Source organism: Macaca fascicularis, chromosome 3 (assembly GCF_037993035.2).
Source record: "Macaca fascicularis isolate 582-1 chromosome 3, T2T-MFA8v1.1".
Taxonomy (NCBI): domain Eukaryota; kingdom Metazoa; phylum Chordata; class Mammalia; order Primates; family Cercopithecidae; genus Macaca; species Macaca fascicularis.
This window is the reverse complement of record NC_088377.1, coordinates 106,744,948-106,798,796: the sequence shown is the minus strand read 5'-3', so window position 1 is coordinate 106,798,796 and position 53,849 is coordinate 106,744,948. Positions and strand designations below refer to the sequence as shown.

The 53,849-nt window shown below is 42.6% G+C and overlaps 1 protein-coding gene and 1 pseudogene across 10 annotated transcripts; one reads left to right on the top strand and one right to left on the bottom strand.

Moving 5' to 3' along the window:
- Nucleotides 1–10,486: 10,486 nt before the first annotated feature.
- On the top strand, nucleotides 10,487–11,894 carry LOC102131852 (small ribosomal subunit protein uS5 pseudogene; annotated as a pseudogene).
- Nucleotides 11,895–24,778: 12,884 nt separating this feature from the next.
- On the bottom strand, nucleotides 24,779–53,522 carry TRA2A (transformer 2 alpha homolog). Of its 10 annotated transcripts, none has more exons than XM_074035351.1 (10): nucleotides 53,335–53,522; nucleotides 52,468–52,816; nucleotides 43,696–44,006; nucleotides 43,282–43,415; nucleotides 37,374–37,539; nucleotides 34,232–34,420; nucleotides 28,759–28,874; nucleotides 26,144–26,272; nucleotides 25,756–25,823; nucleotides 24,779–25,572 (listed from the first exon to the last, which is right to left on the bottom strand). In XM_074035351.1, exons 5-10 carry the CDS (start codon nucleotides 37,404–37,406, stop codon nucleotides 25,562–25,564), a joined length of 546 nt encoding a protein of 181 aa, XP_073891452.1. In that variant the 5' UTR covers nucleotides 37,407–37,539; nucleotides 43,282–43,415; nucleotides 43,696–44,006; nucleotides 52,468–52,816; nucleotides 53,335–53,522; the 3' UTR covers nucleotides 24,779–25,561. The 10 variants fall into 10 exon arrangements, with proteins under 10 accessions (XP_073891452.1, XP_073891450.1, XP_073891453.1 ...); XM_074035349.1 differs by having other exon boundaries at nucleotides 52,727–52,816; XM_074035352.1 differs by having other exon boundaries at nucleotides 43,707–44,006; nucleotides 52,727–52,816.
- Between the last annotated feature and the right edge of the window lie 327 nt (nucleotides 53,523–53,849).

Genomic DNA, 53,849 nt, shown 5'->3' with positions numbered 1-53,849 from the left:
AGGCAAAATTTTGTTTGAACTGAGGTTTAATTTAATATCAATAATTGGACCTGACTGATAATTTCCAATTCTTGATTGATTTTGTTTTGGCAGTGGGTGGGGGGGGTCTTGTGTCATTCATTGAAGCAGTTTTTCTGTTTTTTAAATTATTTTTTCTTTGTAGGGTAAACTATTTATATATTATTTGTAACTTAAAATCTTTTTCCTAGCATTTTCCAAGGCTTGAAGAATAATTTAAAAGTAAATCTTACTTTTAAGATTTGAATAAAGACTTTTTAAATTGTGTACAATATAAATAAATATGAAATATTTTGTGTTTTAATCATCCATTAAGCTGAAATAACTGCATGGTTCCTTTTTTATAAGTAGCCTAAATCTAATCCAGCTATTAGAAATCTAATTCACAAAAAAGATACCAACGGAGTAACAATTCATAAAAGCCAAAAAAAATCAGTTTTTGTTATAACAGAAATAGATACTGTTTCTGTCATCTGGTGAACATTTTGTTATTAGACAATTAAGTACAGAATGATGTTACCATGTTTTGTTTTCGTTTGTTCAAAATTGCCTAGAATTTTGTTCCTTGACTCTGTTACCATATATCTGATGGTAATTTCTTTGCTTTTGTATTTCTTCACTACCAAGATTCAAATGATATCTTTGCTTTTCATTTAAATATAAATATCTATAAAAAGCCAAATAGAAAATAAACTAAAACATCAAAAGTTGTAGTGTAGTACACTGTAAGTGCTTATTTCTGCAACCATAGTGATATATTCTAATTTTATTTTAATCCCAAGTCAATATAGTGACTTTTTGAAAGAGATTAAATTGAATTTTGTTTTAAAAATTAATAAAACAAAAAAAAGTCAAGTAGATGTTTTAATTCAGTGAAATAGACAATAGGGCGAAGGGTAACATTACTCTGTTCCCTCAACAACAACAGATCTTCCAGTTGAGGGCAGTTTTGTCGGGTATGGAATGCACTCAGTGTGTGCACTTGGACATGTGAATATATGCACATATTTCTGCTGAGAAGCCCTTTAGAGAGATTAGTGAAGGAGCAAAGCAAGATAGAACTTGTGTTCAAATTCTGAGGTTGCAGGTTAAAACAAGCAAGGCAAGCACTACTTTTAAAGTGTTTTCTTAACCATCAGAATACTTGAGTATGATGTCTTTAAAGCTGGGGAGATAAGACTAACAGTATAGATTGAACTGAAATTATGATGCTACTAGTATATCACCATTAGAACTTACATCATACAAATATGTTTTCCATTTTTTAATCTTTCTATAACTCGTTTTCTATTTAAAATATATGTAGTTAGTATTATACATATAAAATATCAATCAATATTATTAAAACATAAACATAACCAGTTTAAAAATTGGTAGAAGTAATACGAGTCACATATTTTGAAGTTAAATTTATCTCCAAAGCATGAAGTTATCACAAATCCTTTCTGTTGGATTGTTCTACCACTTCTATTTGTGTACATTATCCATAATAGATACATTAATCAAAATAAGCAGTGTTATCTGAGAAAATGTCTCTATAAAAAAAAGAGCCAAAGATAGATACTGGTCTGTTCTTGTCGTGAAAACAACAATGGTTTTTGAAACTTAAATAAGGACAGAAAACTCAAGATGTAAGTGAAGTGTGAGTCCTGTTGTTTACTGTCTTTATTTGGGGTTAGGAGAACTGAGATTAAACTGTAATGTTGCTTCAGGAATGACCACCAACAAAGTTTTAAGTTGCTATAAATGAAGAATGTTCTTTCAATCAAATGATAGCCCCTTCCTGTTATTCTTTAAAATAATTTTTCTTTATTTATTAAATATTCTTAAATTATTTCATTGCAAAGTGAGGGAGAGTCATATTGTATTAGGATAACTAAACATTTTTAACACTTTGAGCCTCTAAATGGATGAAGAATGCCCATTGCTTTTTAAACCAAAACAAAAACAAGTTTATCTTTGTTACAATAAGTGATGCATTTATCTTCTTTCTTTACCTATGGCAATGTTCTGCTAACATAGTAATAAACTGAGTTACTCTCTGGGTGTGGCAGTTAATAGAAATAAACATATTACAGTGAAGCACAGAGAGGATATATAAGCAACAAAAAATAAAAATACCAGATTTATGGAACTCCTGATTAAGCTAAAATTTAGAGTATCTTCTTACAACCAAATCCAGTGATCAAGCTTACAGTCTTTAAAACCTATAACAAAGTAAGAACTTGAAAGTATTGTTAGTATGAAGTTGTTACTAATTATGAGAAAAATCTATTTGTGGTTTCGTTTAATGTAACTTTATATAATATAAAATACAATTATTTTGTTTTTAAAGTTTTTTCCCCATGTTTCTTTCAAGTAAATTCAAAAATGTGAAAGTTAAACTGAGCCAGGCGCGGTGGCTCATGCCTGTAATCCCAGTACTTTGGGAGGCCGAGGCAGGCACATCACAAGGTCAGGAGATCAAGACCATCCTGGCCAATATGGTGAAACCCTGTCTCTACTGAAAATACAAAAATCAGCTGGGTGTGGTGGCACGCACCTGTAGTCCCAGCTACTTGGGAGGCTGAGGCAGGAGAATTGTTTGAACCTGGGAAGCAGAGGTTGCAGTGAGCCATGTTTGTGCCACTGCACTCCAGCCTGGGCGACAAAGCGAGACTCCATCTCAAAAAAACAAAAAGAAAAAAGAAAGTTAAACTGAAGACTGTTAAAGTTGTTTTATAAAAATCAGATATCTGTGGATTAAAATATGGTCCTTTTCTAACTTTTCCATGAAAGCTTGGAATATAACCTATTAAAAGCTAACTGACAGCCGCGTGTGGTGGCTCATGCCTGTAATCCCAGCACTTTGGGAGGCTGATGCAGTCGGATCGCCTGAGGTCAGGAGTTCGAGACCAGCCTGGCCAACATGTTGGCCTCATCTCTATTGAAAATACGAAAAAGTAGCTGGGCGTGGTGGCACGCACCTGTAGTCCCAGCTACTTAGGAAGCTTGAGGCAGGAGAATTGCTTGAACCTGGGAAGTGGAGGTTGCAGTGAGCCGAGATCACAACACTGCAAAAAGCTCATAAAACAAGTTTTGCTGATTTAAAAAAAAAATCTTACAGGTAATGTAAGGACATTGGAGATTTTTATTGTATATCTATATCTATATGTAGCTGATTAGAGGTTGTATATTCACAAATTCATTTTGAAAACAATACATTTGAAGAAAATTGCCACTTTGGCATTATCAAAGTGATTCTGCAATGTAAAATGAAGTAATAGACTCTGGATTTTGAATCCTGCTATGGACATACCAATGTAAATATGCAAATATAGTCTTGTTTTCAAAAGCCAGGCTAGAGTGCATGTTAAGAAATCAGACTCTGTGACGTAAAGGGAAGTCAAAGTGTTTAAAGCACTTGTAACAGGAAAAGAACGCATAACTGGAAGGTATCTTCCAGTTACATCCACTATAGTAAATAGTATATCCATTATAGTAAATAGTAAGTTACAATTTCTCTAAAATATAATTTTGGTAGTTAAGATTTTATCTTTGGAAGTGTATGCTTTTAGCACTTTTTATTTAATGAAAAGAGAGATTGAGGCAATGTGTGTTACAACCTAGTACTAGAAGACTCAAAGTGGGAAGATACAATATCTACCCCTTTTGTTTGTTTGTTTCTGAGACAGAGCCTCCCTCCATAGCCCATGCTGGGTTGCAGTGACGAACACAGCGCCCTGCAGCCTTGAACTACTTGACTTAATCCTCCCACCTCAGTCTCCTGAGTAGCTGGGACTACAAGGCACGTACCACCATGCCCAGCAATTTTTTTTTTTTTTAAATACAGTGTCTCACTATATTGCTCAGGCTGGTCTTGAACTCCTGGGCTCAAACGATCCTCTTGCCTCAGCCTCCCAAAGTGCTGGGATTACAGGTGTGAGTCACCACACCTGGCCCTATTTAAATATATTCCAAATTCTTAGATACTTTGGATAAGGAAGTTTGGTGGGTTTGTTTTCTGTTTAATAACTAGGGGATTGTACATTCTCTTTTACATGACCTTCAGTTGAACTTGTTTCATAAAGATGTTTCTATAATTTGAAGGCTAGACAGATTATTAGGGATCTACTAGATACCCATTTACCATTGAGGCCAAGGAAGGTCAATGCAGGCAGACACACAGCTAGTTCAGTGGCAGGACCAAGATGTGTTAATCACCGAAGGACATGATAAAACAACCCCAGGGAGAAGTAGTATGTTTTTCCTGTTTTTGGTGACAAGAAAACAGACCCAAGATGAGGTTTGCCCAGACACAAAATCATTACCTTTTTAAATAAAACACCTACATTTATGCTTACCAAGGGTTCTGCAAGTTATGGAAAGCTTAAAGGTTGAAAGTTTTGATGGTGGAGGAGATCTTGAAAAAAATCACCTGCTTTACCTTAGTAACTTCAGTCAGGATCTCGTTTAAACTCGCAAACAGGTAAAATCAGTTCACTAAAAGGCTTCTAGGGAAGAAACCCCATGATTTATTTAGCCTGTGATCTCTCTCCTGTCTCTCAAAAGCTTGATTCAAGGCCCAGCTATATCAGAATCGCTAGGTAACAAGGAATCTGCTTGCTTGCTTGCTTGCTTGCTCTCTCTCTCTGTCTTTCTTTTTTCTTAGACAAGATCTCACTATGTCACTATGTTGCCCAAACTCCTGGCCTAGGGTAGTCCTCCTGCCTTGGCCTCCCAAAGTGCTGGGATTACAGTCCTGAGCCTCCATGCCTGGCCAAGAAATCTGCTGTAACAGTCACCTCACACACTCCTAGTGGTAAGGTAAATTCTTCCTTATATCAAACTTGAAAAATGTTATGCTCTGATTTACTCCAGATTACCAGTCGGTGGGGTTGAATTTTATTATATTTTTGCTTCAGTGAAACATCAGAGGCTGGGTATGGTGCCTCAGGCCTGTGGTCCCAGCATTTTGAGAGGCCGAGACAGGAGGATCACTTGAGCTCAGGAGTTGGAGACCAGCCTGGCCAACATGGTGAAACCCCATCTCTACCAAAGTATAAAAATTAGCTGGGCATGATGCTGCGCATCCGTAGTCCCAGCTACTCAGGAGGCTGAGGTAGGAGGATTGCGTGAGCCCGGGAGTTTGAGGCTGCAGTGAGCTGAGATTAAGCCACTGCACTCGTGCCTAGGGGACAGAGAAAGGCTCTGTCTCAAAAAAAAAAAGGGAAAGGGCACATGTCATCAGGACTTCCTGGGGCTGGGACTTCACAGGCAGCAGGCATCCTTCAGTTTCAAAAATGTATTTTAAAAAAGGGAAAAAAAACTACCACGGGGTGGAGAGACTGTGTATTACTACTTAATATTTCTTACCTAAGTTCACATGAAGCACAAGGGTCTGATTCTAACAGAAGGAAATATTTTATGAAAATGTATTGTTGGCTGGGCACGGTGGCTCACACCTGTAATCTCAGCACTTTGGGAGGCTGAGGCGGGCAGATCACCCAAGGTCAGGAGTTCAAGACCAGCCTGGCCAACTGGTGAAACCCCATCTCTACTAACTGTACAAAAATTAGCTGGGCGTAGTGGCGGGCGCCTGTAATCCCAGCTACTTAGGAGGCTGAGGCAGGAGAATTGCTTGAACCCGGCAGGCAGAGATTGCAGTGAGCTGAGATGGTGCCACTGCACTCCAGCCTGGACAACTAGCGAGACACCGTTTCAAAAAAAAAAAAGAAAATGTATTGTTTTACTTGGATTGTTGAGACAAATTTCTTAAATTTGTCCAGGACGTCGGCTTATGTTAATGGCTGGCATTAATAAGGGATTCCTTTACAGGGGATAGTTTTTTCTTTTCTTTTTTTTTTTTTTTCCTGCTTTCTCCACAAACTGTTACTTGGGACTCCCCCTACTCCTATCTCCTAAGGAGTTGAAGAACCACTGAGTGAATTGCAAGCCCAAGCTCTCACCCCTAACTAGATACATGAACTGAAAAGTAAGACAGTCACAGTCCTTGGCTGTGCCTTTGAATTAGAAGCTGCTTTGCAATAACTTCATTTACCTGTCAATCGGTTTGTCTTCATTCCTAAACTGTGGATGCTGCCCTGGTGCTTGTTTTGTGTGTGCGTAGCTGATGTTGCTGTGACCCTGGGTCAGTTTTCTTCACCTCCCGGGCCTTTGTTTCCACAGCTGTAAAAAGATTTAAACTACTTCTACCACCCTTTCTCTTTTTCATTGCACGAGAGCACTGAGTGGTTTTCAACAGGTATTTGTGGAATTTAGTTTTCAGAAAAAGGACTAAGACTGGGAATATTGGTAAAATGATTGGACCAGTTTAGAGCATACTATAAAATGCAAGAGAGAAAGGGATGCTTGCTTGACACTGGAAAATAATGCAGGGAGGGATATTTTGTGTCCATATAACCAGGATCAGAGATAGAGAGAAGGAAAGAAAATTTTACTCAAATAACACAGATAGGTAAGTTTGTGGGGAAAGCAGAAGAAAAAAAAAAAATCTATTCCTGTAAAGGAATCCCTTACTGGCCAGGTGCAATGGCTCATGCCTGTAATCTCAAAACTTTGGGAAGCCGAGGCGGGTGGATCATTTAAGGCGAGGAGTTCGAGACCAGCTTGGCCAACGTGGTGAAACCTTGTCTCTACTTAAAAAAAAAAAAAGAAAAAAAGAAAAAAAAATACAAAAATTAGCCAGGCATGGCCGGGCGCGGTGGCTCACGCCTATAATCTCAGCACTTTGGGAGGCCAAGGCGGGCAGATCACGTGGTCAGGAGATCGAGACAATCCTGGCTAACACGGTGAAACTCTGTCTCTACTAAAAATACAAAAAATTAGCTGGGCGTGGTGGCGGGCGCCTGTAGCCCCACGTACTCGGGAGGCTGAGGCGGGAGAATGGTGTGAACCCAGGAGGCGGAGCTGGCAGTGAGCCGAGATCTCACCACTGTATTCTAGCCTGGGCAACCGAGGGAGACACCATCTCAAAAAAAAAAAATTAGCCAGTCATGGTAGTGGGCACCTGTAATCCCAGCTAATCCGGAGGCTGAGGCAGGATAATTGCTTGAACCCAGGAGACAGAGGTTGCAGTGAGCCAAGATTGGGCCACTGCACTCCAGCCTGCGTGACAGAGCGAGACTGTCTTTAAAAAAAAAAAAAAAAAAAAAAAAAAAATTATCGGACTTGGTAACTCAATGCCTGTAATCCCAGCACTTTTGAGAGGCCGAGGCAGGTGAATCGCTTGAGGTCGGGAGTTCAAGACCAGCCTGGCCAACATGGCGAAACCTTCTCTCTACTAAAATACAAAAAGTTAGCTGGGTGTGGTGGTGCACACCTGTAATCCCAGGTACTAGGGAGGCTGAGGCAGGAGAATCACTTGAACCCAGGAGGCGGAGGTTGCAGTGAACCGAGATCATGCCACTGTACTCCAGCCTGGCAACACAGAGGTTGCAATGAACCCACACGGTGCCACTGCACTCCAGCCTGGGCGACAGAGTGAGACTCTGTCTCAAAAAAAAAAAAAAGAAAAAATCATTTACTCCTATGATTTCAATTTTTTTTTTTTTTTTGAAATGGAGTCTTACTTTGCTGCTGCCCAGGCTGGAGTGCAGTGGAGCGATCTCAGCTCACTGCAACCTCCACCTCCTGGGTTCAAGGAATTCTCCTGCCTCAGCGTCCCAAGTAGCTGGGACTACAGGCGCATGCCACCATGCTGGCTTTTTTTTTTGTATTTTTAGTAGAGACGGGGTTTCACTATGCTGACCAGGCTGGTCTCAATCTCCTGATCTCGTGATCTGCCCGCCTTGGCCTCCCAAAGTGCTGGGATTACAGGCATAAGCCACTGCACCCGACCTAGATTTCAGAATTTTAAAATGTGAATTTGATATAGCACTTTGTTTATTGCAAAATATTTATCATTTTTAAAAATATTTTTACACTTGTCTCTTCTATTGGAGTCTAAACTGATTAGCAAGGTCTGATTTATCTTTGTATATAAGTAAACTCCATGAGGGCAGAGATTTTTTTGGTTTATGTTGTTCACTGCCACTTCCCAATACCTTAAATTGTGCTTGGCCCATAGTAAATACTTATTTGTCGAATGAATGTGTCATACTGTCTAACATCAAGCCTTCCATGCTGCAAGTCTTTAGTATGCATTGTTGAGCATACAAATGTTGGAGTTTTTTTTGTGCAAATACATTCTCCACCCCACAAAAGGCATGTGGTGACCTCATTTGAAAAAACAACAGCAACAACAAAAACCCCGTTACTTTGGGATTGAGAACATAGACCAATTTTTCAGAACTAAAATATCTTGAAGCTTTATGGTTTCAATTATCTAAGGGTGATGAAAAGTTTTGGTCATAATTCAGTATCAGTACATCCATGTCAGATACGGCATCATGAACTTTTATTACTTCATATATGGACTACCCTTTAAGAAATAATAATAGAGACCTGGCACAGTGGCTCACACCTGTAATCCCAGCACTTTGAGAGGCTGAGGTGGGTGGATCACCTGGGGTCAGGAGTTGGAGACAAGCCTAGCCAACAAGGCAAAACCCTGTCTCTACTAAAAGTACAAAACTTAGCCAGGTGTGGTGGTGGGTGCCTGTAATCTCAGCTACTTGGGAGGCTGAGGCAGGGAGAATTCCTCGAACCCAGGAGTCACAGGTTGCAGTGAGCCAAGACTGTGCCACTGTACTCCAGTCTGGGTGACAGATCGAGACTCTGTCTCAAAAAAAGGAAAGAAAAGAAATAATAATAGCAGAACTTTATTTAAAGGAGATTTTGAGGCTTACTATGGATGATTATTTTCATTTTGGCAACATATACCGAGTTAAAGCTGGGCGCCGTGCCTCACACCTATAATCCCAGCACTGTGAGAGACTGAGGCAGGCAAATCACCTGAGGTCAGGAGTTCGAGACCAGCCTGGCCAACACGGTGAAACTCTGTCTCTACTAAAAATACAAAAATTAGCTGGGGCCGGGCGCGGTGGCTCAAGCCTGTAATCCCAGCACTTTGGGAGGCCGAGACGGGCGGATCACGAGGTCAGGAGATCGAAACCATCCTGGCTAACATGGTGAAACCCCGTCTCTATTAAGAAATACAAAAAACTAGCCGGGCGAGGTGGCGGGCACCTGTAGTCCCAGCTACTCGGGAGGCTGAGGCCGGAGAATGGCGTGAACCCGGGAGGCGGAGCTTGCAGTGAGCTGAGATCCGGCCACTGTACTCCAGCCTGGGCGACAGAGCGAGACTCCGTCTCAAAAAAAAAAAAAAAAAAAAAAAAAAAAAAAAAATTAGCTGGGTATGGTGGCACAAGGCTGTAATCCCAGCTACTTGGGAGGCTGAGACAGGAGAATCCCTTCAACCCAGGAGGCGGAAATTGAGCCGAGATCATGCTATTGCACTGTAGCCTGGGTGACAAAATGAGACTCCGTCTTAAAAATATATATATATATTTATATAGATATAATAATATTACATATTTATATACATATTATATGTATCTATATACATAGATGCATATACATATTAACACAAATATATGTATATACATATATGTATATTTAATATACATATTATATATATTGTTAACATGAGGTTTTTACGCTATCCTATTTGAAGAGAAGAAATGGCAAAATTGACCTGAAAATCTAAACTCCTCGAACAGTAATTCTTGGGTTGAAAAGTAGAGTTCGGCTGGGCGCTGTAGCTCACTCCTGTAATCCCAGCACTTTGGGAGGCCGAGGTGGGTGGATCACCTGAGGTCGCGAGTTCAAGACCAGCCTGACCAACATTGGAGAAACCCCCTCTCTACTAGAAATACAAAATTAGCTGAGCATGGTGGCGTGCGCCTGTAATCCCAGCCACTCGGGAGGCTGAGGCAGGAGAATCGCTTGAACCCAGGAGGCAGAAGTTGTGATGAGCCGAGATCCCGCCATTGCACTCCAGCCTGGGCAACAAGAGCGAAACTCCCTCTTTTTTCTTTTCTTTTTTTTTGGAGATGGAGTCTCACTCTCTCGCCCAGGCTGGAGTGCAGTGGCGTGATCTCGGCTCACCGCAAGCTCCGCCTCCCGGATTCACGCCATTCCCTTGCCTTGGCCTCCCCAGTAGCTGGGACTACAGCGCCCACTACGGTGCCCTGCTAATTTTTTTGTATTTTTAGTACAGACGGGGTTTCACCGTGTTATCCATGTTAGTCTCAATCTCCTGACCTCGTGATCCGCCCGCCTCGGCCTCCGAAAGTGCCGGGATTACAGGAATGATCTCATGTAATTATTAAATGAAATTCCAGCAAGTTACATGTATTTCACCTTCTATTTTAAAAGAGCTGTAATTCCAGATAGAAAAATACATGTTTTGGTTATGGGATACTTTTGTTTGTTTTGTGATGGGGCTGGCTGTGTTGCCCAGGCTGGCCTCAAAACTCCTGAGCTCAAGCAATCCTTCCACTTCAGCCTCCTGAGTATCTGGGATTGCGGAGACACAACACCACATCAGGCTGGGATCCTTCATTCTTACATTTCTTTCATGATGGGTTACATGAAATAGTTAACACTATTGAAAATGTTGTGAAATGTCATAAGGTTTCATTGTGTTGTTAGCTACTTAGCTAACAACAACAACAAAAGATTTATATAATCCCTAGATTCTAAAAGTTGTGACTATAGCAGATACATTTTTCTGTTACGACATTAATGTACTGCTTCTCCGAGAAAACACCAAATGGCGGATGACGCCCGCGCAGCGGGCGGGGGCGGGCGGGGGAGGCGCCGGAGGCCCCGGGGGCCCTGGGAAGGGAAACCGCTGTGGCTTCCGCGGAGGGATTCGGCAGTGGCATGGGGATCCGGCAGTGGCATCCGGATCCGGGGTCGCGGCAGCGGATGGGGCCCAGGCCGGGGTCGCGGCAGCGGATGGGGCCCAGGCCGGGGTGGCGGCAGCGGATGGGGCCCAGGCCGGGGTGGCGGCCGTGGATGGGGCCCAGGCCGGGGTGGCGGCCGTGGATGGGGCCGAGGCCGGGGTGGTGGCCGTGGATGGGGCCGTGGCCAAGACCGCGGAGCTCGCGGAGGCAAGGCCGAGGATAAGGAGCGGATGCCCGTCACCACACTGGGCCCCCTGGCCAAGGACATGAAGATCAGGTCCTTGGAGGAGGAGATCTATCTCTTCTCCCTGCCCATCAAGGAATCTGAGATCATTGACTTTCTCCTGGGGGCCTCTCTCAGGGATGAGGTTTTGAAGATTATGCCGGCGCAGAAGCAGTAGATCCGCCCGCGCCGGCTAGCGTACCAGGTTCAAGGCGTTTGTTGCCATCAGGGACTACAACCGCCACGTTGGTCTGGTTGTTAAGTGCTCCAAGGAGGTGGCCGCCGCCATCCGCGGAGCCATCATCCTGGCCAAGCTCTCCATTGTCTCCGTGCGCGGAGGCTACCGGGGGAACAAGATCGGTAAGCTGCACACCATCCCTTGCAAGGTGACAGGCCGATGCAGCTCTGTGCTGGTGCGTCTCATCCCCTTGCCCAGGGGCACTGGCATCATCTCAGAGCCTGTGCCCAAGAAGCTGCTCATGATGGCTGGTATCTATGACTGCTGCACCTCAGCCAGGGGCTGCACTGCCACTCTGGGCAACTTTGCCAAGGCCACCTTGGATGCCATCTCTAAGACCTATAGCTACCTGACCCCCGACCATCTAGAAGGAGACTGTATTCACCAAGTCTCCCTATCAGGAATTCACTGACTACCTCCCCAAGATCCACACCAGAGTCTCCGTGCAGAGGACTCAGGCTCTAGCTGTGACTACAACAAAGGGTTTTTATACAAGAAAAATAAAGTGAATTAAGCCTGTTACTGTCAAAAGAAAAGAAAAAAAAAAAAAGGCATGAATGTGCTGGGTATGATTTGAACTGGATTTGTTTCAAGCCTACAAGCCTCTCTCTCTGATAAGTGCCATCAAAAAACACTGGGTGGTCGGGCGCGGTGGCTCATGCCTGTAATCCCAGCACTTTGGGAGGCCGAGGCGGGCGGATCACGAGGTCAGGAGATCGAGACCAGCCTGGCTAACACGGTGAAACCACGTCTCGAGTAAAAATACAAAAAATTAGCCGGGCGTGGTGGCGGGCGCCTGTAGTCCCAGCTACTCCAGAGGGTGAGGCAGGAGAATGACGTGAACCCGGGAGGCGGAGCTTGCAGTGAGCCGAGATCCACTGCACTCCAGCCTGGGCAACAGAGTGAGACTCCGTCTCAAAAACAAAACAAAACAAAACGGTGAAATAATGTTTACTTACTTATTTATTCAACACATATTTATACCCCAAAGGGAGTCTTGTGGAGAACAGAGATGGATGCATACTGTGGGTCCTTGCCTGCCCCTTGAGAGGCAGCATATAAATGTCATTCATGTTATTCTTATGTGTGGAAAACTACCCAAGCTGCTCTTAGCTTTCTTCCTCCTCCTCCTCCTTCTTCCTCCTCCTCCTCCTTCTTCCCCTCCCTCCCTCCCTCCCTTGGTCCCTCCCTTCCTTGGTCCCTCCCTTGCTCCCTCCCTCCCTCCTTCTCTCCCACTCTCCCTCTCTCCCTCCCTTCCTCCATTCCCTCCTTCCTTCCTGGCTAATCAAGTGAAGCAGTGGGAGTGGAGAAGGAACTGAGAAGTCTATAACTGGTTGTGATCAATTAGTTGTAAACACCACTGCATTCAGACCAGCCTTTAGTTTTCTCTAATGTCTCATTTTAAAGCTTTTGTTTAGGAATGTATCTAAATCTTTTTTTTTTTTTTTTTTTCTTGTTTTTGAGACAGTCTTGCCCTTGTCGCCCAGGCTGGAGTGCAGTGGCACAATCTCGGCTCACTGCAGCCTCTGCCTCCTGGGTTCAAGCGATTCTCCTGCCTCAGCCTCCAGAGTACCTGAGATTGTAGGCGCCCACCACCACACCTGGCTAATTTTTGTATTTTTAGTAGAGACGGGGTTTCTCCATGTTGGCCAGGCTGGTCTTAACTCCTGACCTCAAGTGATCCACCCACTTCGGCCTCCCAAAATGTTGAGATTACAGGCATAAGCCACCATGCCAGCCAGGAACACCTTTCAGAATCTGATGGAACCACTTAACTTTCCTTAGAAAAAATACACACAAGGCGGGGGGTGGTGGTTCATGCCTGTAATCCCAGCACTTTGGGAGGCTGAGGTGGGTGGATCACTTGAGGTCAGAAGCTCGAGACCAGCCTGGCAAACATGGAGAAACCCCATCTGTACTAAAAATACAAAAATTAGCCAGGTGTGGTGGCGGGCGCCTACAATCCCAGGTACTCTGGAGGCTGAGGCAGGAGAATCGCTTGAACCCCAGGAGGCAGAGCTTGCAGTGAGCCGAGATCGCGCCACTGCACTCCAGCTTAGATGACAGAGCAAGACCCTGTCTCAAAAAAGAAAAGAAAAAAAACACACACACACACACACACAAATGCAAGCACATCAAGTTCTGAATGTGTGTTCAAAGGGTTATGATCTCTCTTAAAGTTTATCCATTACCCCCTAGCCATGGACCCTAGGTTAAAACCCATTTCCTTAAACTAGCTACTCTAAAGAATATCTTATTTTAGAAGGGATACAATCATTAGATAGAAAGTTGAATTAGACAATTTTAAGACATTACTCAACCTAGAGATAGGTACGTTACTAAAGAGAATAAAAAAAGCAGAAAGATTGACTACTTTAATTTTTTTTTTGTTTTGTTTGTTTTTGAGACAGAGTCTTGCCCTGTTGTCCAGCCTGGAGTGCAGTGACATGATCTCAGCTCACCTCAACCTCTGCGTCCTGGGTTCAAGCAGTTCTCCTGCCTCAGCCACCTTGGGTAGCCGGGATTACAGGCACCCACCACCATGCCTGGCTAATTTTTTTGTAGAGATAGGTTTCACTATGTTGACCAGGCTGGTCTCGAACTCCTGACCTCAGGTGTTTCACCCGCCTTGGCCTCCCAGCCTGGGATTTCAGGCATAAACCAGTGCACCCAGCCCAATAAATAACTTTTAGCAATCTTCCCACACCTTAAAATTAACTCTAATTGCATTTTACTATGGAAATTATAGAGCATTTTCTAAATTTCTCTCTATAGACTAAAGGCCATAGTATGAAAATTGTTTCACTAAATAAAATTTTGGTTATGGCCGGGTGTGGTGGTTCACTCCTGTAATCCCAGCACTTTGGGAGTCCGAGGCGGGTGGACAACAAGGTCTGGAGTTTGAGATCAGCCTGGCCAATATGGTGAAACCCTGTCTCTACTAAAAATACAACAATTAGCTGGGCATGGTGGCGGGCACCTGTAGTCCCAGCCACTGGGGAGGCTGAGGCAGGAGAATCACTTGAACCTGGGAGGCAGAGATTGCAGTGAGCTGAGATCGTGCCACTACACTCCAGCCTGGGTGACAGCAAGATTCCATCTCAAAAAAAAATAAAAAACAAAAATTTAGTTAGCACTTTGTTTTCTTTTTTTTTTTTTTTTTTTTTTTTTTTTGAGACGGAGTCTTGCTCTGTCACCCAGGCTGGAGTGCAGTGAACGGATTTCAGCTCACTGCAAGCTCCTCCTCTTGGGTTCACGCCATTCTCCTGCCTCAGCCTCCCCAGTAGCTGGGACTACAGGCACCCGCCACCTCGCCCGGCTAGTTTTTTGTATTTTTTAGTAGAGACGGGGTTTCACCGTGTTAGCCAGAATGGTCTCGATCTCCTGACCTCATGATCCGCCCGTCTCAGCCTCCCAAAGTGCTGGGATTACAGTGTTTTCTTATGACACACGTCTGTCATCTAAAAGTACAGTAGGCTGGGTGCAGTGGCTCACACCTATACTCCTAACACTTTGGGAGGCCAAAACGGGAGGATGGCTTGAAGCCAGGACCAGTCTGGGCAACATAGAAAGACCCTGTCACTACAAAAAAATTGAACAATTAGCTGAGAGTGGTGGCAACACCTGTAGTCCCAGCAACTCCGAAGGCTGAAGAAGGGGGATGAACTGAGCCCAGGAGTTAGAGGCTGCAGTGTTTTGTTTTGTTTTTGTTTTGACACGGGGTCTTGCTCTGTCACCCAGGCTGGAGTGCAATGGCGCCATCGCAGCTCACTGCAGCATCCGACTCCTGGGTTCAAGCAATTCTCCCACCTCAGCCTCCCGAGTAGCTGGGATTACAGAGGTGCACCACCATGCCCAGCTAACTTTTGTATTTTTAATAGAGACGGGGTTTCACCATGTTGGCCAGGCTGGTCTCAAACTCCTGACCTCAGGTGATCCACCCACCTCCGCTTCCCAAAGTGCTTGCATTACAGGCGTGAGTCACTGTGCTCGGCTGAGGAGGCTGCAGTGTTATGATCGCACCACTGCATTCCAGCCTGGGCAACAGAGGGAGACCTTGTCTCCCAATAAATAAAAGTAGAGTAAGCCTTAGTTTACAGAGGGCTTAATTTAGTTAACTTTTACTTAAAATAGAATTTAACGTTCTTTTTTTTACACCAATTCAGTCTGTTTTGAAAGTCAATTCATAGAATTGACTTAAATATACTCGGTACTAAAGAAGTTCTAAGAATAACTTATATGGAAAGATTTCTGCTTTGTAGCTGTCAAAATAGATTACAAATTAATGTATCCTTTATTGGACTTGTGCTACAGAAAAAAATTGATGTAAACCCTGTGTACATTTAATCAAAACATTACAATACTACTCTCAAAGTGGTGAATTTTTTGTGTTCAAAGGAAGATTTTGTTTAAAAAAAAGTCAATTTTATGTGTATTAACTAACCTCAATAAAGCTGATTTTAAAGAGGGGCATAGCTGGGTCCAGTGGCTCATGCCTGTATTCTCAGCACTTTGGAAGGCAGAGGCAGATGGATCACTTGAGTCCAGGAGTTAGAGACCAGCCTGGGCAACATGGGGAAACCTTGACTCTACAAAAAATATACGAAAATGAGCTGGGCATGGTGGCATATGTCTATAGTCCCAGCTACTTGGGAGGCTGAGGCAGGAGCATCAATTAAGCCTGAAAAGTGGAGGCTGCAGTGAGCAGAGATCCCACCACTGTACTCCAGCCTGGGCAGAGAGAGACACAGTCTCAAAAAAAGAAAAAAGGGAGGGGGATAGCCAGGCTCGGTGGCTCACGCCTGTAATCCAGCAATTTGGGCGGCCGAGGCTGGTGGATCACCTGAGGCCAGGAGTTCAAGACCAGCCTGGCCAACATGGTGAAATCCCGTCTCTACAAAAATACAAAAATTAGCCGGCGTGGTGGCGCACGCCTGTAATCCCAGCTACTCGGGAGGCTGAGGTGGGAGAATTGCTTGAACCCAGGAGGCGGAAGTTACGGTGAGCCGAGATCACACCACTGCACTCCAGCCTGGACGACAGAGCAAGACTCCATCTCAAAAAAAAAACAAAAAACAAAACAAAAACCGGAGGGGATAGAAGAATGGCTAACAAATGATTGTATAATACCCCTATGATTGAAAATGAAATTATTTTTAAAATCATGTTTTAAAAAGAGTTTTAAAAATGACTGGGTGTGGTGGCTCACGCCTGTAATCCCAGCACTTTGAGAGGCCGAGGCTGAAGGATCACCTAAGTTCAGGAGTTTGAGACCAGTCTCACCAACATGGTGAAACCCCATCTCTACTAAAAATACAAAAATTAGCCAGATGTGGTGGCACGTGCCTGTAATCCCAGCTACTCAGGAGGCTGAGGTGGGAGAATCACTTGAATCTGAAAGGCAGAGGTTGCAGTGAGCCGAGATTACACCAGTGTACTCCAGCCTGGGTGACAGAGCGAGACTCTGTCTCAAAAAAAGAATTTAGCCGGGCGCGGTGGCTCAAGCCTGTAATCCCGGCACTTTGGGAGGCCGAGACGGGCGGATCACGAGGTCAGGAGATCGAGACCATCCTGGCTAACACGGTGAAATCCCGTCTCTACTAAAAAATACAAAAAACTAGCCGGGCGAGGTGGCGGGCGCCTGTAGTCCCAGCTACTCGGGAGGCTGAGGCCGGAGAATGGCGTAAACCCGGGAGGCGGAGCTTGAGTGAGCTGAGATCCGGCCACTGCACTCCAGCCTGGGCGACAGAGCAAGACTCCGTCTCAAAAAAAAAAAAAAAAAGAAAAGAAAAACCCCAGATCATGGCTTGAATTTAGTTATCATGTCTTTTCAGTCTCCTTTAATCTGAAATACTCCTGTCTTTATCTTTTATAATATTGAAATTGTTTAAGCTCCCAAGTCAATTATTTTATAGACTACTTCTCAATTGGGGGGTATCTGATTTTTTCTGATTATAGCAGTGATTATACTTATTTTTTGTGAAATATCACCAATGTCTTTAGTGCATCAGGAAGCACATGATATCCATTATTCCCATTACTGATGATATTAACTTTAATCCCATGGTTTGATATGCCAGGTTTCTCCAGTGTAAATTTACATAGTTTTTTTGTTTTGTTTTCATTTTTTTTTTTTTTTTTTGGAGATGGAGTCTCGCTCTGTCACCCAGGCTGCACTGCAGTGGCATGATCTTGGCTTACTGCAACCGCTTTCCTACTGCAACCCATGTCTCCCAGTTTCAAGCAATTCTCCTGCCTTGGCCTCCCGAGTAGCTGGGACTACAGGGGTATGCTGCCACATCTGGCTATTTTTTTGATGTTTTTAGTAGAGACAGGGTTTCACTGTGTTGCCCAGGCTGGTTTCAAACTCCTGAACTCAGGCAATCCGCCTGCCTCAGCCTCCCAAAGTGCTAGGATTACAGGTGTGAGCCACCATGCCTGGCCCAAAGTTTTTTCTTATTTGTAATAAATAGCTTGTGAAGATATATTTTCAGATTATATAAATTCCTTGTTATTCCTGAATTTTTTGTTTGTTTGTTTGAGATGGAGTCTTACTCTGTCGCCAGGCCCAGGCTGGAGTGCAGTGGCGCGATCTCAGCTCACTGCAACCTCCGCCTCCCAGGTTCAAGCGATTCTGCTGCCTCAGCCTCCTGCGTAGCTGGGACTATAGACGTGTGCCACCACACCTGGCTAATTTTTTATTTTTAGTAGAGACGGGGTTTCACCATGTTGGCCAGGCTGATCTTGAACTCCTGACCTCAGGTGATCCACCGGCCTCGGCCTCTTAAAGTGCTGGAATTACAGACATAAGCCACCACACCCGGCCTATTCCTGAAATTTTTATGTACTAGTTTTAGTACCCATCAGAGACTTCTCTTATCAACTATTATTATTGTGGTTGCCAAATAATAACATATAGTTTTTTTACATTTATATATTAACCCACCTATAATTTGTATTGTTGCAATATTGTATGAGGCAGGAGTCTAAATCTATTTTCTTCCAAATAGCCATATACCATCCTTTATTGATTTGTCATTTTCCCATAAAAATAAAATGCCACCTTTATCGTGTAAGTACACAAGTTTTCTTTCCTTTTTTGAGACAGGGTCTCATTCTGTCAGCTAGGCTGGAGTGCAGTGGCACGACCATGGCTCACTGCAGCCTGGATCTCCCAGGCTCAACTTACACATCAGCCTCCTGAGTAGCTAGGACTACAGGTATGCACCATCAAACCCAGCAAATTTTTTATTTTTTGTAGAGATGGGGATCTCACTATGTCGTCCAGGCTAGTCTTGAACTCCTGGGCTCAAGTGATCCTCCTGCGTCAGCCTCCCTAAGTGCTGGGATTACAGGCATGAGCCACCACACCCAGCCCATGTAAGTTTTCATAGGTACTTGGATCTAGTCTGGAGTCTATTCCTGATTGTTTATTCATTTCTAAGTACATTCTTCCATGTGATCTTTGGAACTATTTCATTGAACTTCCAGCCCCCAGTCCCAAATCTTGTAGGGACAACTATAAACTGTTTAATAAGACCTTTCCCCTTCAGTGTAGGAATTTGGCCTTTCATTAAATTTCTAGTTGTTTCTCTAGTACCCTGGTAAGGATAGTATGTCAACTATGTTACAACATTGCTTGTGGTAAAAATGATTTGACTGGTAAATTGTGTCTGGACTGGGAGAAACTAAAGTATCCAATGGAGACACTACATCTTAAGTGCAATGACGTAAGAGGCATGTGTCTCAGAAAGCTTGGAAGCGATGCCTGTGGGTACTGGGTCATAAAACTTTTAAAACCAGGTGTCTTGTGCACTTGCGTGATGTGGATCTCACATCTCACACCTAAGTTGTATTGCTGTGTGAACTGCTACAAGGTTTCCTGTGGAATGCCTGGCACTGCCCTACTTGCTGCTTCCTATCCTGTATTTTTCGAAGTGAATATGCCAAATGTGGACTAATGGTTTTCTAAGTCTGAATGTTTAACTTAAGACACCCTGCTGGTGCATTCTCACTGTAACTCCATGAAGTGTACAATAATATACATTTGGAGGTAAGGATTGAAATATTTATAGTACTAGGTTTTCCCATTCAGTAGTATGAACTCAGGATATATACATAAAAGACAACAAATGTTTTTCATTTTCTTCATTTGAGCTTTGCACTTTAATAACGAATTTAATAATTTGTTGTTAAAAAATAGTATAAATTCTAAATCACCTTAAGAACAACCAAAGCATACAAACCATACTTTAAAATGATAAATTTTATTAAAAGTTTGATTACAAATATATGTGTATGCCTTTACAAAGACAGGTTTGAAACTTTGCCTACATTCATTGTTGAAGGAAATGCTAAATTTCAGGTGGAAGTTTGTGAAAATAATGTATCAATAGCTTTGTTAGAGTATTTGAAATAAGTCCAGCCGGGCGCCATAGCTCACATCTGTAATCCCAGCAATATGGGAGGCTGAGGTGGGCGGATCACGAGGTCAGTCGATCAAGACCATCCTGGCCAACATGGTGAAACCCTGACTCCACTAAAAATACAAAAAAAGTAGCTGGGCGTGGTAGCGCGCGCCTGTAGTCCCAGCTACTCTGGAGGCTGAGGCAGGAGAATCACTTGAACCCGGAAGGCAGAGGTTGCAATGAGCTGAGATCGCGCCACTGCACTCTAGCCTGGGCCGGGTGACAGAGTGAGGCTCCATCTCAAAAAAAGAATATAAATCCATATCCCTTTTAAGTTTCAAAAAAAGAACATTTTCCATTGTGACTCTTTTTTGAGACAAGAGTTTCACTCTTGTTACCCAGGCTGGAGTGCAATGGCGTGATCTCAGTTCACTGCAACCTCCACCTCCCGGGTTCAAGCGATTCTCTTGCCTCAGCCTCCCGAGTAGCTGGGATTACAGGCATGCGTCACCAAGCCCAGCTAATTATGTATTTTTAGTAGAGACGGGGTTTCTCCATATTGGTCAGGCTGGTCAACTCCCGACCAGGTGATCTGCCGGCCTCAGCCTCCCAAAGTTGCTGGGATTACAGGCGCGAGCCACCGCGCCCGGCCCATTGTGACCTGTTTGCACTTGATATTCTTGTGAATATCAAATAGAATGCTTAACTTATCTGACATATATAATCAGGGATCCCAGTATTTCATATCAATGAATTTTCTTTTTTTATTTGGAGATGGAGTCTCGCTCTGTCGCCTAGGCTGGAGTGCAGTGGCACGATCTCAGCTCACTGCAACTTCCGCCTCCCGGGTTCAAGCGATTCTCCTGCCTCAGCCTCCAGAGTAGTTGGGACCACAGGTGCATGCCACCACACCCGGCTAATTTTTTAATTTTTAGTAGAGACAGGGTTTTATCGTGTTAGCCAGAATGGTCTCGATTTCCTGACCTCGTGATCTGCCTGCCTTGGCCTCTCAAAGAGTTGGGATTACAGGCGTGAGCCACTGTACCCAGCCATAAATGAATTTTCAAGGTGACTTAAGCACCAACACTTTAATGATAATTAAACTGCCATTTTTCTTCCCTTATTACACAGATTACTAAAAGTGATTTTCAACCGTTGTTAGGGTTGTCATGATTATTTTCAGCCGAGATCCCTTCTGTCACACTGCCCTTATACTTTAGCTCTTTCAATTACTCTTCTATCCTCATTCATTTATGCAAATATTTATTGGATACCTACTCCATGCCAGGCACCATTCTGTGCAGCAGTCACAAAGCAAGGAAGTTACCTCATTGGTTAATCATTTTACAACTTTCAAATTGCAGAGTATACCAGGAACAGTTATGTAGCAACAAACTACATATATGTGGAATTTTTTTTTTGTTGCTATACATACTTGAAACTATAGATTAAACACTAACTCCCCATTTCCTCTCTCTGTATATACTTTGAATTTTTCCTAGTGTTTGGAGCCATACTCTAACAGTCTGAAACTAGTACCTCAATTACCCATGTATCCATGCACTTGAAACTATACCCATTAAATACTAACTCCCCAGCTGGGCACGGTGGCTCATGCCTTAATCCCAACACTTTGGCAGGCCGAGGCCGGCGGATCACAAAGTCAGGAGATCAAGACCATCCTGGCCAACATGGTGAAACTCCATCTCTACTAAAAAAAAAAAAAAAAAATTAGCTGGGCGTGGTGGCACACGCCTGTAGTCCCAGCTACTCAGAGGCCGAGGCAGGAGAATCGCTTGAACCTAGGAGGTGGAAGCTGCAGTGAGCTGAGATCGTGCCACTATATTCTAGCCTGGACAACAGAGCAAGACTGTCTCAAAAACAAAATAAAACAAACAAAAAACCACCACCACCACAAAAAAAACACTAACTCCCCATTCCTCTATATACACACTTTGAATTTTTCCTAGTGATTGGAGCCATACTTTATAACGGTCTAAAACTAGTACCTCAACTACCCATGTATCCATTCATCCACCTCTAAGGGGTTAATAGGATAGTCATTTTAAACTAATTTTGTGTTGTAAATAATTGAGTATATAACTTTAGTTTTCTTTGTATAATACCATCTCTTTTTTTTTTTGAGAGTCTTGCTCTGTTGCCCAGGCTGGAGTACAGTGGTGCTCTCTGTTCACTGCTACCTCTGCCTCCCAGGTTCAAGTGATTCTCCTGCCTCAGCCTCCTGAGTAGCGGGGAGTACAGGCACATGCCACCATCCCTGGCTAATTTTTGTATTTTTAGTAGAGACTGGGTTTCACCATGTTGGTCAGGTGAGTCTCAAACTCCTGACCTCAGGTGGATCCACCTGCCTCTGCCCCACAAAGTGCTAGGATTACAGACATAACCCACCACGCCCAGCCCAAAAAGTAATTTTTTTTTGTTTTTTGAGGCGGAGTCTCGCTCTGTCCCCCAGGCTGGAGTGCAGTGGCGTGATCTTGGCTTACTGCAAGCTCCGCCTCCCCGATTCATACCATTGTCCTGCCTCAGCCTCCCAAGTAGCTGGGACTACAGGGGCCCACCACCACGCCTGGCTAATTTTTTGTATTTTTAGTAGAGACAGGGTTTCACCATGTTAGTCAGGATGGTCTCGACCTCCTGACCTCGTGATCCACCTGCCTCAGCCTCCCAAAGTGCTGGGATTACAGGCATAAGCCAGCGCACCCAGCCTACTATCTCTCTTAATAAATATTGTCTTCCAGGCCAGGCACGGTGGCTCACGCCTGTAATCCTAGCACTTTCGGAGGCCGAGGTGGGCAGATCACCTGAGGTTGGGAGTTCAAGACCAGCCTGACCAACATGGAGAAACCCCATCTCTACTAAAAATACAAAATTAGCTGGGGTGGTGGCACATGCCTGTAATCCCAGCTACTTGGGAGGCTGAGGCAGGAGAATCGCTTGAACCCGGGAGGTGGAGGTTGTGGTGAGCCGAGATCACGCCATTGCACCCCAGCCTGGGCAACAAGTGCGAGACCACGTCTCAAAAACAAAAAAACCTGTCTTCCGGATTGCGGCTAATGTTTTCAGTGTTGATATACTGCTTGTCTTTTAAAGTCAACAATGTTCTATTCAGAACTATAGGTTCTTTTTATTATTAAAGCCAAACCAAACCTTTATTATTAGAGACAGGGTTCTCACTACGTTGTCCAGCTGGAGTGCAGTGGTTATTCACAAGCACAATCATAACATAATAGCACAATGCAGCCTTGAATTCCTGACCTCAAGCAATCGTCCTACCTCAGCGTTCCAAGAAGCTGTGACTATAGGTGCACTCTACTCTGCTTAGCTCCCTAGTCACAAAATTTATTTAAAATAATTTTTAATAATAAATTTATTATTTAAAAAAGACAAGTCTTTCAAAAAGTAAGCTTTTAAATAAAGATGTCTAGCTGGGCATGGTGGCTCATGCCTGTAATCCCAGCACTGTAGGCGGCTGAGGTGGGAGGATTGCTTTAGCCTGGGAGGCAAGGGTTGGGTGGTCTCTACACCCAGCCTGGGTGACAGAGATCCTGTTTCAAACAGAACAAAAGATGTCTGAGGCTTCAATCCCCTAACACTTTTTGAGACCACTTTAGCCAGGCTGGTCTTGAACTCTTGACCTCAAGTGATCCACCTGCTCAACCTCCCAAACTGCTGGAATTACAGGCATGAGCCACCATGCCTGGCCCTAATGTTTTTTTTTTTCTTTTAGAGATGGAGCCTTACTCTGTTGCCCAGGCTAGAGTGCACTGGTGCGATCTTCGCTCACTGCAACCTCCACCTCCCGGGTTCACACGATTCTCCTGCCTCTGCCTCCTGAGTAGTTGTGATTATAGGTGCGTGCCAACACACCCGGCTAATTTTTGTAGTTTTAGTAGAGACGGGGTTTCACCACGTTGGCCAGTCTGGTCTTGAACTCCTGAGCTCAGGTGATCCGCCCGCCTCAGCCTCCCAAAGTGCTGGGATTACAGACATGAGCCACTGCTCCCAGCCTTTTTTTTAATGAGACGGGAGTCTCACTCTGTCTCTAAGGCTGGAGTGCAGTGGCATGATCTTGGCTCACTGCGACCCCCACCTCCTGGGTTCAAGTGATCCTCCTGCTTCAGCCTCCTGAGTAGCTGGGATTACAGGTGCCCGCCACCACGCCCGGCTAATTTTTTTGTATTTTTAGTAGAGACGGGGTTTCACCGTGTTAGCCAGGATGGTCTCAATCTCCCGACTTCGTGATCTGCCCGCCTCGGCCTCCCAAATGCTGGGATTACTGGTGTTAGCACTGCGCCCGGTCCCCTAACACCTTTTTTATAAAGGTCACTTGAAACACCCTCCTCTTCTTTTACTTTATGGTCATTTAAAAATGTGTGTTTTCTACTGGAATATAGTCAGACTTTTTAAGATATTAGCTACCTACCGGCCAGGCGCGGTGGCTCACACCTGTAATCCCAGCACTTTGGGACGCTGAGGCAGGCAGATCACGAGGTCAGGAGATGGAGACCATCCTAGCTAACACGGTGAAACCTCATCTCTACTAAAAATAGAAAAAATTAGCCAGGCTTGGTGGCGGGCGCCTGTGGCCCCAGTTACTTGGGAGGCTGAGGCAGGAGAATGGCGTGAACCCGGAAGGCGGAGGTTGCAGTAAGTCAAGATCATGCCACTGCACTCCAGCCTGGGCAACAGAGCGAGACTCTTGTCTCAAAAAAAAAAAGAAATACTAGCTACCTATCTTTCCTTCAGCATGGTGCTAGTACTGAATATTCTCAGTATTTACAACTTGGTCTCCTCCAAAAGAGAAAAAAAACAAGGGTTTTAAAAGAACCAAAGAAAAGACAAGAAATAACATTCTGGTGTAAGAAAAAATATTTTTAAAAATGAGAAACATTGGGAAATTAAAACTCAGGATAGGTAAACTTTCATATAAATATGCACTGGGGGGATGTGAGGGAAAAGGACCAGTTCCTCAATCAATCATATTTTTCCATTATACCACAATAAAGAGACAATCCCATTTTCAAAGAAATTAGCTTTTATTTGAGACTACTTTTCCCCACATGTATCTTTCAAGAATTCTACGCTATATGATAACCTGCTTATCCACTGTCCCAATACCAGAATTTCTAACAGCAAATTATACAACTGCTGTAGGTAATAAATAAGGGTTGTCCTTCACTGATTAAGGGACTAAACTTCAATAAATTTAACAATAACAACAAAAAAATCACACTTTAGTTTTTAAGTTTTAACAGATGTATTTCAAATACAGCATGTTTTACAGGAGTTCACAAACTTTCCATCTCTAAAAAAAAACTTTCAACTACTTGACTGTTCCATTCCACCCCAGACAATCCTGACACGACTGAACTACTTCATGTGTTACTTTCCTGAAAATAAAGTTAAAAAAAGGAGTTCATGATAAATGCAGATCTCTAATACAGTATCTAACACAAAATAAGCTTTAAAAAGACAGTTTCTTTCCTTATTTGATTAGTTAGAAGTTTAGGTAAAAGCAAAAAAAAAAAAAAAAAAAAAATTTACAAAGCATAACATTGGGGTTCTTTTTATACTCAAGATGTTTAACTGCTCAAAATGACAACAATTACATCTTTAAGAGTATAATTAAAAGGGGTGGAAAACAGCAACACAATTGACAAAAGTGTAGATGCTAAATCAACGATTTTTTTTCTTAAGGAGTAGGAAGAATCCAAAGCTTGGGGAAGTCTCAGGAAAAAAAAAAAAAAAAAGAAAGAAAACAAAGAGGAAAAAAATGTCCTTAATTGCAACCATTCCGTTATCAATAGCGTCCTAAAAGAGAAAAAGCAAAAAAAAAAAAAAAAAAAAAAAAGAACAAGTTAACAATTATAGTTTAATTTGCCTAATATTTTTCCAACTATTAACTGCCACCTTCCACCTTATACTCTAATATTCTAAAGTAAGCCATTAATTAGAAATGAGGTTTTTAATGCTACAAAAGCAAAGTTCACATACTTGGGCTGTAGGAACGAGATCTTGATCGTGATCTGTATCGACTATAATAAGGAGAAGGTGATCGTCTTCTGTAAGAAATGAAAGATTACTTAGCATACTATATAATCACTCCACTGAGGCCGATGAAAATAAAAATTCCTCATCATTCAAAATAATAATGTACCTAAGGTGATAACTACTTAATATTAAGTTCTCTTTGTGCCAATGAGACCAGAAAAGTAAAGAGCACAACAAAATACTGGCATATACAGATTGCTAACTTCTGTTCCCAAAGCATCATATATGATCTATTTTAAAAATCAAGTTTTTATTCATATGTATCAAACATAAAAGTGCCAAACACTACTATCATCTAATTTAGAACAGAAAGCTCAAGTTAAAACATTACCTGTACCGGTAATCATAGTCTTCATATCTGTCATACCCACGATCATATCCTCTATCATAGTAAGAATCTCGACGTCTGCCACCACCTCCACCTCCACCACCACCTCCTCCTCCACCACCACCACCACTACTGCAGAAAAATGTAAAAATTCTGCATTAGTGTGAATGACTATTTTCCAGGACACTTTAATAGAAATTGAATGCCTTAAAAAAGAGAAAAGTGAGAAAGAACATCCCTTTCATCAGAAATTGCCTCCGCATCTCATTTTAGTGACTCCCATGGTATTCTGCTTTGCCTTATTCACTACATACATAACCAAGAAGGACTTCACAAAACTCTCAAAACTATTAACTGCTCTTCTATTAATGCACTGCCCAAATCATCAAAACCTTTTCAACAAATTGAAACGATGAAACACTGTGTTGAGCAGCAGTATAAAAATGCTAATATGCATCCCTACTGCTAAATGAGACTGGTAAAATAAATAAATAAATGAATAAAAGGTGTATCCCTGTGACTAAAAGGCAATAAACACCAAGAATTTTAAAGTAACTAACTCTGGACACCAAAGAGAATACCAAGGAATGACTACATTCCTTCTTTTATTCCCAAGAAATACCTCTGTGAATACTGCCTTTGGTTGTATATTTTATTTTTATTTTTTGAGACAGAATCTTGCTCTGTCACCTAGGCTGGAGTGTATTGGTACGATCTCAGCTCACTGCAAGCCCTGCCTCCCGGGTTTACACCATTCTGCCTCAGCCTCCCAAGTAGCTGGGACTACAGGCACCCGCCACCACGCCTGGCTAATTTTCGTATTTTTAGTAGAGACGGGGTTCCACCGTGGTCCCAACCTCCTGACCTCATGATCCACCCGTCTCGGCCTCCCAAAGTGTTGGGATTACAGGTGTGAGCCACTGCGCCTGGCCAATGAACATCACAAGCCAGCCAGGAGGGTTGTATATTTAAAAACATTATCAAAACCCCTGCTTACATTTTTTGTTTTTGTTTTTAGAAAGAATCTCACTCTGTCGCCAAGGCTCACTGCAACCTCCGCCTCCCAGGTTCAAGTGATTCTTGTGCCTCAGCTCCCGAGTAGCTGGGATTACAGGTGTGTGCCACCACACCTGGCTAATTTTTGTATTTTTCTTTTAGTAGAAGCAGGGTTTTGCCACGTTGCCCAAGATGGATTTGAACTCCTGGCCTCAAGTGATCTGCCTGCCTCGGCCTCCCAAAGTGCTGGGATTACAAGTGTGAGCCACTACACATCAGGATGGGGTACCGTGGCTCATGCCTATAATCTCAGCACTTTGGGAAGTCAAGGTGGGTGAATTCCTTGAGCCCAGGTGTTCAAGACCCACCCAGGCAATGTAATGAGACCTCTTGCTCTAAGAGAGTCCTTCTCTCTTTAAAACAAAAAAATTAGCATGGCGGCATGCACATGTAGTCCCAGCTACTTCAGAGGCTGAGGTGGGAGGATTGCTTTGGCCCAGGAAGAAGTTGCAGTGAGCCAAGGTTGCTCACAAGGTGCTACAGATTCTTTTTATAACCTACCTCCAATTTTATTCTTTAGCTTATGAGGCGCAACCTCAGTTCACTGCAAACTCTGCTTCCCAGGTTGAAGCAATCCTCCCACCTCAGCCTCCTGAGTAGCTAGGACTACAGGTACATGCCACCATGCCTAGCTAATTTTTGTATGTTTTAAGGAGAGATGGGATTTCACCATGTTGTACAGGCTGGTCATAAACTCCTGGGCTCAAGTGATCCACCCACCTTGGCCTCCCAGTGCTGGGATTACAGGTGTTGAGCCACTGTGCCTGGCCTACTGTGGCATCTTTTAATATTTTTAACAAATGCTAAAATCAATAAAATCTGTCTTAAACACAGAGACTTCCCCAAATCACATAAGAACAAAAAGAGAATCAATATTTAAACAGCCTATGATATTTTTCTAGTATTCAGTAATTTTTCTGCTTGTACAGTACAAAGAGCTCAGCCAGGCTGGGGGGGAAAAAAAGCCAGGATGCACTTTTGATAGTTTTAATCTATCCTGTTGCTCAAACATATGTATGTAAAAATAAAAAGACTGGCTGAGGCAGGTGGATTGCTTGAGCCCAGGAGTTCAAGACCAGCCTGTACAACATAGTGAAATCTTACCTCTGAAATACACAAAAAACAATGTATTTAACTTTCAGCTCTCTCCTGGCATGGTGGCTCATACCTGCAATCCTACACTTTGGGAGGCCAAGGCGGGCAGATCACTTCAGCCCAGGATTTCAAGACCAGCCTGGGCAACAAGGCAAAATCCCACATGGCAAAACCCCATCTCTACAAAAAATACAAAAATTAGCTGGACGTGGTGGCACGTGCCTGTAGTCCCAGCTACTCAGGAGGCTGAGGTGGGAGGACTGCTTGACCCAGGAAGCAGAGGTTGCAGTGAGCTGAGATGGCGCCACAGTAGCCCAGCCTGGGTCACAGAGTGAGACCATGTCTCAATCCCACACCCTTGCCAAAATCAATTCTAATTATAGGAAAAAAGTTTTTCTGAGTAATCAAAATTTTGCACATATTTCTGGTGGATTTCATAGTTTAGCTTAGGAAACTTGAACTCTTACTGAGTTGGTCTGCCCATGTAGATGCCTGGTGTTGGTGTGTGTGCTCTCTTGGTGATAGAATAATCCACCCGAATTCTTCTACCATCCAGCTCCATTCCATTTGCCCTTTCCATAGCCTAGAAAGAACAGGCACAGAAAGTCACATATAATTCACCAGTCTTGAAGTAATCATTACTTAAAATTAAGCACAAAGTATTTGTAATCCAAATAAACTCCTGATTTTGAAAATGACAGCAATGTAGCTTGTACAGGGCACTGTATAGACAATTCTAGACCTCAACAATGTCCAGAACACATTTTAATATACTCAGCAGAAAGAATAGTTAATAAACTTTCCCAAATAATTTTCCAGTTCTGGTTCAATTCCCATTCCCCACTCCATGAGATCAACAAACAGTAGTTAATAAACTTTCCCAAATAATTTTCCAGTTTTGGTTCAATTCCCATTCCCCATTCTATGAGATCAACAGGGGAGCGGAGACTGAAGTCTTTTCAAGCTAATTTTGTAGGTTGCCCAGGTAGACTGCCATTTCATACTTTCTAGTTTCCGGCGATTTCACTTATAAAAACTGACTTCAGAACATTAAAAAGGGTTTGCTAAGCTTTATACAGGTTCTTTTTATAATCTGCCCCCAATCTTATTCTTTAGTTTGCAGTCTAGTATACTGACAAGACTCAGTGAGCAGTCAAGAAATGATGGTATAAATAGACAAGAACAAATTTATGGTAATGCCTTTCAGCCTTTTACTGAGACTGAACTAATAAAAGTATAATAAACTAATAAAAGCTACACAATTTTTATGTATCCACAAATATTTCTCTGTAAGAGTGCCCTATAAACTAAATGTCATTTAAAAACAAAACAAAAGAAAAGACAAGGTCTCACTCCGTTGCCCAAGCTGGCAGTGACAAGATCATAGTTTACTGTGGCCTCAAACTTCTCGGCTTATGCAATCCTCCAGCCTTAGTCTCCTAAGTAGCTAGAACCACAAGGTTTGTGCCACCATGCTTGGCTAATTAAAACAAAAATTATTGGTAGAGAAGGGGTCTAAACAGTATTCCATTCAATGGATTGCATTTTATTATTTATTTATGGGAACAAGTTTCGCTCTTGTTGCACAGGCTGGAGTGCAATGGCGTGACCTCGGCTCACTGCAGCCTTGGCCTCCTGGGTTGAAGTGATTCTCCTGCCTCAGCCTCCCAAGTAGCTGGGATTACAGGCATGCGCCACCATGCCCAGCTAATTTTTTGTATTTTTAGTAGAGACGGGGTTTCACCATGTTGGCCAGGATGGTCTCGATCTCTTGACCTCGTGATCCGCCCGCCTCGGCCTTCCAAAGTGCTGGGATTACAGGCATAAGCCACCACACCCAGCCTGCAAGCATTTATTTTTGTAGAGACAAGATCTGGATATGTTGCCCAGGCTAGTCTCTTAACTCATGGCCTCAAGTGGCCTTCCCACTTCAGCCTCCCAAATTGCATGAGCCACCTTGCACAGCCTAATTCTTGAAGATCAAGAGATGTCTCTTTGAAAAGAACTCTTTAGAGTATTATTTGTTTCTGGAACAATTTTTTTCCTATTCTCTCACACACACACATATATATTTGTAGAGACCAAGTCTCCCTATGTTTCCCCAGGCTGGTCTCAAACTCCCGGGCTCAAGTAATCCTCCTGCCAAAGTGCTAGGATTAGAAGCATGAGCCACCACACCCGGTTCAATTTTTAAAAAGAACTTTACATCACATAAATGTCTGTAAAAGCAAAGCTGCAAAAATTTAACACATTTTCCATTTGAAGTTCCAAAAATCAATGTTGATCTCCCCTCATCCCATCCTAAGCACTGCCCCCAAAAACACACACAAAACCTCTAAGTACTTCTTACTAAAACAAGGTGAGGAGCTTGTATTATTATCTTCACCACATGCACTCTAACAACTTTGACACTTCAGTGAAATTTTCAGAATCAGGGAGAAGTTAGTTAATAAGGGATACAAATTTTAAAAAGATTTTAAAAATCACTTTAGGCTGGGCGTGATAGCTCACACCTGTAATCCCAACACTTTGGGAGGCCAAGATGGACGGATCATGAGGTGTCAGGATTGAGACCATCCTGGCCAACATGGTGAAACCCCATCTCTACTAAAAATACAAAAATTAGCTGGGTGTGGTGGCGTGCGCCTGCAGTCCCAGCTACTCAGGAGGCTGAGACAGGAGAATTGCTTGAACCCGGGAGGTGGAGGTTGCAGTGAGCCGAGATTGTGCCACTGCCCTCCAGCCTGGCAACAGAGCAAGACTCTGTCTCCAAAAAAAAAAAAAAAATCACTTTAGCCAACTGCAGTGGCTCATGCCTGTAATCCTGGCACTTTGGGGAGGTCAAGGAGGGCAGATCACTTGAGGTCCAGAGTTTGAGGCTAGCCTGGGCAATGGGGCAAAACCCTGTCTCTACCAAAAAATACAAAAATTAGCCGGGCATGGTGGTGTGCACCGGGGTTGTCCCAGCTACTCTGGAGGCTGAGGTGGGAGGATCACTTAAGCCTGGGAGGCGAAAGTTGCAGTGAGCTGAGATCGTGCCATCACACTCCAGCCTAGGCGACAGGGCAAAGAGCAAGAACTCATCACAAAAAAAAAAAAAAAAAAAAAAAAAAACCCAAAAAAAAACCAGAAACAAGAAAAAAATCAAATCACTTCAGATTGCCTGTCCCTAAAGACTGGAGGCAGTCTCAGCCATAGAGAAGAAACCATACAACATGCCTGTGTTAGCTGAGGATTCAGCCTAGGCAACTGAAAAGAGAAACTGCGATTTAGCTGACAAGCCTAGTCAACCCAATCCTTAAGTAACACATTGTCACCTAGTGAACTAAAAGGAACTTCTAAACCTGCCACTAAGTAACTGCTCCTGTCTTTAAAGTTGCCATTTAAGCTTTTTTTTTTTCTTCTCTTTGAGATGGAGTGGAGTCTTGCTCTGTTGCCCAGGCTGGAGTGAAGTGGCACGAATTTGTCTCACTGCAACCTCTGCCTCCCAGGTTCAAGCAATTCTCCTGCCTCAGCCTCCCGAATAGCTGGGATTACAGGCACATGCCACCATGCCCGGCTAATTTGTGTACTTTAGTAGAGACGGGGTTTCACTGTGTTGGCCAGGCTGGTCTTGAACTCCTGACCTCAGGTGATCCACCCACCTCAGCCTCCTCAAATGCTGGGATTACAAGGTGCGAGCCACTACGCCCGGCCTGCCATTTTAGCTTTATCCAGAAGTGGAAGGGGGAGAGGTGGAATCAAGCGATAAACATGTTTCATATTAAAAAATAGTAAGAAGAAAAAAACTGTTCTGGCTTGCACTTTGCAACTTTTACTTCAGCTCAGATATCCTAGTATTTCTAAATTGATACCTTTATCTCTTGAGAAAAGAAATATATATAAATCACAAATATGTAACAGTAAAAAAAAAAAAGTCATAATACTGACAAATTAAGGCATTAAACTGCCTGTGACATAAATGATTAAAAACTGAAGCACTAGCCGAGATTGCGCCACTGCACTCCAGCCTGGGCGACAGAGTAAGACTCTGTCTCAAAAAAAATAAATAAATAAAAATAAAAAATAAAAAAAGGCCTGATTATTAATAGAACTTCTAGATATATACAAATATATATATATATTTTAATTTAGAAGACAGAAGGTCTAATAAAACTAAAAGTATTGAGCTTCAAATTCCTTAAAATGCAATTTTATAAATCAATTACTATCAACTTTTAGTAAAGAGTAAGCGAGCCTAGGCCAGGTATAGCAGCTCACATCAGTAATCCTAGCACCTTGGGAGGCCACGGCAGGAGGAACAGTTGAGGCCAGGAGGAGTTCCGAGACCAGCCTAAGCGACACAGCAAGACTCCCTGCAAAAACTTAAAGCAAGCCTAACACTTCGTTTATAATACCTAATGTGTTAGAATAGCACTATTTCAAATCATTGACATTGATTAGTTCATTGTGTTAGACAAGAATAGCATTAAAAAATTATCAATTCTTTCCTTGTAGTATTTTTCAATTATTGAACAGACTGATACATGAACATTTAGAGAACAGAAAAACAAAGTTCCTTCCTCGTTATAGACACAAAATTAAACATATCAAACCTAAACATCCCAGAATTATTTTTAAAGTTAACGTAATCACCTATTTGGAGCATCATTATGGCTTATTCAAAAGAGAACACTTACACATATATACTTTTTCCATTAACTTTTAACTTTTTCCATTAACTTTACACAGCCAGATTTCAATTAGGATATGCCTATACCAGAGAGCATAACTGAAAAAAGTGAAACTGTGGTCACTCCAACTGTTAACACTGAGAGGCAGAGTTTGAATCAGGTCAAAATTAGAAAGGACACAACAGACCACATATGATGGCTCATGCCTGTAAAACCAGCACTCTGGGAGGATCACCTGAGGCCAGGAGTTCAAGATCAGCCTGGGTAACATAGTGAGACCTCATCTCTACAACAAGAAATTATCTGGGCATGGTGGCCCACGCTTGTAGTCCCTGCTACTCAGGAGGCTGAGGTGGGAGGACTGCTTGAGCCCAGGAGGTCAAGGCTGCACTCCAGCCTGGGCAACAAAGCAAAATCAGCAAGATCCTATCTTTTATTTTTTTGAGACGGAGTCTCGCTCTGTCGCTAATCAATGTCAATGATTTGAAATAGTGCTATTCTAACATATTAGGTGTTATAAAGGAAGTGGTAGGCTTGCTTTAAGTTTTTGCAGGGAGTCTTGCTGTGTCGCTTAGGCTGGTCTCGGAACTCCTCCTGGCCTCAACTGTTCCTGCTGCCGTGGCCTCCCAAGGTGCTAGGATTACTGATGTGAGCTGCTATACCTGGCCTAGGCTCGCTTACTCTTTACTAAAAGTTGATAGTAATTGATTTATAAAATTGCATTTTAAGGAGTTTGAAGCTTAATACTTTTAGTTTTATTAGACCTTCTGTCTTCTAAATTAAAATATATATATATATATTTGTATATATCTAGAAGTTCTATTAATAATCAGGCTCTCCTTCTCTCTTTTTTTTTGAGAGAGTCTCACTCTGTTGCCCAGGCTGGAGTGCAGTGGTGTGATCTCGGCTCACTGCAAGCTCTGCCTCCTGGGTTCGCGCCATTCTCCTGCCTCAGCCTCCTGAGTAGCTGGGACTACAGGTGCCCGCCACCACGCCCAGCTAATTTTTTGTATTTTTAGGAGAGTCGGGGTTTCACCGTGTTGGCCAGGATGGTCTCGACCTCCTGACCTCATGATCCGCCCGCCTCGGCCTCCCAAAGTGGTGGGATTACAGGCCTGAGTCACCGCACCCAGCCGCAAGATCCTATCTTAAAAAATAAATAAATAAGAAATAAAAAGGGATGCAATGTTTACAGAAACAAAAGTCTGTTAATCAACTTTTCACACTAATTCAGTACTATAATCAGGCATATAAAAGACAAATTTACCTCCTTTGAGTCATCTATTCTCTCAAAATACACAAATGCAAATCCTCGAGATCGTCCAGTTCGCTGATCATAAACCACATTGACACCACTCAATGGTCCATATCGAGAAAATACTTCACGAAGATCTCTCTCTGTTGTGTACAAACTGAGGCCAAACACTCCAAGGCAAGTGTTGGGATCTGGATTTGCCTATTGAATAAAAACATTATTTAAAACTCCAAATTAAAATCAAAATTAAAGAAACAGAAATACTTTGTTTAGAACACCTCATCTAATACACAAAAAATATATTGTTTCTAGTAATTTAGAGGTAAGATTTTAAGAAAACTAGAGCAGATGAGCCGTATTTTACAATTCACAGTACACCCAAGGACTTCTTTGGGATATGCTTTCTGTCTATTGCCTGAATTAAAATGTTCTTACTCTCCAGCCCAGCAACGTTCATAATGTATCCTAAAAATCCTGTAATCCCAGCACTTCGGGAGGCTGAGGCGGGTGGATCACCTGAGGTTAGGAGTTTGACACCAGCCTGGCCAACACGGTGAAACCCCATCTCTACTAAAAATACAAAAATTAGCCGGGCATGTTGGCAGGTGCCTGTAATCCCAGCTACTCCAGAGGCTGAGGCAGGAGAATCGCTTGAATCCTGGAGGTGGAGGTTGCAGTGAGCCAAGATCGCGCCATCGCACTCCAGCCTAGGTGACAAGTGTGTTAGAAATGTTTGTTTCTTGGTGTTGTAAAGAAGTACCACTTGAACATACATTTTTTTAGTAAGGCCATTTTTATTTTCTGGAGAAAGGGTACACTTGTCAGCAGTTTTGTTACAAGAGTACACTGAACAAAGGAAACAGGGTCATTTATAATCTGATATGTCTACCTTACTGTTGTGTCTGTTTTTTATTGGTTGGAACGGGACTTCACATTCTGTATTTGTCTTGATTGGCTAGTAACTTAGAACTTTTTAAAAGAGGCAAAGGCAGGAGAACAAAGGAAGGAGGAAGTAACTTATGGAATGTTGAGAAAGGTAAAAACACCTTTAAATAAAGAAGAGGAACAGGCTATGACCTAATGCTTATTTGGACCTGTACAAGCATGTTAGGGCAAATATTTAGGCTAAATTGTGGGAGCTAAGAACATAAAGTACATTGATTTTTTTTTTATTACGGCTAGTACTTTTTTTTTTTGAGACGGAGTTTCACTCTTGTTGCCCAGGCTGGAGTGCAATGGTGCGATCTTGGCTCACCGCAACCTCCCAAGCAGCTACACCCATTCACAGTATACACTACCCATTACAGGCATGCACTACCACCCCCAGCTAATTTTGTATTTTTTGGTAGAGATGCGGTTTCTCCATGCTGGTTAGCCTGGTCTCGAACTCCCAACCTCAGGTGATCCACCCACCTTGACCGCCCAAAGTGCTGGGATTATGGGCGTGAGTCACCGCACCTGGCCTAGCAGATATTTAAGAATGTTAGCACAGGTCTTTGAACAAATTTTGCTTCTAAGAGAAGTTATTATTTATTTCTAATTAGATGGGGAGGAAAATCTCTTTGAAGAGGAATCTTTACTTTTTACAAGAGCGAAACTCCATCTCAAAAAAAAAGTTTAATACCATCTTTCTTGTTTATTCAAATGCTTTACATCCCTTACAGATTTGTACTTAATCTGACTTCATCTGTAATTGTTGATTTAGACCCCTTCTCCTCCATTTTCTTATTTTTTTCCATGAGACAGGGTCTCACTCTGTTGCCTAGGCTGGAGTTTAGTGGCCCGATTACGGCTCACTGCAGCCTTGGCTTCCTTGGGCTCAGGGAATCCTCCCATCTCAGCCTCCCAAGTAGTTGGGATTACAGGCATAAGCCAATATGCCTGGCCCATTTTCCCTTTTTAGCAAGGATATTCTTTCAGTGTTCCCACAATCCAGATTTTAGAAATAAATTTACAGATTTCAAAACATTAAATAACGACATGCTCCACCAGTTTAAGTTAGTATCCTGTGGGAGAAGTATAGCACGGCATGCAAACATGCTCTAAAAACTTCAGAGTTCCGCTGCCTGGTTGAAATCTAGACTGCCAGTTAGCAAAAACTAAACCAAAACCAAAAGTCCTTCAATGTCATATATCCAAGACTCAATAACTTGCCTCACAGAAATATTAAGAGCTTGAAGTGTACTGAATAAAAGTGTTAGCTATGATTACTAAAAAGTTTTTAGTATTTCTTCGACCCCCTTACTCCATCAAAAACTCTGAACATATCCCAGTATTCCCAACTCAGTTTATGCTTTTCACTTGAATTCTTGGAACACATTTCTTCCCAAATATCATCTCCTTTATTTGTTGAGACAGAGTCTCACTCTGTTGCCAAGGCCAGTCTGGAATGCAGTGGCACAATCTCGGCTTGCTGCAACCTCCACTTCCTGGGTTCAAGGGATTCTCCAGCCTCAGCCTCTCAAGTAGTTGGGATTACAGGCGTAAGCCACCACGCCTGGCTAAATCTTGTATTTTTAGCAGAGATGGGGTTTCACCATGTTGGCCAGGCTGGTCTCGAACTCCTGACCTCAGGAGTGAGGTCACCCGCTTTGGCCTCCTAAAGTGCAGGGATTACAGGTGTGAGTCACCGTGCCCAGCCTTCATCTCCTTTTTACTCAAAAGTCATGAAAAAAAAATATACTCCCAGCCAGGCACGGTAGCTCATGCCTGCAACCCCAGCACTTTGGGAGGCCAAGACAGGTGGATCACCTGAAGTCAGGAGTTCGAGACCCAGACTGGCCAACATGGTGAAACCCCATCTCTAAAAATACAAAAATTAGCTGGGTGTGGTGGCGCACACCTGCAATCCCAGCTATTCGCGAGGCTAAGGCCGCAGTGAGTCGAAATTGCACCCCTGCACTCCAGCTGGGGAGACATAGTAAGACTCTGTCTCAAAAAAAGAAAATATACTCCCTTTGCATTCTTTGTCATAAAACATGTAAGCTTATGAAAGATGGTGGTATTTCCTTTATTTTGAAAGCTAAAGCAGCTTATTAAGGATGTTTCCAGAGTATCACTTCTAAACAATGGCCAAGCTCTCCTAAAAGCAAGACATGCTATGACTAAACACAGGAAAGAGAAAATAAGTCATTAACTTTTATAAACCACATACCCTGCTGCCAGTATGTCTTCTCCGGTTAGACATTGGAGAATGGCTTCGGCTCCTTCGCCGCCGGTATTCTGGTGTGTATGATCGACTTCGAGATCGTCTCCTATGAGAGTGAGAGTGGGATCTGGATCGAGTGTAACGTCTATGAGAATGCCTCCTTGACCTCGACCTTTGAGAGAAATACATTTAGGTAAAAATATTGAAACAAAATGGCTAACATCCTTCCCTCTTCCAAGGAAGTATACATGTATTCCTAACTATTCTGAGGTCCTTCCTCCTTGTTTCTGAGGAAAGGGTATTCTTCCTCCGGTTCACTTAAGTCACCACATCTTCCACTTTGTTCTCAGTCAAGCCCCGCTACATTCACCCTTTTCACCTAACCTTACAAAAACGTTAAGGCCCCATCTTCTTTAAAAAAAAAAAAAGGGGGGCCGGGTGCGGTGGCTCAAGCCTGTAATCCCAGCACTTTGGGAGGCCGAGATGAGCGGATCAGGAGATCGAGACCATCCTGGCTAACACGGTGAAACCCTGTCTCTACTAAAAAATACAAAAAAACTAGCCAGGCGAGGTGGCGGGCGCCTGTAGTCCCAGCTACTCGGGAGGCTGAGACAGGAGAATGGCATAAACCTGGGAGGCGGAGCTTGCAGTGAGCTGAGATCCGGCCACTGCACTCCAGCCCAGGCAACAGAGCGAGACTCAAAAAAAACAAAAACAACAAAAACCAAAAAACAAAAACCCAACTATTGCTGTAAAATAAAATCCTGGCTGGGTGCAGTGGCTCATGCCTGTAATCCCAGCACTCTGGGAGGCCGAGGCGGGTAGATCACAAGGTCAAGAGATCAAGACCATCCTGGCCAACATGTTGAAACCTCGTCTCTACTAAAAATACAAAAATTAGCCAGGCGTGGAATGGCGGGCACCTGTAATTCCAGCTACTTGGGAGGCTGAGGCAGAAGAATCGCTTGAACCCAGGAGGCGGAGGTTGGAGTGAGCCAAGATCATGCCACCGCACTCCAGCATGGTGACAGAGCGAGACTCCGTCTCAAAATAAATAAATAAATAAAATCATTCGATTCTTAGTTAAGTGCAGTGGCGTGTGCTTATGTTCCCAGCTACACGAAAGATGAAGCAAGAAAAATCACTTGGGCCCAGGAGGACAAGTCTAGCCCAGGCAACACATCAAGACTCCACACTTCTATTTAAAAACAAAAATAAACAAACAAAAAAACAGGCTGGGCGCGGAGGCTCATGCCTGTAATCCCAGCACTTTGGGAAGCCGAGGAAGGCAGATCATAAAGTCAAGAGATCAAGACCATCCTGGCCAACATGGTGAAACCCCGTCTCTACTAAAAACACAAAAATTAGCTGGGCGTGGTGGACCGCGCCTGTCATCCCAGCTACTCAGGAGGCTGAGGCTGGAGAATCGCTTGAACCCGGGAGGTGGAGGCTGCAGTGAGCTGAAATCGTGCTACTGCACTCCAGCCTGGGCAACAAGAGCGAAACTCCATCTCAAAAAACAAACAAACAAACAAAATCCTTTTTGATTTTCTGCTACTTTCTCCATATAGTTCTTTGTCGCCCAGGCTGGAGTGTAGCGGTGTGATCTCAGGTCACTGCAGCCTCTCTTTCCCGGGCTCAAGAAATTCTCCCACCTCAGCTTCCCAAAGAGCTGCACCACCATGCCTGGCTAATTTTTATATTTTTCCGGGTTTTGCCATGTTGCCCAGACTGGTCTTGAAGTCCTGGGTTCAAGCAATTTGACCATCTTGGCCTCCCCAGTTAAGCCAGTGTGCCTGGCCCATAAAGTTCTACATTCCCCTCACTGCTAAGTATCATTTCCATTTCCCATCCTTCTTTAGCCTGCTGCAATTCAGCATCTGCTAAACTAATTCAACCACCACCTAAATGCCCATCAAAACTGATAACTTTTCTTTTCTTTTTTTTTTTTTTTTGAGACAATCTCACTTCTTTACCCAGGCTGGATTGCAATGGCATGTCTCAGCTCACTGCAACCTCCACCCCCCAGGTTCAAGTGATTCTCCTACCTCAGCCTCCCGAGTAGCTGGATTACAGGCACTTGCCAGCATGCCCGGCTAATTTTTGTATTTTTAGTAGAGATGGGGTTTCACCATGTTGGCCAGATTGGTCTCGAACTCCTGACCTTGTGATCCACCCACCTCAGCCTCCCAAAGTGCCGGGACTACAGGTGTGAGCCACTGTGTCCGGCCCAAAACTGCTAACATTTCTGAGTCTTCATGTTTTTTTTTTTCCTTTAGACAGACTCTCGTTCTGTAACCCAGACTGGAGTGTGCAATGGCCTGATCTTGGCTCACTGCAACCTCTACTTCCTGGGTTCAAGTGATTCTCCTGCCTCAGCCTCCTGAGGAACTACAGGCCTGTGCCACTACACCTGGCAAATATTTTGTATTTTTAGTAGAGACAGAGTCTCAACATGTTGGCCAGGCTGCTCTCAAACTCCGGACCTCAAGTGATCCACCCCTCCTTGTGCTCCCAAAGTGCTGGGGTTATAGGCATGAGCCACCACACTCAGCCTAAGCCTTTACTTATTGATACTTTCTATAACATCTCACTTGTCTACTGCTGCTTTTCTAGTTCATCTCCTCTAATTCCCAGTTGCTTGCAGTCCTTTCTTTGCCTGTAAGACTAATCCAACAGGCCGGGCACAGTGGCTCAGCCTATAATCCCAGCACTTTGGGAGGCCAAGGCAGGCAGATCACAAGGTAAGGAGATCAAGACCATCCTGGCCAACATGATAAAACCCTGTCTCTATTAAAAATACAAAAAATTAGCGGGGTGTGGTGGCCCATGCCTGTAATCCCAGCTACTTGGGAGGCTGAGGCAAGAGAATCACTTGAACCCGGGAGGCAGATGTTGCAGTAAGCTGAGATCAGGCCACTGTACTCCAGCCTGGCAACAGAGTGAGACTCCGTCTTAAAAAAAAAAAAACTAATTCAACAAATTCTTACCCACCATTCATATGACCCACCCTTAACTGACACAGACCAGCAGTGATGACAGTCATATAAAATACCTTCTATATGGTATTCAATGAACCCAGGAGGTGGAGGTTGCAGTGAGCTGAGATCACACCACTGCACTCCAGCCTGGGCAACAGAGTAAGACTCCATCTCAAACAAAACAAAACAAAACAAAACTCTTCAAGAGTCTCTACTTTTTTTCAGCTCAATAATAACCCATTGTTAATACGGCTAACTGTCCTCAGTAATTCCCTACTTGAACCAGATCACCAATTTTCTGTTAAGTAATCAAGCAAAAATTTTTTGCATGATTTTACAAAGTGAGGATATGGAATACAGGAATAAAACTAGAGGGAAGACCTTATGAAACACAATAGGTGAGTAATAACACTAGCAGAGTTGATATTTCCCATTTTAGCTAGCACCAATTTACAGTTCCAAATTTTTAAATGAAGAAAAAAAAAAAAGTAAGAAAACCCTTAATTTAACATCAATTATTACTTTTAAACAGCAATGAAAGTGAGACAATAAAACTCTTCCAGCCAGGCGCAGTGGCTCACGCCTGTAATCCCAACACTTTGGGAGGCCGAGGTGGGCGGATCACCTGAGGTCCAGAGTACGAGACCAGCCTGGCCAACATGGTGAAACCCCGTCTCTACTAAAAATACAAAAAATCAGCCAGGCACCTGTGATCCCAGCTACTCAGGAGGCTGAGGCAGGAGAACTGCTTGAACCCAGGAGGTGGAGGCTGCAGTGAGCTGAGATCGTGCCACTGCACTGCAGGCTGGGCAACACAGCGGGACTCTATCTCAAAAAACAAACAAACAAAACCCTTCAAGAGTATCTACTTTTTTTTTTTTTTTTTTGAGACGGAGTCTCGCTCTGTTGCCCAGGCTGGAGTGCAGTGGCCAGATCTCAGCTCACTGCAAGCTCCGCCTCCCGGGTTCATGCCATTCTCCTGCCTCAGCCTCCCGAGTAGCTGGGACTACAGGCGCCCGCCACCTCGCCCGGCTAGTTTTTTGTATTTTTTTAGTAGAGACGGGGTTTCACCGTGTTAGCCAGGATGGTCTTGATCTCCTGACCTCGTGATCCGCCCATCTCGGCCTCCCAAAGTGCTGGGATTACAGGCTTGAGCCACCGCGCCCGGCTACTTTTTTTTTTTAATTAGACAGTGACAAATAACATAAAAAAATTAATAGTAAGGGAATAAAGGATATGTGAGTAACTCAATGTTCTCAGGTGACAATCAAATGAAATGAGGAGAAAAATGTTCTAGGTTGAAGGTGGCAAATGCAAAGGCCCTAAGGCAAAAACATGCTTCTTTCTATATCTATGCTCAAATTCTAGCCCGTGCTATTCTGCACATAATAAATTTAATAACTGAGTAGTAAGTAATCGAGCACTGGGCTAGACCCTTGCTGTAACAGAAAACAGCATGGTTGCTAACCCCAAGAAAAGTACAGCCTTTTAACCAATTTTTCTGTCTCATGCCCCTTTGCAAGTAGACTGTTCAAAGACGTAAAATCTACCCTCCACCCAAGAAATGACAATGAAGTAGCTAACTGGTCAGGCTGTTTTAAAACCTTTTTTTTTTTTTCTTTTGAAGAAGGAGTCTCGGCGTGCGCAGTGGCTCAAGCCTATAATCCCAGCACTTTGGGAGGCCGAGGCAGGCGGATCACCTGAGGTCAGAAGTTCGAGACCAGCCTGACCAACATGGAGAGCCCCCCCTCCCACCATCTCTACTAAAAATACAAAATTAGCCGGGTGTAGCGGCACATGCCTGTAATCCCAGCTACTAGGGAGGCTGAAGCAGGAGAATTGCTTGAACCTGGGAGGTGGAGGTTGTGGTGAGCTGAGATCACGCCATTGCACTCCAGCCTGGGAAACAAGAGCAAAATTCCATCTCAAAAAAAAAAAAAAAAAAAAAAAAAAGGGAGTCACCCAGGGTGGAGGGCAGTGGCGCCATCGGTTCACTGCAACCTCCACATCCTGGGTTCAAGCACTTCTCCTGCCTAAGCCTCCCAGGTAGCTCGCCACTACGCCCAACTAATTTTTGTATTTTCAGTAGAGGCAAGGTTTCACCATGTTGCCCAGGCTGGTCTCAAACTCCTGACCTCAAGTGATCCACTCACCTCGGCCTCCCAAAGTGCTGGTATTAGAGAGGTGCACCACTGCGCCCAGCCTGTCTTAAAACTTTTTATCCCACCTCAGTACACCTGGGGCATTTGACAGTGACTTTGCATCGGTTCTGCATCGGTTCACTATAGCGTTTCTGTTGTCCATGGTGGTGGGACCCCGAATCAGCTGAGGACTTTTCTGCCCAATTACATCTGACCAGAGCTCTACCATGGACATAGAGTCAGAATCTTCAGATAAAAATGTAGCTGGAATGTAAATCCTAAAAATGCTTCTCAATCGTTCTGACCAACCAGCATAACATACACACATCAACTTTCTCTGCACTAAATTACATGTGAGACTCCGATGCAGAAAACCACCTTTTTGTTGTGCAAATATTGTTGGCATAGAAACCAAACACTAATTATCAAATGCCAAACACACTTAAATCGATGGCTATATACACATAATTTGTATTGGTTGCAACTATCCAATATATTAACTGGGCCAGGAGATGATTTTATTCTTAATTTCTTATTTTTCAGTGACAGGGTCTCCCTGGCACCCAGCCTGTGGTACAGTGGTGCAGTCAATGCAGCCTGGAACTCCTGGGCTCAAGCCGTACTTCCAAGTCTTTGTCTGGGATATGGTATTCATTTACAAAGAGCAGTCTGAGAAAAACTACTTCGTCATTTTGAGTCTTTTGTGAAATTTCTACACAAAATGCAGCCAACACCGCTTTGTCCTCAAAAACCCCAGAAGAATATTTTAAGTATTATCTTAAACAGACTTACCTGGATTTTGATCTTGATCGAGAATGGGATTCAGAGTGTTTGGAAACCCTCGATGGACTACGAGATCCTGACCTGCTCTCCGATTTTACACGAGCAGGAGTTCCCGTTGGAGATTTTGACTGAGAGCGAGACTCCTAACAAAGAAGACAGTATTACAAATGGCACTGGTCATGTAGATGCCTAACACCTAACATTTAAAGTACCGTAATTATTTATATTGATTGCTCCTGAAAAACAAATGGTTAGGCAACACCCTCCAGAAAAAATTTCAGCTCAATAATAACCCATTGTTAATACTGCTAACTGTCCTCAATAATTCCCTACTTGAACCAGATCACCAATTCTCTATTAACTAAGTAATCATGCAAATTCATCTACAACTTGATCATACAGACACTGGAACATAAACCATACATTTACTTAACCTAGGACCCATTCATTCTTCCAGATTCTTTTAATTCTACTTCACTCTTGCTTTCTACTTCTCTTCATTCTTCATTGAGTTTTTCATTTTTCATACTTCGTGTATTCTTCCCCAATTCAAACAATTCAAAATAGCCTTAAAAAAAATTCAAGTGCTTCTATCTGACCAATCTTCTGTTCAATTTTTTCCCCCATTCAATTTTAATTTTCTGATCTTTAATACTTTTCATTAGCCTTCTTTTATCTTGATTTATCTTCCACATTCTTGGAAAAAACTCTTCAATTTCTTCACGAACATTAACCTTAATGGAAAAAGAACATTTAGTATATTTAAGCACGTGGGGATTATAAAACTCTGCTGGAGTTCAGAATGTTATCTACCAAATGGAAAAGCCAGCAGGTAAAGTGCAAGTAACTAATTTAAAAAAAAAAAAAAGAAAAAAAAAACAATTTTATAGTCTTTAAAATTGTTCAAAACTCTAGTTTCTAACAGAGAAGTTACTAAATTTCTCTAAATGTTTTTTTAACCATACTCTTCACCCTCCTCCCATGTTTCATTCTAGTTCCTAAAATGTGAGCAATTTTAATATAAATAATCCAAACATAAATCTAACAACTATAATTTCCCCCCACCTGTTAAATTTTCACTATTTTATAATCTGAAGATTCTTAAAACAAGCTTTCACTAAGTTATGCTAAGAAATCAAGATATAGTTAGAGTAAGGCATCCCAGGCTGAAATATTTGTACACACCTATCTAAACTCACCCATAGCACGTATCAAAGTTCAAGTAAGTCAAAAAGAAAAAAATCAGTAAAATTACACCTTCTTTCAACTTTGACCACTATCTTTGTTCATTCTGACTTAAAATATGTTCTGAAGACAAACAAGCATACTGAAAAAACTAATAGGCATCAAAGTCTTAAAATTTCCCCATTAGCTTATTAATTCCTGATATATACATTTTTGCAACCATATCACTTTAAAATGCTCTATTATCCATGAAATACCACAATGTGCAAGAAGGTACAAAATGTATATCATGGTCTTTATCTTTGATTCCACCTGTTTTGTTCAGTTTTTACATAATTTATTCATTTATGTATGCTGGCACTCCCTTCAGTGACTATATCCTATATCCAAAAAGTGATGGGTTTCTGAAAAAATTGGATGTAAATCAAAGCATTCCAAATAAAATAACTTACTGATCATAAGCTTTCTTTTTTTTTTTCTTTTAAACAGATATGAGGCACTCATGATCAAAACAGGATAGACAGTTTGGTTTCCGTCCAGTTAAGCCTTGATTATCAGTGTAAATAATTATCTCCATTTCACAGAAGTAATTTCATACCAATTTATTTATGCCTTAAGACTATCACACAACTCAAACAGCTTTCTGAAAATGTTTCCTTTGCTTCAAGTTTAATGTCAAGACTTATTTATCAAAACTGAAATACACAGCTACCTTTCCGCTCAATACCAACCTTTCCTATTTAGCTACCTACAAGTCTTTCACTGCATCTCAGATACTCTAAACTACTGAACAGATGTCTGCAGCAGGCACAGCAATCTGGGCTTTTTCAGTCACTGAAACTATGAAAACAGCATATTCAGTATCTTATTTAAAAAAAAAAAAGGCATGGCTAATTTGCTTGTAATTTAAGTTTCACAGACTGGTTCATTAACCACATAGATAAGAGCATCTCATACTCCCCTCTTCTCTTTTGGCTTCCCTTTCTACAAAATAGACCTTATGACATAACATTCATTTATGCTACTGTTGAATAGCAATAGCTGGATTATCATCTACGAAAGTTGCTACTGTCCTTCTTATATATACACAGGAGGCTTTCCTCTGTAAAACACTACAATCCTTTAATTTTACTAGGATGGAAATAAAAACCTTTTATTAAAGTAAACAAAATAATTCAGTAACATCTTAAAATTCAAATTTTAAATCCCAGTTTTGGAGTAGCAGCAAAGCATTACGGTATGATAGAATGTCTTTTTAAGAGACGTTAGCTTATTTATTTTGAGATGGAGGAGTCTCATTCTGTCACCCAAGCTGGAGTGTAGTGGTGCCATCTAAGCTCACTGCAACCTCCACCTTCTGGGTTCAAGTGATTCTCCTGCCTCAGCCTCCTGAGTAGCTGGAATTACAGGCATGCACCACCTTGCCTGGTTAATTTTTGTATTTTTAGGAGAGATGGGGTTTTCCCATGTTGGCCAGGCTGGTCTCAAACTCCTGACCTCTAGTGATCGGCCCGCCTCGGCCTCCCAAAGTGTGGGATTACAGGTGTGAGCCACCATGCCCGGTCAACATTAGATTTATTTTAAAAGAAGCTTTGCTTTTTATTATCAAAGGTGTCACAAATACCTAACCTCCTTTGTTGTCTGCCCTTCTCTCTCTTTATCTCAGAGGAAATCTCAAGTCTGCATAAATTTCTTCATGGAAACATCTAAGTTTAAAACAGTCCTCTTCTTCCTAGCTACGAAGTTGTCACCATGATTTTTTTTTTTTTTTTTTTGAGATGGAGTCTCGCTCTGTAGCCCAGGCTGGAGTGCAGTGGCACGAGATCTCGGCTCACTGCAACCTCCGCCTCCCGGGTTCAAGCGATTCTCCTGCCTTAGCCTCCTGGGTAGCTCGGATTACAGGTGCGCGCCACCACACTCAGCTAATTTTTGTGTTTTTAATAGAGACAGGGTTTCACTACGTTGGCCAGGCTGGTCTCGATCTCCTGACCCCTTGATCTGCCTGCCTTGGCCTCCCCAAGTGCTGGGATTACAGGCGTGAGCCACCACACCCGGCTTCATTTTAACTTTCAAAAACAATTTACACACTTAATTAACAAATCAGTCAGTAACACTGTTAGTAAACTTAACTGGAAGAATAAACTGCCAAGTATATAATTATTTAGAAATAAAGTAACATTTCTCAAAAGCTGTTACCAAATAAATGCCACTTTCATGGAACTCTACATTAGGAATCAAGCTATAAGAAGTCCTTTATATAAAGAGGATAAATGCTAGACTAATCCTTTTCTCTCTGACTTGTCTTCATTATGAAATAATTTCAACTTTTTCTCAAAGAAATCCATAAAACTATCCATAATTTGGAAAATGAATTGAAATTGCAAACAAAAAAAAAATTGCTAGGAATGGGTGGTATCTGCCCTATTTCACTAGACTACTTGTTCTTAAAGCTGTCCAGTCAAAGAATCCTACATTTCCTCAGTAATCTGGCTCCTGCATCCAATAACCATTAAAAATACACTGCCCAGTTGAAATGGGCAGATTAATAACTCAACTCATATCATGAATTTTAACGGAAATCTTAAATAGACCTCCAGTCTATCTTACACGCTATAAAGCAGAAGCCAGGCAGAAAAGTTCTTTTAACAGCATAACCTGCTTAAACAGGTTTTTGTTTTGATGATTATTTGCTTGTTTAGTTTTTCTGTCACCCAGGCTGGAGTGCAATGGCACAATCTTCTCATTGCAACCTCCACCTCCTGGGGTGAAGCAATTCTGCCTCAGCCTCCCGGGTAGCTGGGAGTACAGGCACCCAACGCCGCACCCAGCTAACTTTTGTATTTTATTTTAGTAGAGATGGGGTTTCACCACATTGGCCAGGCTGGCCTCGAACTCCTGACCTCAAGTGATCCACCCGCCTCAGCCTCACAAAGTGCCGCGATTACAGGCATGAGCCACTGCACCCGGCCTGCTTGATTAAACTATTCTATTATCAAGATGCCCCTGCTGTTGGTTGAAGGAAATGGCCAAAAATTAAAAGGAGGGAACTAATACTAAGAAAGTATTACAGTGTAACCAATACAAGCTGGTCAAGAATTGTCTGTGTTAAAACAGAGTTGTATTTTACACACTGAATAACCACAATAACCACGTACTATTCTTAAATCAGGAAAAGGGTTATTATATACATGTACATACTGTTGAGGAACATGAACAATTTCTACAGCAAACAATAATTGCAGTCTTTTAATACAGCCTGTGTCATACTATAAAAAGAAATTCCAATACAATATATATATGTGCTATCCATTAAAATAAATAAACAATATAAATGCTATACTGTAACTTACTCTAACATTAAGGCCAGGCAAATTCTGTGCCATTTAAGAGTGCCAAATTTACTCAAGTCCAAGTCTATGAGTAGAAGCTTGTAAAACAAACTTACTCAAAATGTGTTTTCCTGCCACTTTATGACATTGGAGCTCTATTTCCATAGATACACACTAGTGCATTCAGGAAAATCACAAGTACCCCAAACAAAGGGAAATGTACCTAAATTATCCAAATACCTTACAATATTCATCTTACTATTTACTAAAGAAATTCTTCAAGACTTGTAAAAAACCTGTATTTACTCAACCTCAGCCTATAGAAAGAACAGTTCTGCTTCCTTCCTCTTGGGTATGGTAGAATACTTATACAGACCCCATGAAGTTAAAGCAACACTTCCATTCTCTCCTTAAACCATAACTGCTATTAGAACAAATCCCTTAAAAAGAAGATAGCAACTGCTCATATTAGTTAAATTTAAACATAATTTCCCTTCTTTTAAATGCAGCATGCCTATATGCTGCATTCTGAAGTCAATGTGGTCTTAATCTGCAAAGGCTCAAACATATTCTAATACTGTACGTTTGCTTATTCTCTGAAGTTTAGAATAGTCTTATCATAAATGATTTAGTAACTGACACCCACATATAATCAAATTTAAACTCATACCATAATTGTGAAATTACCTGTAAAATTTACAATATTTAGTACAGATTTTAAATGTGGTTCATAAGTCTCCTAGCTTATATATCATGATCAACTGTAATGTTCAAAAAGCTAATGTATAAGTGGCAATTTCAAAGGTAGAAAAAACAAGTTTGTTTTAAGGGCTAATGTGGTTTAACCGTATAGCAACTAAACCCAAACTACTAAGAACCTGTTACAGCATTCTCTATGTTCTCATCTTCTGGTGTTATACAGTATTTATGAATCTTGGTAAGTCAGATGATAGGGTCCTGGTTTCAAGGAAAAATCACAACTTTTCTTCTACATATTAGTCAGGCCTAGTCACTCCATCTTTGGTGAAAGTCATGGGACAGGAAGGATTATATGTAACTATATATAGAAGTAACTTAAAAGGAGGGAAAGGAAACCATATTTCCCTTTATTATTCTCCTCTCAACTTTTCTTCAGTGTATACAATCTTTCCCTCATCTGGTTGTTACTATCTTTTTTCACCTCCATGCCTGTCTTGCTAAATTTGTGAGGACATATGAACAAATAGCAATCAGTTTTAATTCATTAGCACGTGAATACACATCTTTTAGTTATCTAATGAATGAGCACCCACTGATACTATCAAAGAAAGTTTTCTGTCAGTCAAGTTCTAAGAAACTACTATACTGATTATTGATGATATTTCACACTTGTTATGCTACATCATAGGTTAGAGTTTGGTGGATTTACAAAATTAAGCCCACAAAGTGTTTTCCAAACCACACATCCCTAAATATTTGAATCCCTGGACATTCCTTCAGATCTCAAGGTTCTATATTCCACTTAATGAGTAGTACAAAGTATAAGCCTCTATGACAGAACTGTAAAATTAGTTATGCACTGTGGGTATAATTACTTGCGCTGCTCCTTTTCAAAATCTTGCCATCTACTTATATTGAGCAGATTAGCATCCTTCAGTGAAAGAACCTCAAATATAAAAATTCGAGATTTAAATTTTTTTTTAAGTTTACAAATTATTTGCTTAAATGGAAGGGGGGAGGAGAACAATTGAAAGCATTAAAATCAGATAAATGATAGTACTTAAATTTAGGAAAACAGATTAAACCCAAGACTCTCTTAGGTTAACACTATCCCTACTATAAGAAAGCAAGCTTTACCCTTATGTAAGGTCAATTTGATGATATATGGAATTAAATTGCTAAAGATGCTGAATAAGCAAAATGCTGACATCTCTCACATTTATCTTAAAATTTCATACACAAATTTTAAGCCCAATTTAAAAGTTTTGGGGTTTTTTTTTTTTTTTTTTTTTTGAGACAGAGTCTTGCTCTGTCACCAGGCTGGAGTGCACTGTGGGGAGTGCAGTGGTCGATCTCGGCTCACTGCAACCTCCACCTCCTGGGTTCAAGTGATTCTCTACCTCAACCTCCCGAGTTGCTGGGATTACAGACACGCGCCACCACGCCCAGCTAATTTTTGTATTTTTAGTAGAGACGGGATTTCACCATATTGGCCAGGATGGTCTCCATCTCTTGACCTTGTGATCCACCCACCTCAGCCTCCCAAAGTGCTGGGATTACAGGCGTGAGCCACCGCGCGCGGCCTTGTTTTGTTTTAAACAAGCCAGTCACAGAGTTGGGTTTTGAATAAGTAGTCATCATCCCTATCATTCTCAGATTTCAGAAAAGGACCCTCCCCCCAATTTCTTCTATTCTTTAACAAAAAATCTTTACACACAAAACTTTTAATTCCAAATTGGTACAGAAAAATGTTTGCCTTTTTTTTTTTTTTTTTGAGACAGAGTGTCGCTCTGTCGCCCAGACTAGAGTGCAGTGATGCGATCTCCGCTCTCTGCCTCCCGGGTTTAAGCAATTCTCCCACCTCAGCCTCCTAAGTAGCTAGGATTATAGGCATGAGCCACCCCGCCCGGCCTGTAGGAGTCTCAAAAATATTACAGCTACTCAAGAAGCCAAAACAAATCCTGAAAAGGAGGCAAGAATAAGCGGTATTTTTCCTCTTCAACTGTAGAAAACATAAATAACTCTGGAATTACAAGATAGGTCCCTAACAATAAGGAATCATTAACCTCTATTATCAACACTGGGCTGTTGTATGAAAACTGCACATTTTTATGAAGTATAATTCTTAAAATTTTAGGGGTAGAGGTGTAAAATGTTAAGAAAAGATTTCCATTGCCCTTAATTTCTATGAAGGGCATTAACAGTTTTTGAGCTCAAAATCCCAATTTTGGCTGAAGCTGTATTGAGGCAAACAACTCATTACTTTTATCAAGACATGCGAAAGCCACCGCTTAAGTGCTACTTTCACTCCCAGCTCCAAAGGACATCTCCACTTAAAATTTCTTTAATGGACCTATTTATTTATTTATTTTTGAGATAAGAGTCTCACTCTGTTGCCCAGGCTGGAGTGCAGTGGCGCAATTCCGCCTCCCAGGTTCAAGTAATTCTCCTGCCTCAGCCTCCCAAGTAGCTGGGATTACAGGCGCACGCCACCAAGCCCAGCTAATTTTGTATTTTTAGTAGAGACAGGGTTTCACCACGCTGGGCAGGCTGGTCTCGAACTCCTGACCTCAAGTAATCTGCCCGCCTCGCCTCCCAAATTGTTGGGATTACAGGCGTGAGCCACTGCACCCGGCCAGAAACGATTTAAAAAGGACATCTCCAGACAAGCTTCTGGCATTGTTCTAATTCTTTAACCAATTGCAAATAAAGACAATTATCTCAACCTATAAAAACTAAAAGACAAAACATAAAAAGATACAACAGGTGAGCCTACAAGCACTCTCTGATTTCCATGAAAATACATTTGGGTACCACTTGTGAAAAAAGTCTTTCTTATGACCACAAAGGGCCGTAAGGCCCTTTATTTCTATTAAATAAATCTTTAATGCCTACATATATTTTAGTTTAAAAGTGGGTGGGAATCTTTTTTTTTTTTTTGGGGGGGGGGGGAGACGGGAGTCTCACTCTGTCGCCCAGGCTGGTGGGTGGGAATCTTGATATGTTACTTTCTTAGGAGGGAAAAGTGACAATTGTCGGCAACTTACTCCTTTCCTAGACTTCATGATAAATTAAAAAAAAAAAAAAGCAAACAAGGTCCCTCTAGTAGTTCTCTTCACTCCCCACAAACCAAATCAAACATCAACCCCTCAATTTTTTTAATAATGAAAGTTAATTGAAGAAATGTATGAATGGACAGCACATTTTCTATCGACAATTACTCAACATTTTCAAAACAAGAAGCATTTTACAACTACCATCATATATGCTTATTGCATGATTTTAGAAAGTTATGTTGGGGCAATCAATATACCATCCTAAAAAATGAGCAAGTTCAATTTTCATTTGTTTCCATGCTCCAAACTTTGCCAAAAAATTCCAATCAAAAGAAAGGCAACTTCTTTAGTCTACTGGGTAACTATCACAGTCTATTGCTTTAAATCTCTTTCCTCAAAGAGAACTAAAGCCTAAACCGACCTTCTGATTTGACTTTTTGGTTCTAGATCTTTATATCATGAACTCCCAAAAAGGACAAAATTCGCCCTCCAGTACACACCTCAACTGTTTTTATGTGCTTCCCCTAGTGACTAGAATAAACATCAACACAACAGCCCGGAACGTGTTGCATGGGGCTTTTGTTTTCCTTCCAGTTTCACAGGAACTCACTTCTACAATTCCCAATGTAGGGTAAACTTTGGAAATGAAACTCACTGAAAAACGTTCCAGTACATTTAAGCTGGGTATAGCGTATTCTTTGTGATGTTTATATTTCTCTGACCCCAAATACATTAATAAAAACTTTCTTCTGAGCCCTCTTCGGTGGGGGATAGGGTGAGAAGAGAAATGGGAGAGGGCCTGTTAATTTTCAGGTCATCTTTTAAGTTACAGAACAGTACATACTGACTAGTTATCTTAATACTGAGCCAATGAATTCGTTCAGTTATGTAAGATTAAAGACAGTTTTTGTTTTTTTTCTTTTTACCGTAAAAAGCTGTATAGGAGTGGTCAGTTTTTAGATGAAAGGTCATAGGAAGAAGAGCATTAAAAAGTTCAGATATAAAGAAGAGAAAAAACCCAACATCGAGGAATTAGAAAAATAAGGCGTGAAAGCATTTCCACATTCATTTCGAAGTGAAAGCAAAAGTCGAAGGGACATTAAGGGAAAAGGGCTCCTTGCGTAGTTTTCCCCTCACAGCTCTCGTCTTAAGAACGCTTAAGGGTCGGTGCGGTCGTTGACTAACCACTTCATTAGGCTCGTCCCACCTTCAACCTCAAGGCTTTCGCCTTTATAGACGCAACGCCGCCGGTTCCAACAGAGACGCGGCCGCTCACTGCAATAGAGAGCCAAGGAGACACAGGCCCCAGCTAGTCCCACGCCAGCTTCTCCCCGCCCGGAAAACAGCCCCGCGCACTTTCGACCCCGAGACCCTCTACGATGCTCGGGGTCGCCAGAAATGCCACCGCAGGAAGCACCTACCACTATCCGGACGGAGGGGAGCTCCCTGCCGCCTCCTCCCGCCCAACCGCGACCGGGACCCACACCTCGGAGCAGACATAAGGAAGCCTCAGGGGTGGGGAGAAGGACGGGAGCAATGCGGGGGCGGGGCGGGAAGAGGACCCAGAAGTCCAGGTATCAATCAGCCTCCAAAAAAGGGGGAGGGGTGTTATCCGTGGTGTTTGGGGAAGGAGTGGAACCCAGAAGCCATCTTGGGATGGGAGGAAGCAATCGCGATGGCTCCAGAGGTTGCTCCTCGCGGGACTACCCGCAACCCCGCCCGACCGCGCTTGTTCCCGTGAAACCCCGAGCATTGGGCCGCCGCCTAGACGGCTCCCGCGGCTTTGTACTCACTCTGCCCTCGAAGTTGTTCTCCTCTACATCACTCATGTCGACGAGGCGCTCCCCAGAACTAAATAAGAGACAAGTCTCGGCTCGAGGGCCGATGGCCTAATTAACCCGCTGACTGGACCGTGGGGAAGAGGAAAGAGTCGGCAACCACAGCCGCTCCACTCCACTCCCACTCGGTCGCAGGCTCCGGCAAAATGGCGCCGGCGCCGCCAGAAATCTCCTGGCCTCCTCAGAGCACGACGTAAAGGGGGCGGGCGTATCTGTGACGTCACGAGGCCCCACCTCCCGCGAGGCTTTGTGCCGGCTGGGCGGGGCGCCAGGGTGGAGGTTAGCGGGTGGCCTGCGCTCTCAGCCTGGGCGCCTTGGAATCGCGGTCCCGTGCTGTCCTCCAAACTTCAGACTCATCTCGGACGTGTCAACCTCTTTGAAGACTTTTCAGTCACCACCAAGTGGATTCTGATGCAAGAGAACAAAACAATGGAAGCTTTTTTTATTTTTTGAGTCAGGGTCTCCCTCTG

Bases quoted from the DNA above. Each gene is read 5' to 3' on its own strand.
- TRA2A (XM_005595542.4), bottom strand. From the start codon at position 53,370: ATGAGTGATGTAGAGGAGAACAACTTCGAGGGCAGA. The intron at 28,875-34,231 runs GTAAATTTGTCT...TGTTCTTTCTAG, and splicing joins GAATAGATGACTCAAAGGAG to GCTATGGAAAGGGCAAATGG. The intron at 26,273-28,758 runs GTAAGAGTTCAA...ATTTTTCTGCAG, and splicing joins TACATGGGCAGACCAACTCA to TAGTGGTGGTGGTGGTGGAG.